The 72,089-nt window shown below is 41.8% G+C and overlaps 1 protein-coding gene across 3 annotated transcripts; it reads right to left on the reverse strand.

Moving 5' to 3' along the window:
* Positions 1-940: 940 nt before the first annotated feature.
* LOC133140031 (NACHT, LRR and PYD domains-containing protein 3-like) lies at positions 941-60,563 on the reverse strand. Of its 3 annotated transcripts, none has more exons than XM_061259551.1 (7): positions 60,349-60,563; positions 58,004-59,441; positions 57,347-57,679; positions 45,712-45,885; positions 2,102-2,263; positions 1,684-1,730; positions 941-1,537 (listed from the first exon to the last, which is right to left on the reverse strand). In XM_061259551.1, exons 1-7 carry the CDS (start codon positions 60,455-60,457, stop codon positions 960-962), a joined length of 2,841 nt encoding a protein of 946 aa, XP_061115535.1. In that variant the 5' UTR covers positions 60,458-60,563; the 3' UTR covers positions 941-959. The 3 variants fall into 3 exon arrangements, with proteins under 3 accessions (XP_061115535.1, XP_061115534.1, XP_061115533.1); XM_061259550.1 differs by having other exon boundaries at positions 58,004-59,443; positions 60,345-60,563; XM_061259549.1 differs by having other exon boundaries at positions 58,004-59,436; positions 60,326-60,563.
* Between the last annotated feature and the right edge of the window lie 11,526 nt (positions 60,564-72,089).

A 72,089-nucleotide genomic window follows, 5' to 3' on the forward strand; every position in this document is an offset into this window, starting at 1 on the left:
GCTAGTTTAAATGGTGCAGGGTGAGATAGGTCTGGTTGTCTGGCCTTCAATCGCTTGCTCCATTCTTTTTCCATCGTCAGTCCTGTGTTCAGAGAAGTATTTTACTTACGGTGACGCGCTGTAGTATTTTGGGTCATAACTGAACTTTGAATGTGTACAACTCGTAAAAAGGGTCTCGTACAATTACACGAGAATCCACAAATGAACAAATTCTTAATTAGGCCGTCGGGCCGTTGGGGAATTTCGTTAAAGACAAGTTGCTGCTGTTGGCCTGTTATTGGGGGTAAAGTGAGTGAGGTAGCAGATAAAAAGGTTGGCAAATTCAGAGCTTATTTAACTACATTAGCAGTAGAACGTGGCCTTTTAAAAACTGATAAAATGTCTCAATTAAGCGAGTTGGAGTTTAAATTGAAGCTTGCTGAGTTAGAAAGCAAGGAAAAAATTGAACTCGCTGAAATCAAATCAAATGAGGCTCTCAAAGAAAAAGAGCTCGTGTTAGCCGAAGAGAAATTTAAAAGTTAAGAATCGTACTGGGAACAATGTTTGAGCATGGTTGCGGACGGTAAGCTGGATTCTTCAGTGTTAGCAGATGCTGAAGTTTCCCGAGTGACGGGCCTTAACTCATTGGTGCATAACTTGCGGCTGGTCCCTAAATTCTCAGAAAAAGATCCTGACACGTTCTTTGTTGAGTGTTTGACTCTTGAACAAGCTCGTTCTTTTAGTACAATCAAGGAAGCAGTGTTGAAAGCCTATGAGCTTGTTCCCGAAGCGTATCGACAAGCGTATCTGTGTCTGATTCGGTCGCCACGTACGTAACGGAGTGGAAAGCCCAAACAGCTTCCGTAGCTGCTACGTTAGCTGACGAGTTCATGCTGATCCGTAAGGTCATTCTCAGCGTGTGTGTGTGTGTGTTTGGGGTGGAGGTGTGTGTGTGTGTGTGTGTGTGTGTGTGTGCGTATCTACTCCAGTTGGCAGAGGGACACTGAGCCGCCCCACCACACTCTAAACCCAGCACAGAGGGGTGTGTGTTGAGTGAAGTGTGTGTGGAATGTGTGCAGGAGGGTCAGTGTGTCAGAGTAAGAGATGCTGTAGAAGGACAGAGTGCCAGCCGGACGGTTCACATACACTCCAACCCTGAACACACACACTCCTGTAACAGCTCTGCGGTAGGGGGAGGGGGGGGCAGGTAAGATTGTGTGGTTATTATTGTGCCAGACAGAGTATCTAAGTTTATAGCACCTAAGACACCATGACGTTTCATTCAATCCAAACACACAGTCATCACCCACTCCTTTCCTGCTGATTCCTTTATATGTCACTGCTATAGAAACCTCTCCCATCTCACTCCACTCAGCCTCCCAGTAACAGCGCTCACACACACTCTCTCTGCACATAACCTGCTCCCAGGGCTCAAATCTCTCTGGATGATCAGGATATGGCTTCTCTCTCTCCGGTGTGTGTGTAACCTTCCTGTTCCCCTCAGACAGAGACAGTTCTCTGTGCGCTGTGTTTGGATCCAGTGTGAGCCGACAGCCATCTGCACACCAGAGACATTACTGAGACTAATTATCATTATTAATATTGAGAGATGTTTTGGTAAAGTCTCTCTCTCACACATACACACACACACACACACACATACACAGCACAATGTATCTATAGAAAGTGTTCTGCATGACTCACATTTCCTGGGTCCTGGTTTGATCCTGTTCTCTCCCCCATGTTCCACACTGTAAGAAACACAGAACAGTGTGAGTGTGTGTGTGTGTGTGTGTGTGTATGTACTTACAGCAGTTTGAGTGTGTGTGTTTACTTACAGCAGTGTGAGTGTGTGTGTGTGTATGTGTGTGTGTGTGTGTGTACTTACAGCAGTGTGAGTGTGTACTTACAGCAGTGTGAGTGTGTGTGTGTGTGTGTATGTACTTACAGCAGTTTGAGTGTGTGTGTTTACTTACAGCAGTGTGAGTGTGTGTGTGTGTATGTGTGTGTGTGTGTGTGTGTGTGTGTGTGTGTGTACTTACAGCAGTGTGAGTGTGAGTGTGTACTTACAGCAGTGTGAGTGTGTGTGTGTGTGTGTGTGTGTGTGCGTGTGTGTACTTACAGCAGTGTGAGTGTGTCCAGTTTAGCAGCAGACAGCGCTCTCACTCCTGAGTCTCCTGGGTGATTGTATCTCAGGTCCAGCTCTCTCAGGTATGAGGGGTTTGAACACAGAGCTGAAGCCAGAGAATCACAGCCTCTCGGTGTGACTCTACAGCCTGACAGCCTGCAGAGAGAAGGACACACACACCTTACATCACATTCACATAAACTAACAGAGCTGTGTGTGTCACACACCTTACAGCACATTCATATAAACTAACAGAGCTGTGTGTGTGTCACACACCTTACAGCACATTCATATAAACTAACAGAGCTGTGTGTGTCACACACCTTACAGCACATTCACAGCAAACTAACAGAGCTTCGGGTGCATTTTAATGTTTTTAATTAATCCGCAATAAAAGTCTTTATTCTCAAGCTTTTTGTTAAGTTTACATTCAAATATACCAAAATCAAATACAATTTGACATCACATTACATGTAATCTTGTAATGGCATTAAACAGAAATTTGTTCAGAAAGAAAGAAGAAAATTTTACAAAGCCTTACAGAAAAGTACATTTCACGTTAATGATATTTAACAATAACTCTATAAATCTATTAGGATTATATATAGTCAGTCATCCATGTCAGACTCTACTCAGTCCGGGTGAAGAGACACCAATGCTCTGCTAAGCTCCTCTCGGAAACTGGGAACTGATGTTGTGTGTTTTATGTTTAGTTTTATGTTTTATGTTTAGTCATTGTCTTAGTTACGTTATTGTCATGCCACATATTATGTCAGTCTAGCCTCGCCACGTTTTTATGTTTTTAGTTACCTTTCATTGTCATATCATGTTATGTCTCATGTTTAGTTCTTGTTACCATTTATGTCTTAGTCTTGCCATGTCATGTTATATAGTTTATTGTCATAATTTCGCAAACTTGTTATGTCATGATTTATGTTTGTTTCATGTTATGTTCTGTTCATTAGTTAACTTGTCAATCCTCCACACCTGATTTCCATTCTCTTGCTGCTCTCAAGCTAATTGTCTACACCTGTCTACACCTGCATATGAAGCTGTTTCATGTCTTGTCTTTGCGAAATTTCCTGTTTGTCAGTGCACGTTTTAGTGGTTTTGGCAAGCCATTGTCTACCTGTTATGATCCAAGCCTGCTTATTGACCAAAGATTATTGACTTCTGTTTTGTTGACCATCGCCTGCCTATACCACGTCTTTACCTGCTGTTTTTGTGCTTTTGCCCCGCGGAGCAGATTTTGGTCTTGACTCTTGCGCCGTCATCGACCCTGAGCCTGCCTACCGTCCACCTGTACTTCTGCCCCGCTGACAGCTTTCCTGGAGACTGCCTTCTCCCTCGGTACTGCACTTTGGTTTTTGGCTGAATTTTACATGTAGGAACATTGCTTGTTTTTGACTACGCTCTCTGGATATTCCCCGAATAAAGCCCTGACGGAACTTTATTACACCATTGTTTCTGAGTCGTGCCCCCCCCCCACCCATCTCAGAACACTTTCGCCAAGATGCACCCTGCTGACTCAACCGCCATGTTCTATGCCCTCCAGGAACAAAGTGCCATCGTCCAGCAACACTCTCAAGGAATCTCCGAACTTCGTCTGGAGATTCGAGAGTTGTGTGCGGAGATGAGGAGACTCGCCATCGTGGTTCAGCCACACCCACTGGAACAACCTGCCAACCCGCCTGCACCTCCACCTTCCAACCCCATGGGAACCTGGAAATTCTGGGAGCCACAACAACCCCCCCCGGAAAGGTTTTGGCGGAGAACCTGAGAGATGCAAGGCGTTCCTGCTCCAGTGTGACTTTGTGTTCCTGCAGCAACCACAGACCTACAACAGCGATGACCGCCGGATCGGCTACGTGATGGGGCTACTCAAGGGGAGAGCCTTGGACTGGGCTACAACTGTGTTGTCCGGGGGTTCATTCCCTCCCCGGTACCCGACCTTCGCCGAAGAGATGCGCAAGGTCTTCCAGCACGCATCCAGCGAGCCGTCCCAGCGCCTGATCGCCCTTCACCAAGGCAGGAAAACTGCGGCGGACCATTCCATCGACTTCCGCACTCTCGCGGAATGATGCGGCTCTGGTAAACCTGTTACTGGCCAGCCTGAGTGAGGCACTCCAGGACGAGTTGGCGCGTCTTGAACCCATCACTCAGTTCGACCCACTCGTCCGTACTGCCATCCATTTGGACATCTGTGCCAGACAACGCCGGACTGAGAGACAGGCCCCACCAGGCCAGCCGTACCCCAGGCTAGGGTCAAGTCCCCGACCAGAGGAGAAGCAAGCTGAAGGACACGTCGGAGAGCTACCGGTTCCTGCTTCTATTGTGGGAAGCTGGGACACACCCAAGTTCAGTGCACCCTCCGGTCCAAGAAATCTGGCTCATCTGTTGAGGTGAGAGTGCTCAACAGATATGAAGGGTCTGCCAGGAATGACCATCACCCCACGCTTACTGCCTTGTTGATGTTTCCTGACAGAGCGATCCAGGTCAATGCGTTGGTGGATTGCGGAGCTGACGCAAACCTCATTGTCGAAGTGATGGTCAGGGAACTGGACATTCCCACCCACTACCCCACCCCGAGAATGCTCGGTCATTGGACGGAAAGACGTTTTGCCGTATGACCCACATCACCAAACCCATCCAGCTGATAATTTCTGGAAACCATCATGAGATGATTCAGTTCCGCGTCATCCGGTCCCCTAATGACCAGCTCAGTTTGGGATTACCCTGGCTCCAGACACACAACCCCACCATTGACTGGAGTTTTAGCCTGATTCAAGCCTGGAGTCGTGAGTGTCACCAATCCTGCCTGCGATCCGCTCCTGCACCAGCTGAGGGTGCACCCAACCCATCACAAGTCCGCAAGCCCTCCCTGGAGAAGGTGCCCACCCCTTACCACGACCTAGGCACAGTCTTCTCCAAGACACAAGCACAGACGCTTCCTCCTCATCGACCTTACGACTGCGCCATCAAACTGCTACCCGGATCCACACTCCCCTCAAGCCGTCTCTACAACGTCTCCAGACCTGAAAGGGAGGCCACGGAGAAATACATCCAGGACTGCCTAGCCAATGGACTGATTTGCCCATCCTCCTCACCCGTGGGCGCCGGATTCTTTGTGCAGAAGAAGGATGGTTCATTGCGTCCCTGTATTGAGTTCAGGGAGCTTAACAAAATCACTGTCAAGAACAAATACCCTCTGCCATTGATGGACTCCGCCTTTCATCATCTACATGATGCCACTATCTTCACCAAGTTAGACCTACGCAACGCCTACCACCTGGTCCGTATTCGAGAGTGTGACGAGTGGAAGACCGCCTTCAATACTTCTCTCGGACACTTTGAGTACCTAGTCATGCCATTTGGCCTCACTAACGCACTCGCTGTGTTCCAGGCATTAGTTAACGATGTTCTTTGGGACTTACTGGGCAGACACGTATTTGTTTACCTCAACGACATCCTGATCTACTCCACCAATGCCAAGGAACATGAGAATCACGTCAAGCAAGTTCTCCAGAGACTGTTGGAGAACAAACTGTTCATCAAGGCAGAGAAATGTGTTTTCCATACTGACACTGTCGAGTTCCTGGGTTTCATTTTGGAAAAGGGACAGATCAGGGCAGATCCCAAGAAGGTTCAGGCGGTCACTAACTGAGAACATCTGAGAACATCCTCCCAGGTTCCTGCACCGTCGCGTCAGTAACTTGGAAGATTGAGGCGGTGATCCAGAGGGCTCTACGGGAGGAGTCCGATCCCAGGTCAAATCCCGGAACACGCCTCTATGTCAGCTGCTCGGACACAGGTGCTGCAATAGGCTCATTCATCTCCCCTGTCCTGCCATACCGGCTTTACCCGCACATTGGCGGTGCTTAAGCGGAAGTTCTGGTGGAGCACCATGATCCCCGACACCAGACACTTCATCAAGGTGTGCACCACCTGCGCCAGAAGCAAGGCCTCCCACCAAGCCCCTGCTGGTCTGCTCCAACCTCTGCCACATTGGGGTGGACTTTGTTACCGGACTTCCCCCTTCCGAAGGTAACACCACCATCCTCACCGTGGTGGATCAATTTAGTAAGACAGCCCACTTCATTCCTCTACCTGGATTACCCACCTCCCAAGAGACTGTGGACATACTAATAAAGTGTTCCGCATCCATGGAATTCCCTCAGACATTGTATCCGACCGTGGCCCACAATTCATTTCACAAGTTTGGAAAGCTTTCTGCCTGGCCATCAGTGCCACGGCTAGCCTTTCAGCCGGCTACCACCCCCAGTCCAATGGGCAAACCGAGAGGACCAACCAGGATTTAGGAGCTGCCTTACGTTGTGTTTCAGCCAAGAATCCGGCCTCATGGAGCAAGATGCTCACCTGGGTTGAGCACACGCACAACACCCTGCCCTGCGCCGCCACCGGAAAGTCTCCTTTCGAGATCTCCCTGGGCTACCAACCTCCACTGTTTCCTGACCAGGAAGCCAAGATCGCTGTTCCCTCCCTCGCCACCCATATGAAACGATGCGCCAAGATTTGGAGGGATGCCAAGGCCGCACTATTACGCACGGCAGACCGTAATCGGCGCTTCGCTGATCGCCACCGCACACCAGCCCCAGCCTGTATCCTCTCACCCCCCATGTCCCCCCCGATCCCCCACCCCCTCCCCCCTGCATCATTGATAACCACCCTGCTTTCACTGTTAAGAAACTGTTGAACATTCGCAAGAGGGGCCGTGGTGTGCAATATCTGGTTGACTGGGAAGGTTATAGCCCTGAAGAGCGTTCCTGGGTTGCCATTCTGGACATATCATTGATTACTGAATTCCATCGTGACCAAGCTCATAGGACCGCCAGGAGTCGGTCGTTAAGGGGGGGGGGGTCCTGTCACGTTTCATGTTTGTCATGTCTCGTTTTATGTTTAGTCATTGTCTTAGTTACGTTATTGTCATGTCACATATTATGTTAGTCCAGCCTCGCCACGTTTTTATGTTTTATTTCTTGTTACGTTTCATTGTCATGTCATGTTATGTTTCATGTTTAGTTCTTGTTACCATTTATGTCTTAGTCTTGCCATGTCATGTTATATAGTTTATTGTCATAATTTCGCAAACTTGTTATGTCATGATTTATGTTTGTTTCATGTTATGTTCTGTTCATTGATTAGCATACACTTTTGCGTCTTTCTGCAAACCTTGCATTCCTGCTTTCTCTCTCTCCCTTTCTGTCACTCACACTCTAATTGTTTCAATTTCCCTTGTCTTCTTACTAATCTACTAACTTTTGATCAGGATTGGGTAATACTAACATTCTAACCATGTGTTCATGTTACTTTGTAACAAAGGGCAACCAATCAGCAAGCCGGATCAACGAGCATTAGGGGAGTGTCTTTTCCTTATCCATGTTTCTTGTGCATGTCATTTTCTAATTTACTAACGCTAGGGCAGGATAGGTTTATTACTAACGATTACCAATTACCTCGTTAACTTGTCAATCCTCCACACCTGATTTCCATTCTCTTGCTGCTCTCAAGCTAATTGTCTACACCTGTCTACACCTGCATATAAAGCTCAGTTTCATGTCTTGTCTTTGCAAAATTGTTGCCGCCTGTTCATCAGTGCACCTCTTTAGCGTTATTTCATCTGTAGTCCACCGATTTGACGTCACAATAGCCTATGATGTAACAATAGCCTGTGATGTCACAATAGCCTCTGCCCTCTAGCACAGCTCAAATACACTCAGTGGTCACCTGTACACCAGCTTGGAAATATTTAAACACAATTGCATTTGCTGTACCGGCAATATTCCACCGATTTGCCACAATCACACTTCACATTTTCTTGAGGAAATGCACATCTCTAGTTTAATTTAACATCCACCACAGCCTACCATACATGCATCACGCCTACAAATACTCAATATTCTTTTCACTTCTCCCGATAAGCAAGCTGAGAAAGACGCTCCTCGGTCATTGTCGAGCGCAGGTATGCTGTCAATACAATAGCTTTAGCCTACTGAAAGAGCGTTCTGCTAGTGCACCGCTTACAGGAATTGCAAAATAAATGCGAAACAATGCTGCAAGGTTTGGGAATGCTCTATTCATGTCATTAGCAACAAGGAAGGCTAAAACCTGACCAGTCGCCAACTCATCATTTTGCTTCTCAAATAAACTTTTATATGTCCCGATATGAACAGTATTCATTTTACACATCTGATGCAGATTATTTAGCTATGTCAGTTGGCTACGCTTAATTACAGATTTACAAACAGTTCGCTACACTCACAATCCTAAATTCTGTAAATGTATCGGAAGGTGCTTTAACTTGAGGAAGAACCTATGCACTTGTAAATCGCTTTGGATTAAAAGCGTCTGCCAAATGACAAAAATGTGTAAATGTAAATGGAAGGTGTCAGCTCTTGTCAGATTCTAATACCCAACACGGCAATTCCCTTTATTTTAGTAGTAATCTTCGTCCAAACAGTCAGCCTAAAACTGAAATCGTCTTATTGTGGTAACTAACTATAGCTTGTGTACTTGTATCCAATAACGAGTGTTGGTATGAAATAAGTAGTAACGGTGGCCGACCTGGAAAAAATCTAGTACCGGCCCACTTTAAGCACAGGGAACTGTAGTTCTGTGGAATGATATGTCAGAGAGGAAATCTGTTGCTTTCAAACGGGTTTGCATTCAGTTCCTACATGTGCTAATGAAATAACTGCTGAGAAAACCATTGCTGAAATCGATTAAATGTAATAGGTTTAATATTATTTCTATCAAATGGAGTACTTTCAGTTCAAGATGGTTAGATATGATTTATATGGGTTTAGGGCTGGGTATCGTTCAAAAAAATGTGATACCGGTACCGATACCGGTACCTGAGTTTCGATACCGGTACCAAAATGATACTTTTTTCGATACCTATGTAAATTTCACATTTCGTAATGCAATAGCCTGAAAATGTTTTTACTATTATGCAAGTCTTTTTACATTACTTTTTCCAAATAGAAAGAGTCCAAATGTTATTCATTTTAAGTGTGAAATGTTTATTGTCTCTTTTTCACTTGAACAACTATTAAACTACTAAATTAACTATTAAATATTTAATTAGAACTGCAAAACATGCACAAGTGCAAGTGCAAAGGTACTTGTAAATAAACAAAGTATGTGCATTTATGCAGTTTAAAAATAAAAAAGGCAATAGAAAGTACTTTTAAATTAAATAAAACCAATGTGCAAAATGCAATGTTAAATAGAAAATAAAATTACTATAAAATGGATATTGTAAAACCAAAACAGTGAAGTAAAAACAGGAAGAAGCTTTAGCAAAGCTTTAGCTCAGGCAAGAGACACGCTCGCTCCTGGCTGATGGTGTCTCCTGCTGTGGAAAATATGCGTTCTGAGGGTGTAGAGGATGCCTGGACACACAGGTACTTCCGTGACAGTTCAGACAGCGCTGGCAGGCTATCCCTCTTCTCCCACCACCAGGTTACTGCAGCTCTGTTGTCTCAGGTTAATGCCGTGCACGATTAAATGCTTCATTAAATTGGAAGTGTTGCCTGTCTTGGCAGCTACTTTCTTATTGCAAATATTGCATTTTACGACGTCTTCCGTTTTTGTGAAATGTAGCCAGACCTTGGACCGTTGTTGTGACATTTTTTCACTCCGTTAAGTTTACCTCAGATGCGGTCCCGTGATGTGTACATTAGCTGAAGTGTCGCATGGACGCATTTGTTTTTCCACCCTCAGTCAGTCGCTACCTAGCGATCCAATCAGCGGCCACGTTCGATTTTAGAACAGATATGGTGATTGGATGAGAGACGAATTAAAACCTCATGGCAACAAAGGGCAACCAATCAGCAAGCCGGATCAACGAGCATTAGGGGAGTGTCTTTTCCTTGTTTTAAATGCCACAGACACACATGGTTTTCACCTCGCGTATCCGAGAATACACTCTCTCGTGCATTGCTCGATGTGAATGGTTGGCAAATGCTGAACGCTGGGGCAGACCGAGTGCTACGACGTGTATTGTGCTTATTTGTGTCACTTTATGGGGTCATAAATGGGGTTGACGGTTCACTTTCGCCCTCTACTGGTTCAAGATATATACTTTACATATAAAAAAAAAAAAAGTAAAGTACCGAAAGTTGGCACCGAATGTTTTGACATATTTCGGTGCTCGGTAGTACCGAAGTGATTCGGTCGGTGCCAAACAAGTACCGACCTTCGATACCCAGCCCTATTCATAATAGTGGTCCAAGCATCGTAGTTAATATCCCAGTTAAAGAGGAGATAAAATACCTTGGTTTAATAGTAACAAAAAATATCCATAACAGAGAAGAATTGAATGTTATGCCCAGATTGAAAGTTGTTCAGAAGATACTAAATCATTGTCTCACACGGGATTATCAAGGGGTTATCAAGACTGATCTACTCATGCCATTCTTTGATACTTCATCTAAAGTCATAAAGTCATCTAACTCTATCATATTTAAATTTATACGGAAAAACAAAGCTCATTACCTACGCAAATCACAATTGGTTGATTATGCAAATGTAGGTTCAAAAGCCACGGAATTTTTATCAGTAATTGCGGCTTTCAGAATCAAATGGTTGAAAGAGTGTCTTTGTCATCCTCATTCTATCTGGTACCACATCCCAAACAATATATTTAATAAAGATGTGACTTTGAGGTATCTAAAATTCCTGTAAAGCAATCTGATTTCCACAGGCATTACTCTATGGAAATAGACAATTTTTCACCACACAATTCTTTACTGTGGAAGAACAGGGCTATTACCATAAATAGGAAATCCATTTTTAAAGCTGATTGGTATAACAAGGATGTAGGATTTATATATGATTTATTGAATTTATTGAATGGTCACTATCCTTTGAAGATTTTATCAGAAAATATAAAATTACTATTTCAAGAAAGGGATATGACAAAATCTGTGAAGCAATTCCCATTCCTTTGCGTCATATGATACAAAACAGCATACAATTTTATTTTACAGTCCCTTCTCTACTTTCCCTTAAAGTAGGTGAAGTGAATCTGATGGATAAAAAAATGTGACAACAGAATAATTAGTCTGATATTCACAAATTATTTATGGAGACTTCAACTCTTGCGATGTAAAGGATAATATAGAGGTCCCTTTAAGGAGACAGGCCTTTTCAGTTTAATTATAATTTCCTATTGCTCCTAAAGTCAAAGAAACCCATTTTAAAATTGCATCAGCAATATACCCTGTAAGAGATTTTCTACACAAAAGGTTTAAATTTGAAGTGGATCCTTGTATCTTCTGTTCTTCAGAGGCTGAAACTATTGACCACCTATTTTTCAATTGTCCTTACACTAAATTATTTTGGTCTGAAATCCAAAATTGTCTGTCTCTGAAAATGGATCATATACATTCATTTACTTACTTCGATGTAATATATTTATAACTTGTATTTAAGTATTTCAGATATTGTTAACCTTGTAATTATTCTGGGAAAATATCACATACATTCTTGTAAGTGGAACGGTACCTCTCCCTCCTTTTTGGTTTTCATGAATAACTTTGTCAATTACTTTAAGTCACTGAAATCTATGGTAAAAAAGACAAGAAAATCTAAAAGGTTGTCCAAGTTTTTGCTATTTTAATGTCTCCTAATTTCATTAGTGCTATCCATCTGTTTATATGATTATTATTTCTTTTTATTTTATTTACTCTGCTGTTGTCATTATAAATGTATTCCAATTTTTGTAACCTTGGTTCCCTATCTTCTAATGTATATTCTCTTTTTGTTCAATAAAAAAAAAAAAAAAAATGGGTTTCTCCGTCCATCAGCCTGACAAATACGACATAAAAGAAAACTGCTATTATAAAATGATTAAACCACACATAACTCTTAAACCCCTCACCCAAAGCTCATGCAGACATAATGCAGTTGCCACCCCCAGAACTAATGTCCTGTTCTTACACCAAGGTCACTTCTACATCTACAGTGGTTTTGTGTTTCATTTGGCGGTTTGCTTCTGCGTCAACACAAACTGAAAAGAAAACCAGGTGCTTTTACATATTTCCTGTCGCAGTGGGTAATGTGGTAACCAGAAAACAATGATAGAGTTCGCTTCTGGTTTTGGATTTCCTCAGAGCAATAGAAAGAGAGTTGCGTCAATGGAGGGTCAAAACACTAGGCGGTCATGCCATTCATGTAGGCTTCAAATAGTTCCAAATATCATCGGTTAACATAAAGTTGATGAACAGACATAATTTAAGCTTGGGACATAAGTTTAATTGGGAATAAGTGTTTATTTTTTCATGCTCAGGTAGACATTACTGTGGAATTGCCCCCCTACATTACATTACATTATTGGCATTTTGGCAGACACTCTTATCCAGAGCGACATACAGTTGATTAGACTAAGCAGGAGACGATCCTCCCCTGGAGCAATGCAGGGTTAAGGGCCTTGCTCAAGGGCCCAACGGCTGTGCGGATCTTACTGTGGCTACCCCAGGTTTCGAACCAACAACCTTGCGTGTCCCAGTCATGCACCTTAACCCTAACCTTAACCACTATACTACAGGCCGCCCCCCATGCATCTCCCGGAACAGGGACTTTGAAACTTGCTCCGAAATAAAGAGCTCACTGTCCCAATCAGTCCATTGGTCAATTTCCCCCCGTTATCTCTGTTCTTGACATGCTAATGAGAATGTTTGTTTTCAATGAAGGGGAATGTTACTATGTGAAACTTTATACGGAGTTCATTTTGTCAGAAAGTCTTGTGTATGCAAATAGGCAATTGCTCAGTCTCATAATGAAAAACATCAATTGGATAGCTACTGACAGATAACTCCACTTGTATCCTTAATAATACAATATGTATGACTTGTATTATTGATTAATGTTCATGTGACATGTTACTGCCATTTTGCTTTAGAACTGAACACCTCCATTTCAGCAGCTCTGGGAAAACAAGAGGCCAGGCTACAGGATATGATGAAACAAACCAGGCAAACGACTCGGGAGCTTCGTTGATAATGCCCACAAAATCAGATTAACTTTCCTTTCTATTTGAATGAACAGTGAATCCTTACGCATAACTATGTGAATTTCACTCAGCAGGAGTCCACCCCATTTTATTTTATGGGGTGACTTTGGCTCAGGCGGTAAGAGCAGTCGTCTGGCAGTTGGAGGGTTGCTGGTTCAATGCCGCCCTGAGTGTGTTGAAGTGTCCCTGAGCAAGATTCCTAGCCCCTAAATGCTCCTGATGAGCTGGTTGGTGCCTTACATGGCGGCCAATCGCTGTTGGTGTACGAGTGCGTGTATGAATGGAAGCATCAATTGTACAGGGCTTGGGATAAAAGACGCAATATAAAATGCCAACCATTCACCATTCACATGGTAATGAAATGATAATTTCATTGGCAAATGGCAAATTCACCTGCGAGGTAAACTTTTCATTTCTTTGGAAAAACGGCATGAATAAACAGGACTTGAAGAACTTCAAGCCTTGCGGGAGAGCGGTAATGAAGACAAAAAACAACTAATCATATCCTGACAGTGATGACGACACGGAAGAGCTGTGTCATTTCCAGCTGAGGATCAGTTGGGGGGGGAAGGGTTAATGAATCATTCCTAATACATGAATAACTTTAATGAACCATTTATGAATTCTATTTTTAATTCAGTTTCACTACATGCAGTAGGCTCCCATGTAATTCCAATGGAGGCAAGAAGGATGAAACCGATGTAAGATTAGATGCTATGCATTTCTAAAAATGGCGGGTGCTCTATATTCTACAGTTCCTGGAACAAGATAGACGTCATCATGAACTCCAGTATGTACCGAGATATTTAACAAAACCCTCCCAATGAACTTACAAGATCTCCAATCGACTTATGATTATCTGCTTTCAAAATAACATATATCATATATATAATAAACTGGGAGGCGGCATGGATGGCGCAGTAGGTAGCACTGCCCCCTCACAGCAAGGAGGTTCTGGGTTCGAATCCCCGTCGGCCGAGGCCTGTCTGTGCGGAGTTTGCATGTTCTCCCCGTGTCTGCGTGGGTTTCCTCCGGGTACTCCGGTTTCCTCCCACAGTCCAAAGACATGCAGGTTAGGCTGACTGGAGAGTCTAAATTGCCCGTAGGTATGAGTGTGTGAGTGAATGGTGTGTGTGCCCTGCGATGGACTGGCGACCTATCCAGGGAGTATTCCTGCCTTTTGCCCAATGTATGCTGGGATAGGCTCCAGCCCCCCTGCGACCCTGATCAGGATAAGTGGGTTCAGATCATGGATGGATGGATGGATGGATGGATGGATAATAAACTGGTTTAAGAAGATGGTTTTAATGTTGTGGCTGAGTGGGAATCCGAATGCTTTTTATAAACCTGTACAACAAGTGACAGCTTTTACTCAATTTATTTGATGGCTCAAGTGTAGGCTCAAGTGTTTTACAAGCTGATACATCTGCATGGGGTTTAGGATTGGAATTTTTACAAAAGAGTAAAACCACACTCCAAAAAGCAGTCCATGGTCCCCTCATAACAGTTTCATAAAATCCTGGGGGAAACATTGAATCCCATTCACAAAAGCCAAGATAAATGTCAGTAAAATGGCCGATCCCCGATGGATCAATGTGGGGTTGAGGACTTTGCTCAAGGGCTCAACAGTAGCACTGATCTTACTGCAAGCACCTTAGATACAAGGCTATAGGCTGCCCCCTAAACTCAAGCTGAAGTTTTTGACTGGACTGTGACTAACTCATCTGTGACTAGCTGCTAAATCATCCCCAATTTGGAACATTACAGTGGATACTTCCAGGAATTCATGCAACATACGGGTCGGAGTGTAGGTTTAAAAGTACACATTAATGAAACAATGAGATACGCAGTTCAGAAGGATGCATATATAAGGCGACTGTAAGGTTGAAAGTTTCTGTACAAAACTGCAGAAAAATCACAGAAAGCACGAAAACAGGGAAACCACAGATATGCCAAAATACAGGGGGTGTCTGCAAGTAGGCAAGAGCGCTGATTTGGACACAGCCGGGGAATGTCCAAATGCCAGCCCGACTTGCTCATCCTGCCAGCTGAGTGAATGGCTCTCGCTTGTCCCGACTGCGGAGCTTCTCTACTCTAGCTCCCCAGTGGTGAAACGACCTCCCCATTGCTATAAAAACTGCTCACTCACTGCCCATTTTCTACCACAGTCTGAAGACTCACTCTTCACACTGTACCTTGACTCCTCTGCGGGAGTTCGCAAATCTATTGTCACTTATCTTCACCAGTCTCAAGACCTGTTCTATCTACCTTCCGTATTAGACTTATGTTCATGGCTTTATAACCGATCCTATGCAAATTGTACCTTATCGAACCTGTTCTGTTTTTGTTCTATGACCTTGATTTGCACTTTTTTTGTACGTCGCTTTGGATAAAAGTGTCTGCTGAATAAAATGTAATGTGATGTTTGCACATAAATCACGGAATACGTCAGTTCCGTGACAAACACACAGCCATAATTATTCTTATAGAATATAATGATTTTACTATATTACTTAATATTATAGCCTACTATATACTGTAATATAGAATTATTATTCTTGTGTTATTTACAGTTGGAAGAGAAAATCTAAAGGATGTGTGTGCACCGACATAATCCCCATCATAGAACAAATGTGATCATTGCATTGCCCATCTCATAGGTACTATGGATCGCTTCTTGATCAAAAATTCTGTGAGAACACAATCTCCTCCTCCTCTGCCTGTAGTTTTGACTTATATTGATGCCAATTGCACATGACAGTAGTTGGTCACTACAACTATTTTTTTAAAAGCTCAAATGCTACTATGTAAATTGCCCCCATTTATTTTGAAAAAGCCCATGGACTTCAATTTTATTGCCCCTTAAAAAAAATTACATTTACAACCCTGATTGAAGGGGTTGTGTTTGTACTCACCCCAGTCTCTGCAGTTTACATTGTGGGTCCTCCAGTCCAGCAGAGAGCGCTCTCACTCCTGAATCCTGCAGCTCGTTGTCTCTGAGCTCAAGATCACTCAGCTCTGAGTGAGGAGAACACAAGACTGAGGCCAGAACATGACAGCAGCCCTCTGTGAGATTACACCAACCCAGCCTGTGGAGAAACCAAACACACATGGACACACACATACACAAACATTTAAATTGACTGGTGATTGTAATAATGTTCACCTTGGCAGTTGATGTATATGTAATTTCCCATTTGCCTATGCATCCCTGGGCGGTACAAACAAAAACAGGGATGTTGTGTGGCAAGCCTATTGCAAGGATTCAATTACCAAACCTTTTCCATATGATGATCATATATGAGACAGAATCTGATTTCGAACATGAATTTCATCTCCAAACACAAGAAACAGTGTTTATGTGATCACAGTTTGCGTTCCAGCCGGGCCAATATCCACGATGTTCACATATATTTTAATATTACTCTGCGTTTAGAACATCGCTATCTACTTTGTAACCGAAATTAACTTAACGTTATCATCTCACAAGGTCGTTATGAGTCATTTCAATAACTGCAGCAAAGACAAATTACTTTTGTGTGTTTTCAGGTGTAACGTAAAGTAGCAAGCTAGCTAACGTTAGTGGAGTGCGGATACATTATTGCTAGTAGCTAGCGTTAGCAATACTGAACGACTGTTCAGGAAGAATAAATTCAACATAAAATAAAGTTGCATTAAAAATACATTCATATAAAGTTTGTCTTGTCTTTCTTTTGTGAAATGTTTAAAGATAAATGTGGTAATTGTACAGAAGTGTTATGGAACTCAAACCTGTGGTATATCGTGGATATTGACACAGCTTGGGGAGTAAATAGTCTAATCAAGTCATTGTAATATGATGACTTATTAGTATTCTGGCCATTAATTTTTACATTTTCACTTAGCTGAATGAAAAACCGCAATCAATTCAAAATTGCGTTCTTCCTCATTTATCTGTGGCCTAAGTGTGACAGTAACAATGACGACAATGTTTCAAATGTGGCTGTAGTGTCGGTTGGTTACCGCGGCTATGATAGCTAGCTCTCAGCAGATTACTATAAGCTTTGTTTATTCTATAAAAATACAATTTCACGTAGATTTTAGCCATCATTCGTCAAAAAACGTTCCCCTCCACTGTTGTTATTGTTGCTGGCTTTGACCCAATTGTGAAAGTTAGCCAACCTAACCAAACTAACTTAATGGTAAATTGCTTTATGACGTCTAGCACTGTCACAGACAATTAATATATTCACCGGTAAATAAAATAAAATACCAGTCAACAAAAGAATGCTCTAACTTCCTCACCATTAATAATATTATTGCTCAGACCTGCTGCTGTACTACACCTGCTAACAGTTGAAGCAGAGCCAGAGGCGTTTAGCCATGTTGAATTTCATTTGCCAGGTTTCCACCCACTTCTGGATTCTGTTTAAAGCCTCCTGAATTATTTTGGAATATTCCAAACCTCCCAGTTTGTTATCACCTGCAAATGTTACCCACTCTGAAAAGCCTCCTGTAATGCCTACATCTTCATTTAGACAATGAGTTTTATATGGTACCGTTTTAGACGTGAATTTTCTTTAAATAAAATGCATAGTACTAAATGTTTCATTTCCGCAGCACTACATACACAAACAATATTGATAGTTATTTACTCATTGTTATCCCATTTGACCCATTTCTGACTTTCCCATTTCTGACTTTAAAATATATAACACATTTTCTGAAAATCAAATTTTAGAAATGACTAAATGTCATTCTAATGAAGGTAACAATCGCTTTAATGTTTTACCTATTTATTTTATTCTAAACTGTAAGACCTTATTTGATACTGGCCCATAACCCTTTTCAACCTTCCCCAATTTAGTGCGGTAAGATTAGTTTTATATTCGAAATGTGATTTTCCGACTTCAATAGCTCTACAACAAAACAGAACAACATCAAAATGACTGTCTCGTAATTAGGGTAGCTCAGAGAATGCAGCACAACGCTGTTTGATTTCTCATCGCACCTTTAATAGCACGAAATATAACTTCGATATTACAGTTAGATAACACATCGCAGGATAAGTGGGACGAGGGACCTCCAACATAAAGGCACAACATGTCATTAATCAATTAAGCCCATTATTTATTTATTTTTAAACATTTATATGTTCGCAAACATTCTTCATTTTTGTGGCTCAGACTGCTCATATTTATGGACCGTCTGAAAAGTGGTTGTCAATCAAATAAAAATGTTAATAGTTTTCTAACCACAGCACTAGAGTGTTCAAATAATGTTTTGAGGACCAGTAGGACATGAACATACAACTCCTGGATCCCGGCAGGAGTTCATGTTAGATTTTTTAAATGAATGCAAAATCCCACACGGTGAGACTTAAGGGGCTGGGAAAAATTGGCACAACTCAGGTCCTCAGGTTGACAAACTTCCAAAGGCAATCAAACACATTGAATCAAGACCAGATACTGAAAGCTCTCATATATGCAACCATAATCTGCAATATGGCCCTGGGTTTATTGAATGTGGCAGATGTTGAAGTCCACTAGGGTTTTATTAGTTTATTACTAATGTGTGCATTAGTGTTCTGCAGTGGGTTGGTTGCATTTTCTCCTGGATTAGTTAAGTATTATTTGTTTGCTTGCTGATTCTAAATTCAGTTTAGTTGTCATTATAGTGTTCTGTTGTGTACTTGTTTGTTTGTTAGCTATTACAAGTGGTGTTTATTTAGATTCAGTGAAACTGGGTTAGGTGTTTGTTTCTCTCAGGTAAGCTAGGCTATTAAGTTAGGCTATTGTTTTACTGGCTGGCAGGCCACAGCTTTTGTTGTAGGAGGAGCCAATACTTTGCACCCTGCTCAGGGTATAATTACTGGCACACCTGAACTCACTTCAGTGTGCATTAGTGTTCTGCAGTGGGTTGGTTGCATTTTCTGTATTCAGCGTCAGTGTTATTTAAGCAGTTGTGTAGCGCACCAGCGGCAGCTGTGTGCGGCAGCCTCGGCTACTTGCCTCGGCGTACGAAGTCGCAGGTGTACAAAGTCGAGGGTGTCTATCTACGGGTGTCCATCAAGGCTGTCCGAGAGCCTGATGTTTGATTTTGTTTTTGCTGCCTGCCCTCATTCCACTGTGTAGTATTCCCCTTGTCCTCCCTAGTTCCCTCCATGTGTTTCCTTCCCATCCCTGTCCTCTCTCCTCTCCCCAGGTCCCAGTCAGGTAGGAGGTTTGCCTCCCACCAACATGGGCAGAATATCTCTAACCTCATCTTCCCTCCCAGATCCCCTGGTATTGATCTCTGTGTGACTGGTGGCCTCTGGAACTGCCAGTCCGCCGTCCAGAAAGCAGACTTCATATCTGCCTATGCCTCCCACCTCAACCTTGACTTTCTTGCTTTAACTGAAACGTGGCTCTCACCAGAGAACACGGCCACCCCGGCTGCCCTTTCCTCTGCCTTCTCTTTTTCCCACACACCCAGATCCTCTGGCAGAGGAGGTGGCACAGGTCTCCTAATCTCATCCTCATGGAGATCTAGTGTCTTCTCCTCATCCCTCTCCTTCTCCTCTTTTGAATTTCATGCGGTTTCTGTTACTCTGCCGTGCAAACTGTTTATCATTGTTGTTTATCGCCCCCCGGGTCCTCTGGGGAACTTTTTGGATGAGATGGACATCCTCCTCAGCTCCTCACCTGTCAATGACACCCCCCTGATCCTCCTGGGTGACTTCAACCTCAACTCAGAGTCCACCCAGTCTACCTTTCTCTCCCTCCTCTCTTCTTTTGACCTTACCCTCACTCTTTCCCCTCCCACCCACAAAGCAGGCAACCTTCTTGACCTCATCTTCACAAGGAGCTGCACAACAACCAACCTCTCTGTAACACCACTCCATATATCTGACCACTCCTTCATCTCTTTCTCTCTTCCACTCTCCTCTAACACCCATCCATCTCTCCCACCATCCACTGTCACCTGTCGACGGAACCTACGCCACCTGTCTTCCTCCACCCTCTCATCTACAATCCTCTCCTCCCTACCATCTGCGGAGTCTTTCTCTCGACTGTCTACCGATGATGTGGCTACAACTCTCATGTCCTCCCTCTCATCTTCCTTTGACTCTCTGTCCCCTCACCACCAAACTAGCTCGGGCCTCCCCCCCCAGTCCCTGGCTTTCTGATGCTCTACGAGCTGTCCGAACCGAACTGCGGGCGGCGGAGAGAAAATGGAAAAGGTCCTGTCTCCCCAGTGATATGGCTTCCTTCCATGCCCTCTTATCATCTTTCCATTCCTCTGTCTCTCTAGCTAAATCTTCCTTCTTTCACTCGAAAATTAACGCAGCCGCCTCTAATCCCCGCAAACTGTTTTCAACTTTCTCCTCTCTTCTGGCCCCCCCTCCCCCCCTCCCCCCCCACCCCCCTCATCACTCACACCTGATGACTTTGTCTCCTTCTTTGAAAAGAAGGTCAATGCTATTCGCAATTCCTTCTCCCAACCCTCCACCCCTGCTGACCCTCCTACCCTCCCCAACTCCCTAACCTCCTTTTCTCCCCTCTCTGACGCCGACACGCTGAAACTCCTTACTTCCCACCGCCCAACCACCTGTCCTCTTGACCCCATCCCCTCTCCCCTCCTACAATCTATATCTGAGGACATTCTCCCTTTTCTCTCCTCTCTAATCAACACCTCCCTCTCTTCCGGCACCATGCCCTCTTCCCTGAAGAGGGCCAGAGTCACTCCCCTCCTCAAAAAACCTACTCTCGATCCCTCTGCCCTGAACAACTACCGGCCTGTCTCTCTTCTTCCCTTTCTCGCTAAAACCCTGGAACGGGCGGTCTGCTCCCAACTGTCCACCTATCTTCTCCACAACAATCTCCATGACCCCAACCAGTCTGGCTTCAAGAGTGGCCACTCCACTGAAACCGCCCTGCTCGCGGTCACTGAGGCACTCCACTCTGCTAAAGCAAAATCCCTCTCCTCTGTCCTCATCTTCCTCGACCTGTCGGCCGCCTTCGATACAGTCAACCATGAGATTCTGCTCTCATCGCTGGCTGGGATGGGTGTCACAGGTTCTGCACTCGCTTGGTTTTCCTCCTACCTCTCTGGTCGCTCCTACCAGGTGACTTGGAGGGGCGCACTCTCCGACCCTCAACCCCTACGAACTGGAGTCCTGCAGGGCTCGGTTCTTGGGCCTCTCCTCTTCTCGCTATACACCATGTCTCTTGGTTCTGTTATCTCGTCCCACGGCTTCTCTTATCACTCCTACGCTGATGACACCCAACTCTTCATTTCCTTCCCCCCTGACACCCAAATCACCACACAGATCTCTGCCTGCTTGGCTGATATCTCTGCATGGATGACTTCCCATCACCTGAAGCTCAACCTTGCCAAAACTGAGCTTCTCTACATCCCTGCTAAGTCCTCTCCGTCAATCGACCTCTCACTGACTGTGGAGGACTTTGTAGTTTCCTCCTCCCGTACGGCAAAGAATCTTGGGGTGACTCTTGATAACTGCCTCTCCCTGGCTCCACAAGTATCCTCCACTGCCAGAACCTGCAGGTTCTTTCTGTATAATATACGCCGCATCCGTCATCTCCTGACGGAGAAAGCCACCCAGCTCCTAGTCCAGGCGCTCGTCATTTCCCGCCTGGATTACTGCAACTCCCTCCTAGCCGGTCTCCCAGCGTGCGCCATCAAGCCCCTCCAGCTGGTCCAGAATGCTGCAGCCCGCCTGATCACCAGTCAGCCCAGGTCGGCTCATGTCACCCCGCTTCTCATTGGCCTCCACTGGCTTCCTATTGCCGCACGCATCCGATTCAAGGCCCTAGTGTTGGCATTTCAGGCTGCTAAGGGGACTGCCCCACATTACATACAATCCCTGATCACTCCCTACTCCCCAGCTAGACCACTCCGGTCTGCCAGCTCTGGTCGCCTTACGATTCCCTCTCTACGGGCACCTGGCGGTCGAGCTGCACGTTCACGCCTGTTTTCCGTTCTGGTTCCTCAGTGGTGGAATGACTTGCCTACCACTGTCAGGACAGCCGAATCCCTCCCCCTATTTCGACGCAGACTCAAAACACACCTGTTCAAACTCTACCTTAGTCCCCCCTCCTGATTTACCCCGCCCCCCCCTTCTGATACCCCTATCCCTGTCTAACCCCCCCCCCCCCCCCCCAAAAAAAAAAAAAAAAAAAATGTTTATATGTTTAGAACAGCAGTCCAGGTGTATTTTTCTAGTTCTGGATGTGATGCTTTGACTTGTGGTAGAACCTATGCACTTGTAAGTCGCTTTGGATTAAAAGCGTCTGCCAAATGACTAAAATGTAAATGTAAAATGTTTAATTTAATGAGTTACATCAAAACCATAACCAAGTTCAGCAATGCCTCTACTTGGGCTATTTAAGTACCACTTTGATACGAATGTCACCCAGGAAATGTAAAACTCCAGTTTGCCAGGACAACCACACAGCATGCATACACTCTGACTCAGCTTAAAAGAAGACACGCCAATTGATTTAATGCCATGCAAAACCTTTGAAAGACCAATTTCGAGTTTAGTTTTAAACAAAAAGAAAAATATTCTTGCATGCATGTCGTTGGCGCACTTGATCGATTGTGGGGGCGACCCAAGAAAATTTGCATGCTATGATCACCGCAGAAAAACGGAACACTTGTGATCATGACTCTCACTGACTAGCGATGGACGCCGGCTCCATTTCTCTCACCCTTCCTTCTCATGTAACCATAATCTGTATATGGCCCTGGGTTGTTGTAATTAATCCGTACATTACCACCGTCGGTTGGAGCGGGAGCGATCTTCATTCATAGGAAGGACAGCCTGAATTCCTTTGTTGGGCAGCTATAATGCCAATTGAGATCCGTTAAAAGTTCACGTGTGCGTCACTCGCAAATAAGTCAGTGTCATCTCCTCGCAGCGGCATCTTTATTAACGTAGTAAACACCCAGCCGCCTCACTAAACTTGTCGTACAAACAAGTTGCTGAATTCACAGATAGGAAATCAATTATTGGAAAGTGTCTTCAGCACTCTCATAATAACGCCGGCTCCTTTTCTCTCACCCTTTTCTCCCCTAGAATTATGGGAACTGTAGTTTTATTCTATGATTTAAGCAAATTAATAACAACACAATGAATGATTACACACATCACTATTGTAGGCTGTGCTATATGGAAGCATATGCGCGCCAAAATTAAAATGCAAATGCAAATCGGGAATTACATTCCATGTACTTGAAAAGCCATTTTCATTTTGGCACGGTTATTCTTCCATAGTGCGACATACTGTGTTCACTAAGGAAGCGATTGAACACGCTGACTAATCAGAAACACATTTTCAATAATCAGAAGCCATTTGTTCCAAATGCATAAAACGGGTTGTAATTCATATACGGATCACCTTATATGGATGCAAATACGGTCAATCTAAAGATAACAGTTTGGATTTGAAATCTTTAATTTCACATGCGCTTGAGTACCGAGCCAAAACTTGTATCACTGTCCAAATACTTACGGACTGCACTGTATATAGATGAGGGCGGCACGGTAGTGTGTTCTATTCGCCTGTGGTACCTCTCCTTAAGCACTGTACCACAGGCGAAAAGGGAAAAATAATTTATTTTTGTATGTTGACACTTTTTGAACATATACAAACTAGAATGAAATGAAGAATTAAAAAGCCACAAATTCACACTTATTTGTCTCAGTTGATAAAGTGAATTCAGTGAATTTTTCGATTTAACTGTGATGAATGACTCAATAGCTTAGGAATTACAGAGGGTTTTTCAAATATTAGCTTTATTGGATGTTTATTGAAAATAAAAAACCTGATGTACAGTACTGTGCAAAAGTTTTAGGCAGGTGTGAAAAAATGTTGTAAAGAAAGAATGCTTTCAAAAATAGAAATGTTAATTGTGGTAACTTCATACTTTAAATAAGACCACTTGACAACTTACGGTACTTTTTACGGGACGTAAGTGGCTTCCTCCAATGGCAAAAGTCTTCGTTTACCGGGATTTAAGGTAATCTGTAGCTAACCTTAAATTTTACTGAGCGAAATTGTCGTTAAAGTGTTTTATGCAACACTTAACGGATTTAAACGGATTCTTTAAGGGAACGTGCAATACTCAAGGGTGTTTTTGAGGGTTTCTGACATTTCACTTAAGGGTTTGTTGTTCAACTCTCAAATTTAACTTGGTCACTTGGTGACCAAGTGTGTAGTTGTGATGGTATCATCTGTACCTTGCGCCTGTAGAAGCAAATTGAAAGGGATCTAGTAAAGATTTGACCTCAGGGGGGACACCATAATCCTCTCCAAACACTTCATAACAATGGAGGTTAGTGCCACAGGCCTAAAGTCATTATTCACTGAGGAACATGGTTTTTAGGGACAGGAATAATATGTATTTCTTCCACAGGGTGGGGATGGTGTGTGAATCAGGTGACTTTTGAAAGACAGGGCACCATGCTGTTGTTATCTCCTCTGAGCATGTCCTTAAAAGAAGTGCAGAATTGTTATCTGGCCCATTGGCTTTCTTTATACTTGTGCGTCTAAAAAAATGACTGAACCTTATCAGGCTCAATCGCCAACTGCTAACTGCAGCACCTCTTTACAGTCAGCAGAAAAGTCATGTTCTGTAGGTGGGAATGAGCTCTTTACAGTCAGCAGAAAAGTCCTGTTCTGTAGGTGGGAATGAGCTCTTTACAGTCAGCAGAAAAGTCCTGCTCTGTAGGTGGGAATGAGCTCTTTACAGTCAGCAGAAAAGTCCTGTTCTGTAGGTGGAAATGTACTGTATTGTGTACAGCTCCCCTTCATCAGAGAGTGGGGTAAAACTAAGGATTTGATGAGAATTCATAGAATAGAGTGAATAGTGGAGATGGATGATGATTGCAATGTGTGACAGACCTGAAACATTTTACTATGCAGGTGGTCAGTTTTTTCCACATCAATCAAACATCCAGCATCAGTCATCACCTGTGCCCTGATACAACAGACTCCACTGAAACCTTACATTCTTGTCAGGAACCACAAACCTGGCAACCCTAAGACTCATGAGGTTTTAGATAGAGGAGTAAGAAGAGAGGGATGAGACTAATGTGGACAAAGAATGCTGATGGACAGAGTAGTAAACTGAGAGAGAAAGAGCTTTTTATCATTTCACTGCATAGAGCCATAATCACACTGCACTACTCACCCCAGTCTCTGTAGTTTACAGTTTGGACCCATCAGTCCAGCACAGAGCAGCTTCACTCCTGAATCTCCCAGGTTATTGTAGCTGAGGTCCAGATCTCTCAGGGGTGAGTTTGATGACTGGAGAACTGAGGCCACAATATCACATGACTCCTCTATTAGGTCAGAGCTGTTCAGTCTGTAAAAAGAATGAGTATATTATAGTATTAAAAGGTTAGGTAAGATGTAAAAGATAACATCTTTCAGAATGGGCTGTGAGTTAGTTTGCAATGTTGTGGAACGATTGGCACAGCCAAAGGTAAGATGTCAAATATAACACATCTTTCAGTAGAGAGGGAGTTTGCTTTTTTCCTTTTAGTTTTCTGTGACAAACTTCCCACAGCATTGCAAGCTAACACAGCTAAAGGCAGACTGACACATTTCTCTGCCTTCATTGAGGTTATTTTGAATGGCTTCCTTGACTTTAATTGGCGCAATTCTGGTCCTCGTGCTGACAAACAGCAATAACAGACTCCAAAGCAGGAATGCACAACTCCGGTCCTGGAGGGCTGGTCTGCGAGCTGGTTTTTGTTCCAACCATTTACCTCAATTTATTTTTCTGGCATCTCTAGAATTGGTTCACTCTTGAACTTGAGCACAGTACAATCTTTAGGATACACTTGCAGTCTGCAGTTGTAGCCAGTTCAAATACAAGACATCATTTAGCTAATTAAATAATTAAGAGCAGAAGTTGCAAAATATCCTGATTAGTCCTTGCTGTGCACCGCTTTTTGTAGATTTCCTTTTCGATGGATGCAATTGCTATTTCTACACTCAAAACACCATAATGACAAAGAGAAATCACGTCTAGAAATCTTAATGATTAAACAGAAAAGAACTTTCGACAATAAGCTAAACTATTGAAGTTGTCTTCTTCCCTACAGTGCGACAACTCAGAACGCAGTTGTAATAACATCAGGATCTATGTTGTACCAAACTGTAATATCACTTTAAGGAATCTTCTGCTGCTACGTTGGCTACCTGTGACGTGCTCCAGTCCACTCTCTCCTCCTCTGACCATTCGCTCATTTGTGCCTCCTCTTCACCTATTCCTCCATCTATTTACACATCCTCATCACTTCTCACTTCTTCCTTTCTGTTTCTTACCGCTCTTCCTTGGCAGTTGTGCTTTCTCTTCTATTTCTGTCTGCCTCCTTCTCTCTCCACTTACTTTTAGGTGTCATTTTAGACTCTGATCTAAGTTTGAAACTTTCTCATAAACCTGTGGAGCAACTTAGGATTCCAAAAAATGAAATGGTTAATTTTGAAAGAGCAGTTCAGCAGACTGATTGGAAAAATATACTTACTGGGAGCAACGTAGAAGCAGATTGTAAAACGCTTACAACCAAGTTACATAGTTTAGTTGAGGAGTTCACTAGAAAAGTGAAAGGAAAGAAAAAAAACAATGCACTTCCTTGGCTCAATGCTGAAATATTTAACCTGATGAAGGAAAGAGACTCTGCATTGAAAAGAGCTCTGAAGACTAAATTAAATAGTGATAGGCAGAGGTTCACCTCATTACGTAACAAAGTAACCAAAGCAATCAGAAAGGCCAAAGCCAACTTTTTTATAACAATTATCAATGAGGCAAAGGGTAACACAAAGCTGATCTGGGAACAGATTAAGAATGTAATGGGGATCAACCACAGGCCTAGGAACCAGTTAGAGCTGAAACTGAATGGTAAGCTAATGCAAGACCCAGCACAAATAGCTGTAGCCTTTAATGAATATTTTATCAATTCTGTAGCCGAAATCGCACAGAATTTCCCCTTAACAACAGAAAATATTATTAAGGTTGACGAGAGCAAGCCTTCCTTCAGCATTCAACCCATCTCTGAACTTAAGACTCAAGCAATCATTAATTCTCTTAGAACCTCAACGGCGAAGGATATATATGGTATGGATTCTATAATGCTTAAATCTCTGAAAGAATACATAGTCCCCCCTATCACACAAACTATTAACCTGTCAGTATTGCAGGGGACATTCCCAAGTACCTGGAAGACTGCAATTGTATCTCCCATATTCAAGTCAGATGATCCCCAGAACATATGCAACTATCGCCCAATCAGCATTTTACCTGTGATTTCCAAGGTTGCTGAGAAGTGGGTATCAGAGCAGCTTGTTTCTTTCTTAAATAATGGTCCATTTAATCTCCATCCCATGCAGTTTGGCTTCAGGGCCCATCACTCCACTGAAACAGCTAACTGTTTCTTCTTAGAGAAGGTCCGCGCAATGGTCGACAAAGGAGGTGTTGTCGGTGCTGTGTTCTTAGACCTTCGCAAAGCTTTCGACACAGTCAACCATAAGGTCCTTATTGCCAAACTGTCTGCTTTTAACTTCTCCTCGTTAGCACTCAAATGGATTGAGTCATACCTAACTGGTAGAAGCCAACATGTTTCTGTGAACAACCACTGTTCATCAGCTCTTAACCTATGCACCGGTGTACCTCAAGGATCAATACTTGGCCCGCTTCTGTTTAGCCTATATATTAATGATCTGCCATCTGTCTGCCCTGATGTTGAAACACAATTATATGCAGATGACACTGTAATATATGTGCATGCCAAGACCAAACATCTGGCTGCTGCCAAACTCATCACAGCTATGGATCAGATCACAAATTGGCTGAACCGTTCATGCCTTCAACTTAACGTAAATAAAACTGTAGGAATGTTTTTCACTAAAAGACAATGTAACACCGTGTCCAATATATCAATCTCAGGTAAAAATATTAGCATTGTGCCACAATTTAAATATCTGGGTATCATTATTGACTCCAATCTGTCATTCAAAGCACACATTAAGAGAGTATGCCAAAGAGTCAAGTTTAGCCTAACTAATTTTAAATACATCAGAAATGTAATGCCTTTTAATGCTGCCAAATTATACATGAACGCCATGATTATGTCACATCTGACATACTGTTTGACAAGTTGGGGACAAACTAACAGCTCTTCACTCAGACCACTAGCAATTCTCTACAAGCAAACCCTTAAAGTCCTGGACCAGAAGCCTAACAGCTCTCATCATTGTATCATCCTAAATAACCGTAAACTTCTGAGCTGGGAAGATGTGATCAAATACAAAAACATCTGCCTGGTCTACAAAGTCTTGCATAACACTGCTCCTCCTCCTCTTACCTCATTCATAATCCAATGTAACAATACCAGTCAGATCACCAGAAGCACCACACGAGGCGACTTCTTAGTCCCATTTAGGAAAAGTACATTTGGTCAATTATCATTCTCTGTTATAGCAATACAAAACTGGAACTCAATACCTACCTACATAAAAAATATACATACATAATCCACCTTTACAACACACCTTAAAACATGGCTTTGCGATAACTACAACTGCATACATGAATCTCTGTCAGATGTGACGTGTGTTATGTACACCTCCATCTTTGCTACCCACCTGCATATGTCTGTGTGTGTTTCAATGTCTGGATGCTACTGTGCCTGTATGCTGCTGTGTCTGTATGCTACTATGTCTGTACGCTGTTATGTCTGTATGTTGCTGTGTCTGTATGTCTGCTATGACTATTTGCTCTTCCCTTGTCCCCTTGTACTGTTTTATCTCATGTACTGCATTGATGTTGCTGCCATTTGTGCTTGCATGTCTTGTCTCCCCGCATGTTTGTGCTTGCTCCAATTCTGCTTGATATGTTTGTATGTCTTGCTCCATTGTATGCTTGCTGCAACTGTAATTTTTTTAAAAATTTTAACTAATGTATTTTTGGGAGCCTATTGTCAACTGGCCGGGGACTACAGCTGGAAATTAGTCATGTAGGCTAAAGCTGCTCCATTTACTGTTTACAGTTAATTAATGGGGACTGTCCACGACATTATAAACAAATAAATTCAAATACACATTAACAAGGTGACTAAGACTGCTTTCCTCAACCTGAGAAACATTGCCAAGACACAGCCATTTTTATCAAGTCAGGATTCATTAGTCCATGCTTTTATTTCAAGTAGGCTGGCCTATTGCAATGGTCTTTTTATTGGTCTTCCAAAAAAAATCAATTGAAAGACTGCAATTTATTCAGAACTCTGCTGTTAGACTTTGAGCAAAAACAAGGAAGCAAGAGCATATTACTCCTGTTCTAGCTGCACTGAATTGGCTCCCTGTATCTTTTACAACTTTTCAGATTTTAAGATTCTTTTTTCTTTGAATGGTTTAGCTCCTTCTTACATTTCAGACTCATTGTTGTTTTATGTCCCTTCACAAGCCCTCAGGTCATCTGCAGCTGGTTTATTAATTGTTACCCGTGGTTCACAAAAGAAAATTGGGGATGCTGCTTTTAATCATTACACCGCTAAATTATGGAACACCCTGCCAATTAATATCAGAACAGCTAGCTCAGTGGACATTTTTAAACGGCAACTGAAAACCTACCTTTTTAATCTAGTTTTTATCTAGCAGCAATGCTTTTATTATTCTGTCCTTATTTTTTATTATGTTTTTATTTATATCTAGCAGCTTATTTTTTTATTTCTTGCTCTTAACTTTGTGCTATGTCCAGCAGCACTGTTTTTAGCACTGTTTCTTTTGCATACAGTGTTCTGTTATTTGTTAGCAGGTTGTTGTGAACAGAATATTTTCACAATCAGTGAGTCAGTCTGTTCGTTTATCTGTTGGTTTATTATTGTTATTCTTGTAATTTATTATTTTTCCTATCTTATTTGGTCTGTTCATTCATACATTACTATTCGTTGCATTCGTGATTCCCCTGTTATGTCTGTCTCAATGTTTCTGAGCTCGAGTCACTCCCCTGTCTGCGTCGGGTGGTTTCGGAAGTTTCCGGGTTTAAACATTCCTTCCCAGTCTCATATTCCTTACTTCCTGCTTTCCTCGATGGTTAATGTTGTACAGCACTATTCTTACTAACTACTCCTCATTTAGATATTGTACAGTACTAATTATATTAATACACTAACTGTCTAACTAATAAACAGTCACTTATTTTGGGTAGTTTAGATTTAATCACGTAACTAACCTACTAACAATATCTCCTATTGTTCTTGCTGTTCTATAGCTCCGCCTTCCTATCCTATCCCTGATTACTTGCTTTGTTTCAGCAAAGTGTTCGCACCTGTCTCTCGCTATCACAACGTCTTCTACTCTATGCAAATGTCCACTCCCTAATCCGGTGCCATATGTTTTACATGTTGGTCTGTGTACCCAATTCACGTTTTAGTCTCCTTTTTGTTTATTGGAATACCTGGCTTGATTATTGGACTGTAAAACGACGATTCTGATAATCCCATGGTCTGCACTTGGGTCTCTGACCGTACGTAACACCCACTCGAGGGAGGCACAGGTGAAAGGCCCTACAGTGTGTCTTGTTTGTCATGTGGATATATTTCCACAATGTTTATTATTTTTACACTGTGTTGTCTCTGTAATTTATTGTAATTGGCGTAAGCTAAAGCCCTTTGTGCTACATTTTATGTATGAAAGGTGCTATATAAAGTTCATTATCATTATGAAACTCATCTGGAGACATTCAATTTTTAACATTTTCTTGAGCAAGTTAGTTAACTAGGCGGCACGGATGGTGCAGTGGGTAGCACTGCCGCCTCACAGCTAGGAGGTCCTGGGTTCGAATCCCCATCGGCCGGGGCCTCTCTGTGCGGAGTTTGCATGTTCTCCCCGTGTCTGCGTGGGTTTCCTCCGGGTACTCCGGTTTCCTCCCACAGTCCAAAGACATGCAGGTTAGGCTGATTGGAGAGTCTTAATTGCCAATAGGTATGAGTGTGTGAGTGAATGGTGTGTGTGCCCTGCGATGGACTGGCGACCTGTCCAGGGTGTATTCCTGCCTTTCGCCCAATGTATGCTGGGATAGGCTCCAGCCCCCCTGCGACCCTGTTCAGGATAAGCGGGTTCAGATAATGGATGGATGGATGGAGTTAGTTAACTAGCTGGCTAACTTGCTACATCTCGTTTTAGATCTATACTGTACCATTTCAATAAACTACTTCACTTTATGAACATGATCAGCAAACCTAAAATATATTTGCTAGCAAGGTCTAACGTCTAAACTTAGTTTTATAATTTCACTGAAATTACCACATACAGCCGTCTCGGTCCTACACATAAGCTGTGTCTGTAATGGCTCACTATTCATTAATCCCTAACTCGTGAATGTCCATAGTGCTTTATATAGTTTACTAAATAAACAGCGAATTCGGACAGCAGACGTTGTCTTTTGTAATCGAACAGCGTCATCACTTGCTGCGTGCATATAGCCAGAAAACTATTAACAAACATATCATATAGCCGGTTTTTAAAACATTACTCCAGAGATATTAAGCCTATATTTTCTCCTGCCCAGTCAAGAAGCAGCTCACATAACCCTGCGGCGTTCACAAAAAAAGATATATATTTAAAACAGGAAACTACATGGCCGTGGCTTATTTCACGTGTGCGACATGTAAAAGAACACATTTTCAGAGTAAACATCTACGGCACACGCCCCTACACATTTATATCCTATCCGAAAATTGAACAGAATGCGGGTTTCGACAAATATAGTGCGCAGTGCGAAAGCAGAGTGCTCTTTCAGTAGGCTAAAGCTATTGACAACATATCTGCGCTCGACAATGATCGAGGAGCGTCTTTCTCATCTTGCACTTTTGAAAAGAATATTGAATATTTGTAGGCGTGATGCATGTATGGTAGGCTATATGGTGGATGTTAAATTAAACTAGAGATGTGCATTTCCTCAACAAAATGCAGAGTGTGATTGCAGCACATCGGTGGAATATTGCTGCTACTGCTAATACTATGGTGTTTAAATATTTCCATTTACAAACTGGTGTACAGGTGGCCACTGAGTGTATTTGAGCTGTGCGAGATGGCAGAGGCTATTGTGACATCAAATCGGTGGACTATTGCCAGCACAGTTTAAATGTTTACATTTACAAGCTGGTGTCACAGAGTGTATATGAACATTTTGACGTATAATAGCCTTTATGTATGTCGTGTAAAAATTGAGAGAGAATCATACATATTTGATCCGGACATTTTCCATTTAGTTTGACGTCGATAGTTCGAAGACTGGGAGTTTCTGTCTGAGCTTCCACATAGCCAAGTGTTTATTAATTATAAGAAACAAAAACAAATCTTAAATAATAATAGTAATATATCACTACTACCATCGGCTACATATCACACCAACTAGTACACGTTATCTTAATCTGAAGTTACAGGTCACCAATAGCCTGTGTTTACGTTCTCCAAAACAACATGTTGCATAGACATTGAATGGAAACCACTGTAGCTATGGAGGACGCTTTGTGACATATTAATAAATAAATCCTTCATTAAATCCATCAATATATACTTCAATATATCCTTCAATAAATAAATCCATCAATAAATACTTCAATATATCCATCAATAAATCCATCAATAAATAAATCCATAAATAAATCCATCAATATATACGGAAATAAATATATTTATTTATTTATTTAATCATTTATTTACAATTTTATTTATTTATTTATTTATTTATTTATTTATTTATTTATTTATTTATTTATCTATTTATTTATTTACCATTTTATTTATTTATTTATTTATTTATTTATTTAATGATTTATTGATACTTTTATTTAAGGAATATATTTATGGATTTATTTAAGTATTTATTTATGGATTTATTTAAGGATATATTTATTTCAGGATTTCATGCTCCAACATGCAAATAAGAGCTGTTCTGATTGGACTGCACAGGCTGTCAGTCACTGCTGCAATGATGTCAGAAAAAGATGGAGGAAAGGAGTATCGCGGACCTGCTGCGTGAAGCAGCAGATCGAATTGAACGGCAAACAGGAGACGGTTAGTAGGCTAATGTAGCTAGCTACATTAATCCTAAAATCGAGCTTGATACTTAATGAACACCACAATCACACTGAATGACACCCCCATTCCAACTTTCGAATGGTTCGTGTAGACACACCAAAGAGGCAAGCAACAACTGCTGGTTTAATGCCACTCAGGATGTACGTTTCCAACACCTCAAGAGGAATCTCATAAGAGGGTCATCCTACACTTCTCCCTTGTTGATTTTCTAATGCAGCACGGTGCAGAATCGTCTGCAGTTTGCTCCACACAACCTCGTCCACATCAGAATCAGTCAGTGCTGCAATTTCTACAACGCTGTCTACAAAGTCTTCCACTGTTTCTATAATATTATTGAGTGGTACATTACCACTATCAATGGTATCTGCCAGTCTTAACATTTCATTTCTTAGCTCCGACAAAAACTAAATTTTGTTACCTAGCTAACCGGTAGTTTAGTCACACTTGTAAAGAACAAAAAAATAAATAAATAAATAAATAAATAAATAAATAAATAAATAAAATTGTAAATAAATGATTAAATAAATAAATAAATGTATTTATTTCCGTATATATTGATGGATTTATTTATGGATTTATTTATTGATGGATTTAATGAAGGATTTATTTATTAATATGTCACAAAGCGTCCTCCATATGTAGCCACTGTTTCGGATTCGGCGTTGAAAAGGGAATGTTATTGCATCCATATTGTATTATATTTTTGGTAATTAGGCGAATGCCAGCCTCCATGCAGTGCAGAGATAGAGGACATTTTTACATTTACATTTTAGTCATTTGGCAGACGCTTTTAATCCAAAGCGATTTACAAGTGCATAGGTTCTTCCACAAGTCAAAGCATCACATCCATAACTAGGAAAATACATAGGAAGTGCTGTTTTAAACATAAAAATGTTTAACATGTTAAACATTAAACATGTATTTTTTGGGGGGTGTTAGACAAGAGGGATAGGGATATCAGAAAAGGGGGGCGGGGGAAATCAGGAGGTAGGACTAAGGTAGAGTTTGAACAGGTGTGTTTTTAGTCTGCGTCGAAATAGGGGGAGGGATTCTGCTGTCCTGACAGTGGTAGGCAAGTCATTCCACCACTGAGGAACCAGAACAGAAAAAAAGGTGTGAACATGCAGCTCGACCGCCAGGAGCTCATAGAGAGGGAACCATAAGGCGACCAGAGCTGGCAGACCACAGTGGTCTAGCTGGGGAGTAGGGAGTGATTAAGGATTGTATGTAAGGTGGGGCAGTCACCTCAGCAGCCTGAAATGCCAACACTAGGGCCTTGAATTGGATGCGTGCGGCAATAGGAAGCCAGTGGAGGCCAATGAGAAGCGGGGTGACATGAGCCGACCTGGGCTGACTGGTGATCAGGCGGGCTGCAGCATTCTGGACCAGCTGGAGGGGCTTGATGGCACACGCTAGGAGACCGGCTAAGAGGGAGTTGCAGTAATCCAGGCGGGAAATGACGAGCGCCTGGTCTAGGAGCTGGGTGGCTTTCTCCGTCAGGAGATGACTGATACGGCGTATATTGTAGAGGAAGAACCTGCAGGTTATGGCAGTGGAGGATACTTGTGGAGCCAGGGTGAGGCAGTTATCAAGAGTTACCCCAAGATTCTTTGCCGTACAGGAGGAGGAAACTACAAAGTCCTCAACAGTCAGTGAGAGGTCGATTGACGGAGAGGACTTAGCCGGGATGTAGAGAAGCTCAGTTTTGGCAAAGGTTAAGCTTCAGGTGGTGGGAAGTCATCCACGCAGAGATATCAGCCAAGCAAGCAGAGATCTGTGTGGTGACCTGGGTATCGGGGGGGAAGGAAATAAAGAGTTGGGTATCATCGGCGTAAGAGTGATAAGAGAAACCCATGGAGGAAGCCCATGGAGGAAGAAGCCCATGCCCTAATAAACAAATCACTTTAAATTGACACATCAGTTCCCACCTTTCGAGATGGACTTAGCAGAGCAGTGGTGTCTCTTCACACGGACAGGATGACTGACTATATAAACCTAATAGTTTAATTTGTACATAGTTATTGTTAGAGTTATTGTTCAATATCATTAAAGTGAAAAATATATTTTTTATATAATGCTTTGTAAAATACATTGTTCAGAAAGAAAGAAGAAAATATGTTTAACTCTTTACTTGAATAAACAAATTTCTGGTTATTGGCACTAGAAGATTACATTTAATGTGATGTTGGTATATTGGAGTGTAAAGGATAAAGGCATGTATTTGGGATTAATTTCACATAAAAATGCACCAGAAGCCTCAAAAAAAAAAAGAGAAAAAATAGGCCATCAGATAGACATCATCTGAACCCCCCTGGCTGGCTACTTAAATCTTTGGGGAACACTTTGATAATCTGCAAAGAAAGCTGTGTAAGATATGTTGCATCAATTGTACTGTACTGTACAGCACTTTGAGGTTGGGAAAAGCGCTTCACAAAAGAAAAAAGGGCGGCCTGTAGCGTAGTGGCTAAGGTGCATGACTGGGACCCACAAAGTCGGTGGCTCGAGCCCCGGTGTAGCCACAATAAGATCCTGAAAGGGTAATTTTCTTAATTGATTCTTAATTGACAATGTGTGTTAACATGAAGACAATCACAGGATTACAAATAACCTTTTAGTGATAATCTTTATTACTATTAGACCACTGTCTGAATTAAGTGCTTACTATGAGTCTTTCTCTGTCTCTCTCCAGCAGACAGACAGCCTTTGACCTTAATGTCTCTGCTTCTCAGCTAGCACATTCTGGTCTTACAGCAAGGTCAACAAGGGGTATTCAGAAGACAAAATACTGTGGCCAGCTTCATGTATTTTTGCTTTGGTAAAGCCCCCCCTTCTGGAAAAGTGTGTATAAGAGTCTTACTGTGTCTGATGCAAATCAGAAAGCCGGGAAGCTTTCTCACTTTTTGTAATTTCTTTGCAAATAAATAAGAAAGTTGAACTCAAGTATAGCTATCGTTGTTTTTACTGGGATCTGTTTCATCAGACGAAGTTCACCTGTGAAATGTTAAAAAGGGCATTTTTCCCTAGCAATCTGCACAGCAGTTGGACCCTTGAGCTTGGCCCTAAACCCTGCATTGCTCCAGGGGAGGACTGTCTCCTGCTTAGTCTAATCGACTGTACGTCGCTCTGGATAAGAGTGTCTGCCAAATGCCGTTAATGTAAATTAGACATCCGAATCTGTGCTAAATCTATGGATGCTGATCTTATTGTGTTATCAGAAACATGGCTTAGCAAAAATATTTTAAATCAGCATATTTCTATTGATGGCTACAATGTTTTCCGTACCGACCAACCCAAGAGAGGGGGTGATATAGTGATCTTTGTAAAGTCCAAATTTCATGTTACTAATTTCATGTTACCAACTCTGCAAACAATTTGCAATATATCCTGAAATAACTAAAGAACATTGTATTACTGTTGTTGGTTGCAATAGACCCCCTTCTGCCACCAATGATAGTCTATCCTCAATAATAAGATCCGCACAGCCATTGTGCCCTTGAGCAAGGCCCTTAACCCTGCATTGCTCCAGGGGAGGATTGTCTCCTGCTTAGTCCAATCAACTGTACGTCGCTCTGGATAAGAGCATCTGCCAAATAATGTAATGTAATTACAAATTGTAGGGCTCTCACTCAGCATTGTACCTTATAGGATCGGGTTGGCTGGCCAGCACTGGCCACCAACCCGATTTAGTCATTGGTATATCCTTATAAATTTTTTTCCAGCTTAATTACCTAGTTGACTATATTATTTATATTTCTTAATTAACTTTGTGTAATTTGCTGTTTGTTTGTATGAAACTTTTGGTTCGTAAATTATTTGTGCTGCTGCCTTTCTTGGCCAGGTCTCTCTTGAAAATGAGATTTTTCATCTCAATGGGACATTCCTGGTTAAATAAAGGTTAATAAATAAATAAACATCAGCTACTTCTACTTGTTACTCCTCTGTCATGGAGACTGGCTGTTTTTTACATTACATTACATTACATTAATGGCATTTGGCAGACACTCAACACCAACCTTGCATGTCCCCTTGATGTAACTTAACCACTAGGCTACAGGCCACCCCCTTTTATGTCAGTTTAGGCAAACTTTCCTGAAACTGGGCATCATCCTTCTTCTACTTTCTCTTCTCAAATCCACTTTGAAAATGCTTCATCGCTTCACAATGATAGTGACTGTCTGTCTCTGATGGTAACTTGAATTCATAGTATTCCATGACGTCACTCAAAACAAACCACGGCCATATTTGAGGTCAAAGGATGTACATGAGATGGCAATGTGAATACTCCGTCAAGACATGCAGACAAAATGCACAAATGACAACCAACACCAACATGAAATATAAAGACACTTTAGATAAACTATCACAGAGACGATATGATATAGTCTTAGCAATGGATTAGATCCATAGGACATGGACAAGATAAAACTTGCCAATTGCCACTCCAGTTTGCCAGGAAACGAAGGGAAGATATCATAAATGTAGCTGAGGTGGCTGATTAATCTTACAACACATTTATTATAGCCACAGAGCTGTTTAGCCAAATGACAGACAAGTCAACTTTACTAGCAGAGTGGCCAGTGTGCTCATTTAAGATAAGGATCTCTCTCTGCTAACATTAACGTAAATTAGCGAATGCTAGCCAGTCAACTAACGTTAAGTAACTAGCCGGCTAATGTTACCCTGCTTTAGTAACGTGATACATACATTAATGTTAGTTGGCATTAATCAATTTGATGTGGCTATATTCTACCTTGAATGAAGTGATCAGAACATAGTCTGCTGCTTTGCGAAGGCAGGAAATCTTTGCAGTTTATTCTGGCTGGCCATAAGTTCCTCCTGTCTTGGCTTAAACTCCACGCATCCTTAGGGAGGACAACCAAAAAATGTATTTCCGCAAATCAACAGGAATTTTATGATTAAAATATCAGTTTAACCTTAAATTAACGTGTTGTGGACAATAATTCTGCTTATGTGGAATTTTAATGTGAAAAATGACTGTTTTTGTGGCTTAAGCGCTCATTTTACCAGCACTCCATCAATGTTAAATGCTGGACCCCGAACGGCACCGAAAAACAGGCAGATTTCACTGAACATTCCATTGTTAACATTTATGGAGCTTGAAAATGGTGACGTAACAATAGCTTTTACTGGTTGACTTCACACGCTCATACGTGGCCGTTGGTGGCAGTTCGAACTCTCAGAATTCTGACTGGAGCCAGGTAAATTTTTCACTGGACACTCCTCATATCCCGCCCTAAAACTTGAAAGTCCCACCTGATTGGTGAATAGTTTAAACTGTTGCATAGTAGACATGTAGCCTACAATCAAGTGATACTGCTAAGTTAAATCACCGCAAAAGATTTCAAGTGATACCGCTAAGTTTAGGTAGCAAATAACCATACTGTATCCTTCTGACGTAATTTACAGAGCAACTGTACATCCAGATCCCGCCGCTTCACTCAGTGCCCAAGAGAAAACAATGATTCAGAAAATACACTGCTCAAAAAAATAAAGGGAACACATAATCATTACAATGTAACTCCAAGTCAATCACATCAACCTGTCCAGTTAGGAAGCAACACTGATTGTGAATCAATTTCACCTGCTGTTGTGCAAATGGAACAGACAACAGGTGGAAATGAGAAGCAATTAGCAAGACAAACCCTCTAAAGGAATGGTTCTGCCGGTGGTGGCCACAGACCATTTCCCTGTCCTCATCCTTTCTGGCAGATTTTTGGTCACTTTTGGATTTTGCCAGTGCCCTCACCACTAGGTAGCATGAGGTGCAACCCACAGAAGTTGCTCAGGTAGTGCAGCTCATCCAGGATGGCACATCAGTGCGTGCTGTGGCAAGAGGCATGGAGGAGATACCAGGAGACAGGCCAGTACACCAGGAGACGTGGAGGGGGCCGTAGGAGGACAACAACCCAGCAACAGGACCGCTATCTGCTCCTTTATGCAAGGAGGAACAGGAGCCCTACAAAATGACCTCCAGCAGGCCACTAATGTGCATGTTTCTGCTCAAACTGTGAGAAACAGACTCCATGAGGGTGGTATGAGGGCCCGACGTCCACAAGCAGGGCCTGTGCTCACAGCCCAACACCATGTAGCCCGATTGGCATTTGCCAGAGAACACCAGGATTGGCAGATTCGCCATTGGCACCCTGTGCTCTTCACGGATGAGAACAGGTTCACACTGAGCACATGTGACAGACGTGACAGAGTCTGGAGACGCCATGGAGAACGTTCTGCTGCCTGCAACATCCTCCAGCATGTGATGGTCAGTGTTGGTCTGGGGAGGCATATCCTTGGAGGGCCGCACAGACCTCCATGTGCTAGCCAGAGGTACCCTGATTGAGATCCCCCCCCCCCCACTGTCAGACCATATGCTGGTGCAGTGGGCCCTGGGTTCCTTCTGATGCATGACAATGCTCGGCCTCATGTGGCTGAAGTGTGTCAGCAGTTCCTGCATGACGAAGGCATTGATGCTATGGACTGACCTGCCCGTTCCCCAGACCTGAATCAAATCGAGCACCTCTGGGACATCATGTCTCGTTCCATCCACCGACACCACGTCGCACCACAGACTGTCCAGGAGTTGACTGATGCCCTGATCCAGGTCTGGGAGGAGATCCCTCAGGAGAACATCCGTTGTCTCATCAGGAGCATGCCCGGACGTTGGAGGGAGTGCATACAGGCACGTGGAGGCCACACACTACTGAGCCTCATTTTGAATTGTCTTGAGGAATTTCCACAGAAGTTGGATCAGCCTGTGATCTGATTTTTCCACTTTTATTTTGAGTATGATTCTGAATCCAGACCTCCATCGGTTAATGATTTTGATTTCCATTGATCATTCTTATGTTATTTTGTTCTCAACGCATTCCACTATGTAATGAATAAAGATTAACTGGAATATTTCATTCATCTAGGATGTGTTGTTTAAGCGTTCCCTTTATTTTTTTGAGCAGTGTATATAACTTATAAAATAATAAGTGTATATAACTTAAATATTTTAATTGATCCTATAGCGGGACTTTTGTCATTTATGGACGGTGCGACGGATATTTTCAGTGTCGTTGACCGTAATTGAATGCTTTAATTTATAGCATTTATACCAAGTGCCGTTAAAGCAAATTGTATGGGTTTGTGCTATTTGTTTACGTTAGCTACACCATACTAACCCCATACAGGGACCAGTAAATGCATAGAACACACTAGCACTTAGTTCTTGTAAGTTTGATCGCCACTACTATGAAGTTGGACAAATTACGTTTACATTCTACATTCTGAAGCTCCACTTTGCCCTCGCAAATATCCTCTCCCTCACTCTCTCTCCGCCACTGGGATTCTATAAAAACGCAACTGCCTACTCTTGTCACCACCGGATTTGTTATGATAAATTATACACGTTGTGACCATATTCGAAGAAAAGGGAACAGCAAAATCCATCATGTTAGGCTAGATGTTTCTAATTCTACGCCACATAGTGGCAGGCGGTTTCGTGTTAGTGAGCGATTAGTCTATCCGCCCAGCTATTCAAGTGACGTCACCGTAATACGATTAATTGCTCTGCCATTTGATATGGCCAAAATGCAGCATGCAAAGGTGGAATAGTAAATGTGAAATATGGGTGATAATAAATATTGTCAAATATAGATATTTAATTGGATAGGCCCAGACTTACATGTTGACTTTATTTATTTTATTACAGATTATCATTTGTTTGGAGTGACAAGAAAGGAAAAATGTTTTATAAATAAATTAAAAATAAGAAAAAAGGAAACACAGTTGCCTACCTACCGCCTACCTAATCTGCTTGAAAACGATTCAAGCAGAAAAAATTAATATTGCACAGCACGTCACTTGATTATTGTTGATCCAATGCAATTATTAGAGCCAGAATATACCAGCGCACAACATTACAGCGCAGGTTGGGAAGGAACAGGTTACAGCAAAGATAAAGTGAGATGGATAAAATCCGACCTGCTGGCTGCCAGTAACATGGCTTTTTCTAACGATGACTGGTGCTGCCTTACAACAGCGACACTGGCATAGGCTGTGTGACTGTAACATGTTGATGGATGGGAAATAAAAACAGTTGTGCTGCAAGCTCACAGCATAGATGAGGCACATGGCTGAAAACACAGCAGCTCATCTTAGATCTGATTAGAAAAATGTGAAATCGACAAGTGGTATTGCCAGCTTTCTCGACACTAATAAGGGGCTTCGCCGTCAAAACAAGCCCAAACAATAGGGGAGATCGGGATGGATGTCACACTTTTTACTCACTTGTGACTCACTCAATTTCAGCGTGTCATTAAGAGCCATTTCAACATTAGTGCAACCCTTTAAGTCTTAGGTATTCGTATGTATACCTTCTATCTGTCTTTGATGGACATGACCGGTGAACGTTTCAAATGTGAAGGGACAGACATTTGTTTCAGGCTGTAGATTTGACATGAAAAATGACATTTTAAATGTGACAACCAACCCCCAACAGTGATTTTTTTTTTCCGCTAGAATTGTAGCCAGTGACCACATTGTAGCCTAACAAAAGAAAAACCTTATATAAATGATAGCCCTCCCATCACAGTTTTGAATGTTGATAATTGCTTAAAGATGAATTAATAGCATAGATGTGAAAATGCCCATCCCTACTATATTTTGATCAGCCGGCACTACACATTGGCCAATATTCATGCTAAAGCGTGGAATCTGTGATCTCTAATGTGGCCGATCCAAACCGCTCATACCATGACGCAAACAAGCGACAAACTTCTCATCGCGTGAGTAGTGCAAAGTAGATGCAGGAAGTGACCCAAACAGTTATATAGTAGACAGTCTTGAGGCCGTTTTTAAACATTCATATTTGAAGAAATTATGTCATTGTGTGTAAATACATCCCATGTTATATATAATTACAAAAACTGGCAGTAACTGGCAGTTGCGGTAACGCAGTGAAGCGGCTTTTTGGCAAAAAAGGCAGAAACAGCGAACAGGTGTTCTGTAGGATACCGCAGCGCATACTGTGGATGACAAGAGGATGAGAGAGACTCAAAAATGCTGAGATGCTTAGGCTACTTTGTTTATTTGTTGCTATGTATGCACCTTAAGTGGAGCATTTATAGGGCATGTTTTAGCTAGTTTATTCTTGTTCATTATCCATTAATAGCAGTGGCAGCTGATGAGCTGGTCATTCGTCTCAACCTGTTTTCATTAAGTTTCTCTGCTTAACAGGTGTTCCAACACTTTTTGTTCATCTTGATACTGTATGATTTTTTTACCTTTTCTATTTTGGTGGGATTACATGGTAAACATGCAATAAAAATAATGTTACGTTTTCAGAAGTCCTGTATCAACTTTGCATGTGTTATAAGGGCAGATTTAGACTTTGTAGCCGTATAAAATGTCAGAACATATACAACCATTTTTTTTTAAATCTCAGATGTGGATGATTCAGGTGCCAACCTTTCACTTCCTCTACCCTAGGCACTAAAATGAAATGTTTCTCACCGATTTGTCATATTTATGGATAAAAGGCAAGTCATTTGGGAGACAATAAGATTGTTGTATGTGTTGAATATAAAAACAAACAACATAGTTCCTCATAAAGACTACCACTGAGCTGAGATATGGCTGTTCGATTCGATAAGAAAGAAACCATCAAATATTTTTTTATTTCTTCACTCGTTAAACCATTCCATATGCTTTGAAGTTCATTCCAAAGAGATTATTTCGATGTTACAGATTTATTTATCTTGGTATCCAGCAAATCCCAGATTTGCTCAATCGTAATCAGGTCTTTAGCGGGCCAAGTCATAACTTTTATGTCACCCGATGATTCTTTTCATTAAGTGACCAACCGGCATCATGTAAGGCTACGATGCTACGAACAATCTCGCAGAGCTCCTACCGTCGTGCCATCGTGTATAACACTGTGACACTGCTCAAAGTTTGTGTTACCTTAAATACTGGAACAACTGACCATCAGAAGTAATTCTGCAAAATAATGTTGCTTCAAATCAGTTTAAACAAATAGTTTAGCATCGACAATGATGGAATGAGCCTTTAAACATGCATTCATGCGATGCAAAAGTTAAAAAAAAAATGTTTTCAGTGTTTCTGTTTAATAGCCATACTTTTACCCCAATGTGATTGTGGGAATGATTTTGTTGTTCTCATTGCCTACAACAGTATTTTCACCACATTTTTTAAAAGAAGTAATATTAGGACCCCGTTTAGACAGACGTGGTGGTGTATAATCATCACTGCACACTACTGTACATCAATTTCAGGTGACCCATGTCGGAATTTCATCCCCTTTTATACAAAACCCCCCATTTTAAGGGACCAACAATAACGGGACAGTTGGCTTCTCTGCTTTTCTGATTGGCTGGATCTATTCAAGCACTTCTTTAGTTCAGTTATAAGAAAGATTTCAGTTTCGGCTCTTGATTCTAGGCTTTTGGTTGCCTTGGTAGTCTGTTATTGGTGTTTGTCAGTATGATAGCCAAAATTGTTCCATGGCGCCCCCACGTGAACAGACAAGCCTCCATTGGGAAACACCATGACAAGATCTGGTTGCTGTCTGCCTCTGTCGCATTGGCCAACATGGGGTCCCTTTCTGGACCCCTTTCTGGTCCACTCCTGCTTGAGTGTACCACAGTAACTGTCACCTGGCATCCTCAGTGAAAGCTACCTGCAGTTGGGCTTCTTACAATGCAAAATCCGTTGGTCATTGAAATAATTTTCATTAAAAAGCAATGAGCTTGCTGTATAGAAGCATGGCTGCTTGTGTTTTCACTGGCAATGAGTGAGGATTCATTTACACTGAAATAGGAGAAGTACATTTCCCTCTAACTGGTTTAAGACTCGGCACTTGGGGCAAATATACTAACAAGCTCATTGGTGCACATAGTCTAATAAATACTGATTCACTAGTTTGAATGGCCTTGAGCTTACGAGGTAGTTAAGCCAAAGCCGTACACATCGGCATAGACATCACCATTACAAGCAGTAATTTCCCCTGGTTTCATTTTTGTAAGTCTAAATAGCTGTTGGTACTCACAGCCCACATAATGTTCAAATGGCCTCGAGCTGACTGGATGAAGGCCTTCTTCCGGTAGCCGAATGTCGTTCACATAGTTACCATGTCAGCCAGAGTCCATCTTACAAACAGTGTGTTGGTGTATGATAGTTCTGGGGGTTTGCTGTTGCCCCGTCCTGGTCTTATCCATGCTTGTATGGATGGCTGGGAGGGCTTCCAGAACAGAGACATACCACCAAACATAGCGGAATTGCGTCTAAGATTGATAATAAGTTTATTACCTCAACTATAACCTGCTCAACCGATTTGAATGGATGTGATAGATTTCATATTTCACATTTATATTAAATCCATTCTACCTTTACTTTACACCTTACCAGCCAGTGGAGGATGAGCTCCCCCCCAACAGCAAAGTTCCTCCAGAGATTACCTATTGGGGAGTTTTTTCTCACCACTTTTTGATGGTCTAAAATATCTGAGTGACAGTCTTCTATTAAAAATACAAATGAAATTAAAACCTGTGCGATGGCTTGGCCATGGATAACAACTGGCCTGTGATCGCCCACTGATGTAGGGTCAAACACCATCTACTTCACATTTAAAATCAGATGGTTTGAGTCACACCACTGCACAAACCTGTCTATCGCAGAATGCTACACTACCAGGCTACTGCCCCTGTGCATTAGGTACAGTTCCCAGGTTGGCTGCTGGTGCTCATCTGTATTTAGTGTGAATAAAACCGGGGAGTGAACACAACCCTGAGGGGGCCCTGTGCTGACTTATCTTCTGAGAGCAGCATTCTCCTTCACATACTGGACATTAGGAATTATTTGTCTGTACCTTGCGCCTGGAGAAGCAAATAGAAAGGGATCTAGTAAAGATTTGACCTCCTCTTTAAGCAGAGACACCACAATCCTCTCCAAACACTTCATAACAATGGAGGTTAGTGCCACAGCAAAAAAGTCCTGTTCTATAGGTGGAAATGTACTGTATTGTGAGGAGTACAGCTCACCTTCATCAGAGAGTGGGGTAAAATTAAGGATTTGATAAGAGTGCATAGCATATAGTGAATAGTGGAGATGGATGACGATTGCAATGTGTGACAGACCTGAAATATTTTACTATGCTGGTGGTCAGTCGTTTACCACATCAATCAGACATCCAAAATCCAGTCATCAACCGTACCCTGATACTACAGACTCCACTGAAACCTTACATTCTGGTCAGGAACCACAAACCTGGCAACCCTAAGACTCATGAGGTTTTAGATAGAGGAGTAAGAAGAGAGGGATGAGACTAATGTGGACCAAGAAAGAATGCTGATGGACAGAGTAGTAAACTGAGAGAGAAAGAGCTTTTTATCATTTCACTGCATAGAGCCATAATCACTCATTCTATTTAGTTAAGGTTTCAGTGCACTACTCACCCCAGTCTCTGTAGTTTACAGTTTGGACTCATCAATCCAGCACAGAGCAGCTTCACTCCTGCATCTCCCAGGTTATTGTTGCTGAGGTCCAGATCGCTCAGGGGTGAGTTTGATGACTGGAGAACTGAGGCCACAATTTCACAGGACTCCTCTGTTAAGGCACAGCTGTTCAGTCTGTAAAGAAAAATGAGTATATTATAGTATTAAAAGGTTAGGAAAGATAACATCTTTTAGAGTGGGCAGTGAGTTAGTTTGCAATGTTGTGGGACGTTTGGCACAGCTAAAGGTAAGATGTAAAATATAACACACATCTTTCAGTGGACAGGGAGTTTGCTTTTTTCCTTTTGGTTTTCTGTGACAAACTTCCCACAGCATTGCAAGCTAACACAGCTAAAGGCAGACTGACATATACACAACATGCTCATATCCTGTGGGCTCCAGAATTATTGGCACCCTACATAAATATGCACAACAATACTGTAGACTGTGCCCTTAAAAGGTATCTGCATCATAACAATAACATATATCAGATACATTCATCTACCTCCCAAAACTATAACTGTTTGATGTAGGCCTATTGCTTCACCCATGGCTTTGGCTGTTTTTTTTCTTATTACTCTGCCTTCGTTGAGGTTGTTTTTAATGGCTTCCTTGACTTTAATTGCTGCAATCCTGTAGTGGATTAGTCCTTCCTGTGCACCCCTGCCTCAAAGGCAATCAAAAGCCAAGAATCAAGACTAGAAAGCACTCACCCCTTCACTTCAGGATTCTGAGAAGTTAGCCCATGCTTTTATTTCAAGTAGGCTGGACTATTGCAATGCTCTTTTTACTGGTCTTCCAAAAAAATCAATTGAAATTCTACAATTAATGCAGAACTCTGCAGTGAGACTTTGAACAAAAATAAGGAAGCAAGAGCATATTTCTCCTGTTTTAGCTCCACTGCATTGGCTCCCTGTATCTTTTACAATTGATTTAAAGATTATTTTACTTGTCTACAAAGCTCTGAATGGTTTAGCTCCTTCTTACATTTCAGACTCATTGTTGTTTTATGGCCCTTCACAAGCCCTCAGGTCATCTGCAGCTGGTTTATTAATTGTTCCCCGTGGTTCACAAAAGAAAATTACGCCCATAAACTATGGAACACCCTGCCAATTCATTTCAGAACAGCAAGCTCAGTGGACATTTTTAAATGGCAACTAAAAACCTAGCTTTTTAATCTAGCTTTAATCAAGCAGCACTGCTTATTATTATTATTCTGTCCTTATTTTTATTAAGTTTTTATTTTTATTTTATGTATTTTTTATTTTATATCACTTTGAGCTATATCTAGCAGCTCATTTCTTACTAATAACTGCAATGTCCAGCAGCACTGTTTTTAGCACTGTTTATTTTGCATACAGTGTTCTGTTATTTGTTACCTGGTTGTTGGGAACGGCATATTTCCACAATCAGTGTTGTCCGTTATGTTTCTAAGTCTCTAAGTTTATCATTGTTTATTCTTGTTATTCTTGTCATGTATTATTTTTCCTATCTTATTTGGTCTGTTCATTCATACATTACTATTCGATGCATTCGTGATTCCCCTGTTATGTCTGTGTCTGAATGTTTCCGAGTCAGAGACCCTCCCCTGTCTGTGTGCTACATTATTCGGGTGGTTTCGGTAGTTTCTGGGTTTTCAACATTCATTCCCAGTCTCATATTCCTTACTTCCTGCTTTCCGCGATGGTTAATGTTGTATAGCGCTATTCTTACTAACAACTACTAATTTACATATTGTACAGCACTAATTATATTACCAATAGTCACCAATAGCCTATGTGTTTACGTTCTCCAAAACAACACGTTACATAGACATTGCATGGAAACCACGGATTTGGCGTTGAAAAGGGAATGATATTGCCTCCATAACGATTACGTTTTTGGTCATTTGGCGAATGCCAGCCTACATGCAGTACAGAGCTAGAGGAGGAAGAAGCCCATGTTCTGATAAACAAATCACTTCAAATTGACGCAACATCAGTTCCCAGCTTCCGAGAGGAGCTTCGCAGAGCATTGGTGTCTTTTCACACGGACTGGGTAGAGTCTGACATGGATGACTGACTATATAAACCTATTAGAGTTATTGTTCAACATCATTAAAGTTTAACATGTATCTTTCATATAATGCTTTGTAAAATACTTTGTTTATTCCAGTAAAAAGTTATCATTAACTTATTTTCTTCTTTCTTTCTGAACAAATGTCTGGTTAATGGCACTACAAGATTAAATGTAATGTGATGTTGGTATTTCGGAATGTAAACTTAACAAAATGCTTCAGAATAAAGGCATGTATTTTGGATTAATTTAACATATAAAAATGCACCAGAAGCCTCAAAATTGCATCAGAAAAAAAGAGGCCAGGGACATCATCTGAACCCCTCCTGGCTAGCTATCTTTTCTCTTTGGCCTACTACTTACATTTTTGGGGAACACTTTGATAACCTACAAAGAAAGCTGTGTGAGATATGTTGCATCAATGGTGGGGAAGGAACCGGAGCTAGTGCAGGAGGCGGAGCGGTACCAACTAGATATAGTTGGGCTCACCTCCACACACAGCACTGGTTCCGGAACCAAACTCCTGGAGAGGGGCTGGGAGGAATGGCCTGCCTGATCTTAACCCGAGCGGCGTCTTGTTATTGGGGTTACGGGGGTCCCCTGAAGCAGCAGACAGGTACCGGGTGGCCAGAAGGGCTGCGGCTTCGGCAGTCACTGAAGCCAAAACCCGGGTATGGGAGGAGTTCGGGGAGACTATGGAAGGACTTTCGGTTGCAAAAGAAAGAGTTTTATTTGTCTGTTACTACAACAAATCTAAATGATCCTAGAAAATTTTGTAAATCTGTTAAGTCAATGTCTGTGAACAATAACTCATGTTTTACCTCCTTGTGTAATGAATGATTCAGTTGCTGTTTATGACCAATCTGAAATGTTCAACTGTTTTAATGAGCACTTCATATCTTCAACCTCTCCGTTTGTCTCATCTGCTTCCATACAACCCTGTGCTGATGAACCTGTGTATCATAGTCAAACCTTCAGATTTACCCCCTTTTCAGTACAGGAAGTGCACAAAGCCCTTAAAGCCTTAGATCCAAGAATATCTGCTGGTCATGACCTTTTAGATCCTAGCTTTTTGAAATTTGCAGCTGACCTTATAACTGAACCTGTAACATATAGTTTTAGTCTTGATTGAGATTCATTACAAATTGTAGGGCTCTCACTCCTCATTGTACCGTATAGTATCGGGTCAGCTGGCCAGCACTGGCCGCCAGTAGACTTAGTCATTGGTATATCCTTTTTTTTTTTTTTTCTTGATTGTGACATTCTAAATTGCCCAGCTTAGTTACCTAGTTGACTATAGTATTTATATTTGTTAATGAACTTTGTGTAATTTGCTGTTTGTTTGTATGAAACTTTTGGTTAGAAAATTATTTGTGCTGCTGCCTTCAAGGTCTCTCTTGAAAATGAGATTTTTAATCTCATTGGGACATTCCTGGTTAAATAAAGGTAAATAAATAAACATCAGCAACTTCTACTTGTTACTCCTCTGTCATGGAGACTGGCTGTTTTTTTACATTACATTACATTACATTAATGCATTTGGCAGACCCTCTTATCCAGAGCGACGTACAGTTGATTAGACTAAGCAGGAGACAATCCTCCCCTGGAGCAATGCAGGGTTAAGGGCCTTGCTCAAGGGCCCAACGGCTGTCATATTGTGGCTACACCGGGATTAGAACCACCGACCTTGCGTGTCCCAGTCATTTACCTTAACTGCCCCGGCCTGTAGCATAGTGGCAGCTGTCGAGCTTTAAATTCCACATTAATAGCAGTGGCCAGTGGCAGCTGGCGAGCTGCAAATAGACAGGGTGGAAAACTTTAAACTGGTCATTCGTCTCAACCTGCTTTCATTCATTTTCCCTGCTTTACAGGTGTTCCAACAATTTGAATAATCAATTGGCATGTAAACAAGCTGTCTTTTATGCATCACGTCAGGGAGATTAAATACATTTTCAAATGAAAAACGGCACTACCACATCAGCGCTCAGCGCAACATGTAATAAAGGTAATTGTTGTTAATTAATTGTTGTATTGTTCTCAAGGAAAATGACTGAAAACAGTTTCTGACCAAGACGCACTTTGGGGGGGTTTTCTGCCCCGTTTTCAGCTCAGCACCCACTGATGGTTTAATAATAGATTCCAGTAAAAATACAGGAGACTGAAGCCTCTGGTGATATGTGCAGGGTTTTTTTCATTTCTCTTTTTTGCCTTCAAAGTGCTTGTTATTTTATTCATGCGCTAACCCCTCCTATTATGTTTGGGATCAGTTTGACCCCATTCAGTGTTTGACATCTTTTAAAAACCTTTTTTTTCATCTTGATACTGTATGATTTTTAGAATTTTCTTTTTTGTGGGGATTAAATGGTAAACATGCAATAAAAATAATGCTGTGTTATATGGGCTGATTCTGACCATTTGTAGTTGTATAAAATGTCAGAAAATATACAACCATTTTTATTATTATCTCAGATGTGGATGATTCAGGAGGCATTTTCCCATACAGGTGCCAAACCTTCACTTCCTGTACCTCAGGCTCTAAAATTAGATTTTTAATATTCATGGATAAAAGGCCAGTCATATACGATTGTTTTTAATAATACAAATTGTTTTTATTTTTCATGTTTATCATATTCAACACACCACTGAGTTAAGAAATTTCCGCTCTATTTGACAAGAAAGAAAGGAGGAAAAAACTATCCATCAAATAAGACAAAGGTATTTAAGCCTTATCCATTAATCCACTCCAAATTCATTCTGAATTTAAAATCGGTAATGCAGTTTCCTCGTTTAATATCTTTCTTCCTTCCTATTGCAATATTTTTTTCCAAATGTAAATGACATTTAATTTTGTGCTGCCATTCTATCATTTTCGGTGCCATACTATCTTTCAGTTTGATCAAATTTATGAATTTGGTCTCTGATGTAATGTATTCTATTCATGAGTTAAAATTGTATGAGCCTCAAGTTTTTATTGATTATATGATGAGAGATTATGTATTTTAAATACTATTTGACCACACTGCTTTTACATCCTCTCGTCCTAAATCATAATTCCAATTATTTATTATTTTATCTAATATTGATCTATTTCTGTTGAGATTTCCTTACAAATTTCTTTTTCCCCCCGATCGATTCCAATGCACCAATTTATTTATTGAAGTAGTTTCTAATTCTGTATGCTACCTGAGCTTAATATACAATTATGATTGATTACATTTATTTGTCAATATTAGCATTTACAAGCTATGTGTAAATGTATACGAACATTTTGATGTATAATAGCCTATATGTATGTTGTGTAAAAATTGAGAGAATTGTAGAAAATAAAATTGTAGTGTAGAAACTGAACATTCCTCCATTCATTCCTATTTTTCCCTGGAAAACCTTACATAACCGACAGACATTTTCCAGTTTGATGTCGATAGCTTGAAGACTGTGGGATAACTAGGCGGATCATACTAACTTTTTGCACCGCAGATGTAACAGAGTTATAAATAACACTACAAGTTAATGACTTTCTATAAAATATTGTACCAGTCAAGTGTATTGTAAAACATACATTCCTATAAGATGATTCTATCAAGGGTATCTTCAGTTGTATGTAAATGGTTATACAGCGCCCCCTGCTGGCTTTATGTGACAGATAATCTCTGCATAGACTACCAGAGTAGCTTTGCTCCATGTGCCAGCCAGAATCCATTATGCATTGCAATAGAAGGTATGGATCTGGCATACTCTCGTTAAAATATAATGTTTGCCTAATTATGAAAATGTCAATGCATTATAACCAAAATGAAGCTAGAACGTAGTATGATGATGTATTGTTCAAAATAAGTAATATTTTGAAGATTCAAATAGATAGATATGCCATGCTTTGCCTAACTAGCTAACGTTAGCTGCTAGAAACGGTGAATATAATGCTATAGGCTAATCTATGCCAGTTCACGTTATGTATGATAAAATTTTGTACTTTAAAAGACAACACGTTGCATAGACGTTGCATGGAAACCACTGTTTTTCTGTCAGATTCGGTGTTGAACAACGTAACATTATTGCATCCATATCGATTGCATTTTTGGCAATTTAGCGAACACATGCGTCATTTGGTGTTGCAGCAGAAAATGTCTTAAATACAATTCATGTAACCTATGGAATATGTTTTACATTATGTAATGTGTAGTGAGCATATTATTTAGGCTACTTAACAGAAACATTAATAACGAGTTAAATTAATTCATCAGTGACTATGAATTGGGAAACATGCTCTAAATTTGATTGCTGCTTAATTGTGGTTTTACGAATAGGGTATTTTATTATTTACAAATAACGGAGTGATTCCAATTGTGTGCTAAATTAATATAAAGAACAATTTTAAACACTAAAAGATTAAATTGTATGTGATGTCGGCATATTTGAATGTAAACTAAATGTAAATGTAAACAAAATTCTTAAGAATAAAGGCATGTGTTGGGGATTAATTTAACATATTAAAATACACCAGAAGCCTCCAAATTGCATCAGAAAAAAGAGGCCAGGGGACATCATCTGAACCCCTGGCTGGGTACTTTTTCTCTTTGGCCTACTACTTACATTTTTGGGGAACACTCTACATTGGCCAACATGCGGTCCCTTTCTGGAGCTACACACCACCACTCCTGCTTCAGCGCAACAACAACTGCAGTAACTGTCACCTGCCGTCCTCAGTGAAAGCTACGGGCCGTTGGGCATGTGCTCCTCACAATGTGAAATCCGTTGGCTGTTGAAATAATTTTCATTACAAAGCAATGATCTTGCTGTATAGAAGCATGGGTGCCTCGGTTTTCACTGGCAGGCTTCCAGAACAGAGACATGCTACCAAATAAAACGGTATTGCTTCTATGATTGTTCATAAAGATTCTAACTGTGACAACAGTGTTCCGACCATTTTAAATGTGAAAGTACCTATGTGGACCATGGCACAGAATTGTCCATCTATCCTCAGAAACAATTAATAAATTGGTCGCAAACTGGTAGGAAATTGTGAAAGGTGTTTTGCATTCTGTCTTTTGTTACCTCTGTGCACACCGTAGCCACCCTGTCAGTTCATTTCACTTCAATCATTTGTTTCACCTGTTTCACTTCCTGATTGTTTCCCCACCTGATTCCCATTCCCTCTCGTTACCTGTGTTATTTAAAGCCATTTGTTTATTCCATTCTTTCCAGCGTTTTCTGATTGATACCCGTTAAGACCTGTTTCATCCCCGACCTCCGAGTTTAGCTTATTCCTTCTGTCTGATTTCGACCCATAGTTTTCGACCTGTTTCTGTTTCTCGACTTTGGTTTCTGATTTGTGTTTCTGTTTGATTAGCCCGTTTCTTTTCGACCCATTGCCTGTGACCGCTACAATTCTTTGGATTACCATTGATACATCTGTTTGCTGGAAATCTGACCTATTGCCTGGACTATCTATCATGAACTGCCTGATCCCTGCTGTATCCGTTTGCTGGCTTTTGAACCTCGCCTGTCTGACCTGCTATTTGGTAATAAAGCCTTTTATTACAAAAAAAAACCTCCGTCTGAGTCTCGCATCTGGTTCGCCTGTTGTGAGTGGCTGATAAAAGGAGAATGAACAGAGTCAAATTCTGGCAGGGAGTCAGACATGCCCTTGACTATGTTTGTTTCCAGCTGTGTCATTTCTGGATTTTCATTTTATTACTTATTAGTTATACATTTTCAGGAAAAATAACTGAAATATCACATGTCCGGTCAGCCAAACTATAAGCACAAACCCCACAACATTATCTAATTTGTTCACTATATCATTTTTGATTGCTTTCACACAAAATGCTACTGTAAAGCACATTTCTGCGAACTAGTAAACCCAAATGTCAGTAATTGACACAAAAATCATTTGATTAAGTCCCTAATCAAAATGGATTTTACCATTTCTCATTTGAATGCCATCACTCCCACATCTATTTATACACATGTTCACATTCTTACATGCAAAATAGTACATAGTACAAGTACAACAACCAATACACTGGCACTCAGGATCTCCTTATGAAAATAGGTCTACATGGGTGTCTCGGTGGCGCAGCCTGTAGAGCACTGACCGCATGCTCATTGCAAGCCGTGACATCGGCGGTTCGAATCCGACCATCTGACATTTGTCCCATGTCTTCCCCTCTCTCTCGCTCCCATTCTTCCTGTCTCTCTATACTATACTGTCCAAAAAAAGGCCTAAAAATATCTTTAAAAAAAAGAAAATAGGTCTACATGTATGGCTCCCTTTATCTAAAATTCAGGCAAATCTTGTACCCACAAATTAGTTCACAGGTCGAAGCAACCAATCACACGTGCTGTCCACTTTACATAGAGTTTAGCAACTGGTCCAACAGTTAGATCAGAACACATATATACTGCTAAGCTTCTAGCACACTTGTGGCTGGATGAAAAATGGAGGGAGAAGAGCAACAACAACCTGCTAGACCCCCATCAGTCTGGCTTCAGATCGGGCCACTCGACAGAGACTGCGCTCCTCTCCGTCAGTGAGTCACTCCATGCCGCACGAGCAGCATCCCTCTCCTCTGTCCTCATTCTCCTAGATCTCTCTGCTGCCTTCGTCACTGTGGATCACTCCATCCTCCTGTCTGCCCTGTCAGCAACGGGCATCTGTGGCACAGCCCTGGACTGGATTGAGTCCTACCTCTCTGGTCGCTCCTTCCAGGTTGCCTGGGCTGGTTCGGTATCAACACCTCGGCCCCTCGCCACAGGAGTTCCCCAGGGCTCAGTCCTAGGCCCGCTTCTTTTTTCTCTTTACACTCGCTCCCTTGACCCTGTGATCACTGCACATGGGCTATCCTACCACTGCTACGCGGACGATACCCAACTCTTCGTCTCGTTCCCGCCGTCTCCCCATCTGGATCTCTCCATTTCCCTCGGGGATACCACACTCACGCCGTCACCCAGTGCAAGGAACCTCGGTGTGGTGATGGACAGCAGACTGTCCCTCTCCGAGAACATTGTGGCGGTGACCCGGTCATGCAGGTTCTTCCTATACAACATACGGAGAATCCGCCCCTTTCTCACCCCCTACTCGACCCAGCTCCTGGTCCAAGCGATGGTTCTGTCCCGCCTGGACTACTGCAATTCCCTCTTGGCTGGCCTCCCAGCGTCTGCCATCAGACCCCTCCAACTCATCCAGAATGCAGCAGCTCGTCTGGTCTTCAACCTTCCCAAATACTCACACGTCACCCCCTTGCTTACTTCCCTCCACTGGCTGCCTGTCATGGCTCGCATCAAATTCAAAACATTGGTGCTAGCCTTCCAAGCAGTTAAAGGGTCTTCCCCAGCTTATCTACAAAAAATCATCAGACCCTACACCCCTGCCAGACCTCTTCGTTCAGCCTCCACAGGCCGCTTGGCACCTCCCCCTCTCCGAACCTCCACATCACGCTCACGACTACTGTCTGTTCTGGCTCCACGGTAGTGGAACGAACTCCCCGTTGAGGTCAGAACTGTAGAATCTCTCCCCACCTTCAAGCGCAAGCTGAAGACACACCTCTTCAAGCAGCACCTCTCCCCATCCCTCCCTACCTCCCCGTGAGCCTTAATTGTTGTCTCTGTGACTTGCTTTGTGTATCGGTATTCTTAGTTGGCTAGGTAAGCAGTGTTTGAATAGTTAACTTTGGTCACTTTTGCTCTGTTTGTTTGTTTCTTTGTTCTCAAAAAAAAAAAATAATAATAAAAAAAAGGCCCTCGTCCTTACCTTTGTTGTACAGGTAGCAATTGAAATTGTACTTCCCTCTAGGGTCTTTCAGCGAACTTATCCCTGGTTATGGGTATGCACTTTGTTGTACGTCGCTCTGGATAAGAGCGTCTGCCAAATGCCAATAATGTAATGTAATGTAACGTCTTGCAAGAGGGCAAGATATCTGAATCCGTTGTGGTCGTGCGAGAGCAGGGCACAGGGGACAGGGAAGAGGTGGGGGAAGGCAAAGAATTTTGAATGACATACAGGCTACAATTGTGGACCATGTACTTAACCATGGCCTAACCATGGCCGAGGCTGGTCAGAGGGTCCAGCCCAATCTCTGGCGACACTCAGTGGCCTCAATAATCCGGACATTTAGGATTGAAAACAGGTACGTGATCATGCTACATATTTCTTTACATATACACCTGTAAAATTTTAGAATTTAGATTACATTTAATTTGTTTATCAATTCTTACTGTATTGCTTGCATTTATAGAACTGAAGCACTACCTCATGCTGGGGGAAGAAGAAATGTTTTCACACCTGAACAGGAAAATGAAATGGTCAACATGGTGAGGGTAAATAATGCCATTAAATCCACAATGTTTTTGTATCTTTTGCAGAGAGTAATGGAGTTGGAGGTTAATGAAACTCCACACATATTCGTATATGTTGATGAGGCAGGCTTCAATTGAACAAAAGTGAGACGACGTGGCAGAAATCTTATAGGTCACTGGGCCAAAATTGATGTGCCAGGTCAACGTGGGGGCAACGTAAGGATGTGAGCCGGCATATCAGAAAATGGTGTGACTGCCCACATCCCCCTCATTGGGCTCTACAACACCCAGTGTCTCCTGGCTTTCTTGGAGGTCCTTTATGCCAATCTCATTCCTGAGGATGAGAGGGGGTTGGTGAGGGCTGACTTGCCAGTGTACGTAGTCATTTGGGACAATGTCAGCTTTCACCGATCTGCTCTCATCAGGGAGTGGTTTGATGCCCATCCAAGGATGGCAATGCTGTTCCTCCCACCCTATTCAACATTCCTCAATCCAATTGAGGAATTATTTTCAACAGGGAGATGGAAAGTGTATGACCGCCAGCCTCATACCCAGATGTCCTTGCTAGAAGCCATGGAGCTGGGTGTGAGGACATTACACCGGAAGCTTGCAGGGGATGTCAGTGGCATACAAGGAGATATTTCCAACGTTGCATGGCAAGAGAAAATATCAGGTGCTGTGATGTTGATGAACAGTTGTGGCCCAACAGAGAGGAGCGAGTGGATGGGCAGTAAGAAGCTAGAGGAAATGTCTTTAGTTTGTTATTTTATTTTTGTTTTACAGACTACAGGTTGACCACCTCCAATTTACAGTGCTGTATCATTGTTTTGCTTTACTGTAAACACTTGTCTTGCTAAAGATATTTGTCAAACTTGTGAATACATATTTTTGTTGAGAATTATTTGGTGTGGCATAATCTCTCGACTGCAACACTATTTATCGAGTGAAGGTAAAGGAACATGCATTCAGGGTTGTGTCATTTTGACGCAGATACTTAGTATATTGTGTGCCTTTGTGTATGGAAATAATAATAAAAAATTAAATGAAATTAAATATATAAGTAAGGAGTTTTTGCACTTCATACTGCTTATGTTCTGGATTCAGAAATGAGGGCACAAGCTAGATTCAGAAATTATAATCAAATGTTCAGTTGCCTGACAATTATATTGCACTTTATTCTGACTAGAATGATAAAGTATGGAAATATGCTGTCAATCATCTACATGAATAAAGACATGATACTCACATGGCCTTCCTGCAGTTCCCAACTACTGGTACCAATCTCTGATGACCTGCTGCAGATGTGTTGTAGGTCTTCAAGTCAAACTCATCCAGGATCTCCTCTGACATCAGTAACACAAAGGCCAGAGCTGAACATTGGTGTGGTTCCAGCTTTTTATCAGAAAGCTTTCCTGATCTCAGGGAATTCTGGATTTCCTCCACTAGAGAGTTGTCATTCAGTTCATTGAGACAGTGGAACAGATTAATGGTCCTCTCTGCTGAAGATACAGATTTGATGTTTGTCTTAATGCAATGGACTGTTTTCTCAATGCTCTCTGATCTGCTTTCTGTCTGTGTGTGGTGGTCTGGTACAGGGGATCTGCATCCTGTCTGTGTCCATAGTCTCGGAAAAAGTTCTGTTATCATCCTCCATATTCCTCCATCAGATCTTCTTTCTGTCTGTGTATGGTGGTCTGCTAGAGGGGATCTGCATCCTGTCTGTGTCCATAGTCTCGTAAAAAGCTTTGTTATCATCCTCCATATTCCTCCATCAGATCTTCTTTCTGTCTGTGTATGGTGGTCTGCTACAGGGGATCTGCTTCCTGTCTGTGTCCATAGTCTCGTAAAAGGTTTTGTTATCATCCTCCATCTTCCTCCATCAGATCTGTTTCCTGTCTGTGTCAGTAGTCCTCCAAAGAGGGTCTGAATGGAGTCCAGAGAGAGGCCGAGAAGGAATCGGAGGAAAAGGTCCAGGTGTCCGTTCTTACTCCGTAAGGCCTGATCCACTGCAGTCCTGTGTAAATCAGACAGCTGCACCCGGTCACTGTAAGGTTCGGATTCTCCTGCTCTGAGCACATTTCTGTTCTCATGTACACATGAATGAAACACAAACAAGGCAGCCAGATACTCCTGAATGCTCAGATGCACAAAGCAGTAGACCTTCTCCTGATCCAACCCACGCTCCTCGTTAAAGATCTCTGTGCACACCCCAGAGTACACTGAAGCTTCACAGGCATCCATGCCACTGTTTCTCAGGTCCTCTTCATAGAATACCAGATTGCCCTTTTCCAGCTGTAGAAAAGCCAGTTGCCCCAGTTTCAGGATGATTTCTGTATCTGATGCTGACGTCTTCAGGTTTGTTTCATCGGAGCCACAATACTTCAGATTCTTCAAATTAGTCTGAATGAGCAGGAAGTGTGTGTACATTTCAGTCAGAGTTTTGGGCAGATCTCCACTCTCTACTTTACTCAAAAGTGTCTCCAGAACAGTAGCAGAAATCCAGCAGAAGACTGGTATGTGACACATAATGTAGAGACTCCTGGATGACTGGATGTGTGAGATAATTCTGCTGGCCTGGCTCTGATCTCTGATTCTCTTTCTGAAGTACTCCTCCTTCTGTGGTTCATTGAACCCTCGTACCTCTGTCACCTGGTGGATGCACTCAGGAGGGATCTGATTGGCTGCTGCAGGTCGGGAGGTGATCCAGAGGAGAGCAGAGGGAAGCAGATTCCCCTTAATGAGGTTGGTCAGCAGCACATCCACTGATGATGACACTGTTATATCACAGCAGATGTCATTGCTTTGGAAATGTAGAGGAAGTCGACACTCATCCAGACCATCAAAGATGAACACAACTTTGACTTCATCACTTTCAACACTTTGGATCTCTTTCAGTTGTGGAAAGTAGTGCTGCAGAAGTTGCATTAGACTGAATGCTCTTTCCTTCTTCAGATTCAGATCTCGGAAAGGAAGAGTGAAGATGAAATCAACGTCCTGATTGGCTTTTCCTTCTGCCCAGTCCAGTATGAACTTCTGCACAGAGACGGTTTTCCCAATGCCAGCGATGCCCTTTGTAAGCACAGTTCTGATGTGTTTCTCTTGTCCAGGTAAAGGCTTAAAGATGTCATTGCAGAGGATTGGAGTCTCCTGGGTGGTTTGCCTCTTGGATGCCATCTCAATCTGTCTGACCTCATGCTCATTAATGACCTCCCCACTTCCCCCCTCTGTGATGTAGAGCTCTGTATAGATCTCATTGAGGAGGGTTGAGTGGCCATGCGTTGCTAAACCTTCAAATATGCATTCAAACTTCTTCTTCAGATGAGTTTTCAGTTCCTGCTGGACTCTTTTAATGGATTCATCTGAAGAGAGGAAATATACATGTAGCTATATATATATATAGAAAATATAATTTTGTTTAAAATAAGATTAACATTTCCCATTCAATAACATTAAGATTAAAAAGAAAAGGCTTATGCAGTCAGTTTTCACAGTATTTTACTCGCATCACAGTGTAACACACGCCTCTATTACAGACCTCTCAATCATAATCAATCACAAATAATATAATAAATAATAGCAAAAAGTACATACTGTTGCACTTGTACAATAAGAAAAACATGAAAACTGATAATGGTTTCAATGGTCATTTTCCATGTAATTTCTCAGGTTTCCCAGAGATCCTTGTGGTAAATACCACCTTCAAAGGTCACATGGTCATTTAAAAATCTATTCTGCCCTGAATATGAACTCAGGGCAGTCTGTCTGATGGGACAGTGCTTTAGTTACTGCACAAACTCAGGACAGTCTGTCTGATGGGACAGTGCTTTAGTTACTGCACAAACTCAGGATAGTCTGTCTGATGGGAGAGTGCTTTAGTTCCTGCACAAACTCAGGGCAGTCTGTCTGATGGGACAGTGCTTTAGTTACTGCACAAACTCAGGGCAGTCTGATGGGACAGTGCTTTAGTTACTGACTTTTGTGCAGAAAGTCCCTGCATTGAATCCCCTTCAGATACATTTAATATTCTGTGCATTTGCTGGCCCCTGTAATCACTACTCGAGGCTATAATTTCACTTAAATGCCTTTGTGAACATGTTGTGCATGGTGTTTTCTAGATGTAAGATTATCAAGGTAAAGCATTATCATGAAAGTGTGAATTCTATAAATCAGAATATTCCACTGTGAGGTCTGTTTGCTAAACTCATGTCAGTACTCTAATGGACACACAGTAGCAATGAGAGAACTTACTGTGCTGCTCATCTCTCTCCAGTGAGTCAGCGAGATCCTTCTGCTTCATGTTCCTCAGGATGTGGAGTGTGATCTTCAGAGACCTCTCACTGCCACAGGTCTCCAGCATCTTCTCAACAATGTACAGGACCTCAGGATCCTCCTGCTCTCTCTCACTGCATTCTGGGTAATCATGGCTTTGATGACACTTGAAGGATTCCTTCACCTTTATGAACTTCTCCAGCACAGAAGGTTCTTCAGACAGAGTCTTAAAGCATTCTGGGCAGTCCTGATTCAGATGACTCTGAAACAGTTTAAACTTTCCATTCTTCTTCAGCTCCACCAGAGTGCGCAGGAGAGACTGAAATAAACACATGAAGCGGTGTGCTGTATCAGTGTGAAATAAACACATGAAGAGGTGTGCTGTATCAGTATGTAATGAACACTCAATGCACTACAACCATTGCCTTGTGTGTCACATGCTTTTGATGGCCAGAAAAGGGACAGATAATTTAAGACAACAAACGCGCAGAAGTGCCAAACGCTCATATTTGAAGTGCAGCTTTTGTTCCTGTTTGAAGGCTTTGTAGAGATATGAAGTATGATAAATCATTCCTTTGCTAAGAATAGAATTGCTCTGTGCAATGCATTCAGTAAATGCTCACGGTGTTCCGATTTAAAAGGCTCTGTTTGGAGGCTTACTCTGTGTTTGAGACCAGCAAAAGGAGTCTGGGCTTTCCGTGAGCCACGCAAGGCCAGGACCACTGCAGAACTGGATTAGATATTAAGGTGTGTAGTATTGCTGTTGTCTTTTGAGGGCTTAAAAAGGAGCACAATAGCACTAGGACAAGCGTTTTATGTGCACAGCAGAAAACTTCAACTGAGTTTCCACTCAGGATTCCTTTCCCAAACATTTAAGATTTTTAATTTCAAGTCGACTTTTACCTAGACTACTGGTGCATTTAAATGTCAGATTAAACGTTTTAATGAAACCAGTTTATTGCATGCGTGTCGTGCCTCTGTTAGATAGTGTCCGAAACACACTTGCATGCAAAACAGGAAAATCACCAGCCTTGTCGTTTCGCCGTTCTGGGACCTATATATACATAAAAAATCTTTTGGTAAGTTAAATGCCCTATTCCAACGAATCCTGAAAATGTCATAAAAATCTGTTTAATAGTTTTTATTAAAAAGATGAGTGAAAATATAAGCATTTGTTTTTTGTTTTTTTTCTCAACAATCTTTTTCAAGCGTTTTACAGTTTCAGACAAATCAGCCTTTTCCTAAAATCGGGTTTTAATGTGCTACAGTTGTTATTAAAATTTCCCCAAATGAGGCCGTGTTGAAAATGAATGGTGAAAAGTTAGCTTGTCTGTCAGCCAGTGAATCTACAATGTAAGACAAGGCTCAACTGCGAGCCACACGCCTCACGGAACATATGGATTATACATCGCCAGAGCGATACGGAGTCAACAAAATGGCGGAACGAAAGTGAACGAAACGAGACCTGGTCCGTATCATTGTTTTCTTATCGCTTGTATAACATTACATTACCCTGCTGAAAAAGACACCTTGAGCTAGGTTTGGAAATAGCTGGTTGACCAGTTAGACCAGCTCCATGGGCTAATCCAGAATCCCAATGTGTCCGATCTCAACACCGTGTACTGTAACAGTTTTATGTTCCTGGCTATTGTCGGTTGCATCTCACATACTTACACTAATGCAGAAAAATTTCTGTACATTAGTGAAGCCTATGCCATATGGTGCTTCATATGTCAGTTATTGCGAGTGTTCGCATTGTAAACAATTATTTCCTACTGTAACATCTGTAACTCATGTATTGGTAATAAATATGTGGCTCTCAACAGAAAACACAGCCACCCCGGCTGCTATTTCCTCTGCCTTCTCTTTTTCCCACACACCCAGATCCTCTGGCAGAGGAGGTGGCACAGGTCTCCTAATCTCATCCTCATGGAGATGTAGTGTCTTCTCCTCATCCTTCTCCTCTTTTGAATTTCATGTGGTTTCTGTTACTTTCCCGTGCACACTTTTTATTATTGTTGTTTATCACCCCGCCGGGTCCTCTGGGGAGCTTCTTGGATGAGATGGACACTCCCCTGATCCTCCTGGGTGACTTCAACCTCAACTCAGGGTCCAACCCAGTCTACCTTTCTCTCTCTCCTTTCTTCTTTTGACCTTACCCTCACACTTTCCCCTCCCACCCACAAAGCAGGCAACCTTCTTGACCTCATCTTCACAAGGAGCTGCACAACAACCAACCTCTCTGTAACACCACTCCATATATCTGACCACTCCTTCATCTCTTTTTCTCTTCCACTCTCCTCTAACACCTATCCATCTCTCCCACCATCCACTGTCACCTGTCGGTGGAACCTACGCCACCTGTCTACCTCCTCCCTCTCATCTACAATCCTCTCCTCCCTCCCATCCGCGGAGTCTTTCTCTCGACTGTCTCCCGATGCTGCTACAACCCTCATGTCCTCCCTCTCATCTTCCTTTGACTCTCTGTCCCTTCACCACCAAACTATGAATATCCAAGCAAGCAATTGACGTGAAACTGGTCTGGTGAAAGTGGGTATGTACGGGGGTGTGCAATGTGACTTACAGCAGGCTGATCAGAAAAGATCGGGTGAAAACAGTACGTAACAATCGACCCCATGTCACGACAGACCCCGATCTCCCCAACATATTTTGTAACAGGTGATGGAGGAGCCCCAACCAAATACATGAACCCACTTCCCTGCTGTAAATTGTCTAATTTGTTTGTCGCATATGAGCAACAAAAACAAACTGACATTTCAAAATTTGGGTAGGATGATATGCGTGATAATAACGACACAAAAATTTGCCTAAATATAATTGGGGGAATTCAAATTCCATGCCATCTCCCCTTTCTAGATTTTGTGGGTTGGGTTAGCCTATGTGGGTGAGAGCATGATGATGTCACCCAGAAATATTTTTCCGCTGAAAGTCCACAAAGATTGGTTTCCGGGGCACAGAGTGGAGGAGGGTGGCAGTGGAGTTAAGGAGTATACACTTTCTGGCTAATGGGACACACTCCTTGTCATGACAGGCTATTTCTGACCACTTTCAAGATGGCAGTTAGTTCAGCTAACATTAGTTATTGATAGCTAACTATCTTAGTTACTAGTCGCTAGCGATAAAACTGTACAAAGCTATAATTAAGTTAGTCAACAAAAAATATATATTTTTTACCCCAACTAATTTGTTACTTACCTAGCTACCTATCTATCTTCAGGCTTATGTGGCCCTGCTGCTCTAGGATCAAATTTTGCTAAATAACTAAGGAACATTGTGTCTCACCCTGGATCAATGGGTAACACACTTTACACCACAAAAAACAGCATCTCTGGTTACTCTGTATCTATTCTAGCCATCAAGTGTCTATCGTTGTGTCTTGTTCGGATAGCTAGCTAGCTATATGCTTCTATGCTTAGGTAGCTGGTCTATATTGGCTTGGTGGTAAAGTAAAGTTAACATTAGCTACTAGCTAATTGCATTAGCTACCTAGCTATGTAACAATAAATATGACAATTTAGCTACGATGGTAACTTATAGCTAGCTAATGTTATTAAGTCCTGTAAAGCATATACATTAAACCAACAACAGCAGACTGTCACTGCCAAGTTTCCAAAAGACATTGCCTTAATGTAACATTACCTCCAGATTTGCAGCTATCAACAGCTAGCACATCCTGGCATGAGGCATGACATCTCTGTTCATTCTTTTCCACTGCCCGCCACTACATTAATTACATGGATAGCTATCATAGCTAGCAAGATAGGCAGAGCTTGCTAGTAACTGTCTTCGATCATGCTGTAATGTTAGCTAGTCTGAACAGTAAAGTTAGCCAAACTTCGTCACCTATGGTTGGTTGGTCACGTGGCAAGCGAGCAAACATATATTTAGCTAACCTGTGTGGTCAGCAGCGATTGAAATGATCTTGTGATCAAACTCCCCAAATCCTAACCTTCACCATTAGTAAATGAAAAAAACAACAGGCCCTCGATCACAATGAAAAGAAGTCTGACTTTCTTGTTTTTATCCTTGTTTTTTTACTTCGGGCAATGGTGCTATGGCAAGCTGGAACGAAAAAACGTAATATGCTCACGCAACCCTACAGACGTTTCGCCACATGCAGTGCAATTCCAATGGAGGAAGAAGGGTGAAACTGATAGGATAGATAGTGAGCTATTGCCTACTGGACTCCTTACTCTTCAGTTAGTCTCTCCCCTGTGGTTCTGCGGGGAACTGTAGTGTTGCACTTAACTGAACTGTGATTGTCACCTGTTGATGAGGTCATCAGAATGCTTCCAAAAAACACATTAAGAAGGACAAGCTTTCAGTTGTAGTTGCATATAGGTTCATCTGCTTCTTTCACGCTTTATACTAGCATAGTCGGTATGTTTTAAGTTGACAAAATGTTCTTTTATCACTGTGTATAGAATATTTATAGTTTAATGGAATGACTATTTACTTATTTGATGCAGATATTTCCCAGGAGTCTGTAGCTAGTTCAGTAGCATTGTTGATGAGCTTACTGTAGCATTTGGTGCATTTACTGTACATTTTAGAACTATGACAAATACTTATTGTATATTTTGTCTCAGTTTTACCCTATCTCTACTATCATCATTAAAGAAGTTGAACAGTCATCTTCATCCAGTGTGGTGATTTAGGGAAGGAGTTAAGCTGCCTGTCAGATCGCACAAACAGGTAAGATAAGGTGGATGCATTTTTAAATATGGCGGGTGGTCTTTATTTCTTTAAGATTCTACATGTCCTGGAGCACCTGTTAAGACGTGATAATGAACACCACTACGTACCAAGATATTTAAATAACAAAACAATGCACCCCCTGGCCATATCATACAATGAAATATTAAGTGTTTATAGACAAGTTTGGACCCCCTCGAAAACGAGATGGCTCATCTCTAGGGGTTATCCATTAATAAATTTGAATTTGAAGTTTATACAGGGGACGATTGTCTCCTTCGTCCAATCAACTGTATGTCGCTCTGGATAAGAGTGTCTGCCAAATGCCATTAATGTACTGTAAATGCAGTTTAAAGCATTTCTAATCATGAAAAAGCAGGTGGGTTTAATGTTGTGGCTGATTGGTGTATGTAACACACTATATTTACTGATTACAGACATCTTTATATCAGTGGTCACACTAATGCAGTATTCTGCATTATATATGCAGGGAAAAAATAAAAAATGCAGATTCAAATTTATTTTGCGTTCCAAACAAGCAAATATTTTGAGGATAACTTTGTCGTTTAAAAGTTGCTGATTAGAGAAGCTACAGCAACTGTGACTGACCCTATGGAAATAATAGCTTCCACACACCCACAGACTGATCCTGTGGAAATAACTGAATGTGTTTCTAAGCTGATCAGTTTTTGGCATCTAGCATGTGTTGTAGTTAGTATCATAATATTTACATGGTCCTGGGTAGTTATTGAAAGTAAAGTAAAGACACATGCATGTCTTTCATCTCTTCTCTTTTTGCACTTGCTTAGTGACCTAGCTAACTACTTGGTTTAAAACAAACTTTAAAAATTCCACTTGCAATGGCACAAGCCAAACGGTAGCTGAATGTTTTGCAAAATCAGCCATTGCAATGCTTCAGCTATTTCATTTTTGACTCGGCCCGGAAAAGGGGGAAAGGATGTGGTTCAAGGGGTGCAAGGCTTGTTGGTTACTTCATTGAAGCTCTTGCTGCTGTGAAATTTACGTGTAAGGGCCATTATGTATTTTATAGGCAACAGTCTTTAATGGTCAAATACAAATCATATTAGTCATTAATAGTTAAATTATTCTGGCAAAATTATTCAGAACGCAAGTGGAATATTGTAAAATGCAGATTTTTGGTTTATTTTCTGATAACACAAGATATCATTGGTCAGGGCAACGACCGTTTATATAGATATGATCACATTACATTCCAGTAAAAGAAAGTCTGGAAACTCAACACAAAACCATGTTTAAAGTGAGAGATAATGTCATAATGGTGGCAAAAGACAGGAAATTCAACCCAAAAAGTTTTAAAGAAAAGATAATGGATGTATATGTGATCATATGATCAGAGGGGGAAGTTCAAATGCATGTCCCCACAGTTACCCTGTTTCCCCCACTCTATTTAAATTTCCTTTCCTGGCCTTGATTTGAGGTCTAGGTGCCGACAACCATTTGTCTTTGGCCTAATCAGGAAACGTGTCAATAGAAATGATCATATCTAAAGGAGTGCTTTGTCAGAAAGGATGAAGCACTTCCTTTCAGATAGTTTCCATTTGTTGAGTTACTGAATATAAACTGTGTCATTCCCAATAAGGATTGTGTAAGATTGGAGAAAGATCAGGAGAACGTACACATTACCAGGAACCACAAATAAAGAGCTGAACTTTTCTTACACCCTCAAATTTCGAGTAACGATTCTTTCTTTCCTGAACGCGATTTGAAGTACCAGCAGCAAACAGTTATAATTAAGAATTTCACCAGGGTACTGTAACTATGGTGGTCTACTTCAAACAACATGTACCACTGGGCAGGCTGCTGAGGATTCAAACAAATAGGGCTGGTGCACTTAGTTTGTTGGTGCATTTTTATTGAAAATGTCTGCTAATAAGAGAAAATAGTGAATTACACCAGTAATGTGATGGTGCTTCTGGCAAATCAACCCTGATTGCAAAGCCATTTAAGGCGACACTACTTCAAACAACATGTACCACTAGGCAGGATTCAATCAAATATTCAGTTTGAATCAACAACCAAACTAATTATTTTCAGTGGAACGCAAGAGTTGATTAATTTCAGATTTTCTTAAAATCAATTAGGTAAGTATTTTGTTGCTATATGTACGTGAAATGTAACAATCTTGTTACTAGTTACAAGTAATTAATGCTCTGTAAAATCAATGCAAAATTACATAAGTACATAGTGTATATCTGAACTAATGGTAGCAGCAATGAAAATTGATGTTCAGACAACTGTATAATAAGAGACAAAATCAAAGCAGAGAAGATTTGTACATTCATTCATTCATTATCTTAACCCGCTTATCCTGTACAGGGTCGCAGTGGGGCTGGAGCCTATCCCAGCATACATTGGGCGAAAGGCAGGAATACACCCTGGACAGGTCGCCAGTCCATCGCAGGGCACACACACCATTCACTCACACACTCATACCTATGGGCAATTAAGACTCTCCAATCAGCCTAACCTGCATGTCTTTGGACTGTGGGAGGAAACCAGAGTACCCAGAGGAAACCCACGCAGACAAGGGGAGAACATGCAAACTCCACACAGAGAGGCCCCGGCTGACGGGGATTCGAACCCAGGACCTCCTTGCTGTGAGGTGGCAGTGCTACCCACTGCACCATCCATGCCACCAGATTTGTACATGTTTTGTAGAATTTGTGATTTGATTGATTTTACTTTTAAATTGTTTTAGTTTCCATTTTTAAATGTATAAATCTATTTTAAATGTATTACCTGCCGTATTGTAGTGCTTCTACTGTTTTTTGTTAATAGAGAACTCTCTCAATGAGTCTTCCCTGTGAATAAACAGTAATAAATAATAAATAAAAATAATGAGAATTGTATTGGTAAGTCACCATAGTAATTGTCCTTTTCCCCCCAGCTTATGTAAAGTATATGGCTTCTTGAAAAGTGCTACATACAATTGTAAATACAATTTTCTTGAATATTATTATAATTATCTTTATTATTAAGTCTATCATCATTATAACACTTATACAAGGATGGTATGATTTAGCAGTGCAACCCACATTAATATTTTGTCGGAGTTAACATATACATTACATCCATCCATCCATCCATTTTCACCCGCTTATCTGGAGTCGGGTCGCGGTGGCAGAAGGCTAAGCTGGGTATTCCAGGCGTCCCTCTCCGCAGCAACGCATTCCAGCTCCTCCTGGGGGATCCTGAGGCGATATATAATCACCAAACCGGACACTCTCCAGGACCAGTGACAAGGGGCAACCTTGGCGGTGTCTCACACCCACTGGAAACGTGCTTGACTTTGTGCCGAGGATGCGGACACAGCTCTCACTGTGTTAGGTTATACAGGAACCGGATGGCTCGTAACAATGGCCCCGGTACCCAATACTCCCGCACAGGGTTCCCTGGGGGACATGGTCGAAAGCTTTCTCCAAGTCCACAAAGCACATGTGGACTGGATGGGCAAACTCCCATGACCCCGCCAGCAACCCCGCCAGGGTAAAGAGCTGGTCCACTGTTCCATGACCAGGACGGAAGCCACATTGCTCCTCCTGAATCCGAGGTTCGACCGTCGGTCAGAGCCTCCTTTCCAGCAGAGTAAACTTTCCTGGGGGGGGGGGGGGGCTGAGGAGTGTGATACCCCGATAATTGGAGCACACCCTCCGGTCCCCCTTCTTGAAAATGGGGACCACCACCCCGGTCTGCCACTCTGCAGGTACTGTCCCCGACCTCCATGCGACACTGAAGAGGCATGTCAGCCAAGACAGCCCAACAATGTCCAGAGCCTTCAGCATCTCAGGGCAAATCTCATTCACACCCGGCGACTTGCCGCTGAGGTGCTTTTTGACTCCCTCAGCAACTTCCGCCAGGGATATAGGTGCAGATTCCTCCGAGTCTTCGGGCTCTGCCTCTTCCACAGAGGACATTCGTTTGGGTTCAGGAGCTCCTCAAAGTGCTCTTTCCACCGCCCGACAACATCCCCAGTCGCCCCGACAGGCACCGATGCCCTTCTGGCCACAGCTCCTGCTTGCCGCCTCTGCAATGGAGGCTTTGAACATGGCCCACTCGGACTCCATGTCCCCAGCCTCCCCCGGGATGCGCGAGAAGTTCCTTCGGAGGTGGGACTTGAAGACCTTGCGGACGGGGGCCTCCGCTATATGTTCCCAGTTCACCCTCACAACACGTTTGGGTTTACCGAGTCTGTCCGGCATCCTCCCCGGCCACTTGATCCAACTCACCATCAGGTGGTGATCAGTTGACAGCTCTGCTCCACTCTTCACCCGAGTGTCCAAGACATACGGCCACAGGTCTGATGATAAGACCAGAAAGTCAATCATCGATTTTTGGCCTAAGGTGCTCTGGTACCAAGTACACTTACAAGCTACCCTATGATCGAACATAGTGTTCGTTAGGGTTCCGGAGCAGTGCTGTGCGTGGAGGTGAGCCCAACTATATCTAGTTGGTACCCATGGGATAAGGCTCGGCCACCAGACGCTCGCCGACGAGCTCCCCTCCCGGTCTGGCTCCAGAAGGGGGCCCCGGTTTCCCTTTTCCAGGTGAGGTAGCTTGGTATTTGTGAGGCCGTGTCATGGAGTCTTTGAGCATTACACATATACTCTAAATCAGTTATGAAATACATTCACCCAGATCTGCACTAGCATTTATATTTTGAAGATGGAGCCTGGAAGCAATAGTTCACCAAACAAGTATCAGCTGATTACGAATGGAAAAATGAATTCACATTCAAAGGGATCTTTTCCAAACATACATTATCTTGCTCAATCACACATGAATGGTAAAGATAGGAAAGTGTTTGGGCTGAAATTGGGGTTCATATTTTTTCCATTGATTTTGATATTAAGCCAAGTACAGAATCAACTACGAAATATAGATTCATTTAGCCATTTGGAATAAAGAGAACAGCAAAGACATTTTCATTTTGAGGTGAAATATGAATTTACTTTATTTAATGAGTACCCGTAATGATAGAGGAAAGACTTAACTTTATTCATAAAGCCTACATATGTTTTATTCAAGACTAGATTCAATTTAACAGTTTAACATTTAGAAATACATGTTTCAAATTAAGATATGGAGATATATACTGAATAAAACAATATTCCTCTATGACTATTATTTTCATTGTCATACCTTGAATGACAGTGATTTTTTTTTAAATTCGAATTATATATACGGTTTGATATAAAATTGTGGTATCACACCTCATCCCGCAATGCAGCTCATCCCCTTCTTTGGTATGTCATGTTTTATTTACATTATTTAATATCTTTGTCATGGTGCCTTAAATTACTTTGCAATCAGGGTTGATTTGCCAGAAGCACCATCACATTACTGATGTAATTCAGTATTTTCTCTTATTAGCTGATGTTTTCAATAAAAGTGCACCAACAAGCAAAATGCACCAACACGAAAACAAGATAAGCTATGGCAGAAAAAATACTAAGAAAGAAGAGGCCCCACAGATTCACAGCAAACAAAATGGAGATATGGTAAATGGTTGGCATTTATAGAGCGCCTCTATCCAAAGCACTGTACAATTGATGCTTCTCATTCATCCATTCATACACACACTCACACACCAACAGCGATTGGCTGTTGGTGCACCGACCAGCTCGTCAGGAGCATTTGGGGGTTAGGTGTCTTGCTCAGGGACACTTCGACACAGCCCGGACGGGGGATCGAACCGGCAACCCTCCGACTGCCAGATGACTGCTCTTACTGCCTGAGCCATGTCGCCCCAGATATTGTTTGAGGACGTCGTGTTGAAATTATTTTCCAGTTTTAAGACTACAGTGTCCAACAAAACAAAGAAATAACTACGGTTAAACATCGCTCCAGCCCACAGAGAGTGGGACATCTTCAGTTTATGAGTATCATTTAAAAGGCAATTCGGCAACATGTTCAATAAAGTGCAACATGCATTCTTCGTAATGGACAATTTTGCATTAACTACTTAACAGATTGAGATGTAACTAAGAGCAACAGCTGATTTCAGAGGCTTGCAGTTGTAACAGTGGTGGCCACTAGCGGAGTGAGTTGAGAACATCGATAAGGTATAGCTAAGAGTGGTCCAGACCAACCTTACAAAAGTACCACTTACAAAAGGTATACTTTGCTAAGAATGTTTTGGGAAACACACTGAAACGTGGTAGAGCTTAAGGTAGAGCTTAAGGTATAACGTACGAACAATGTAGTGTTAAGAAGGCTTCGAGAAACCAGCCCTATTTGGTTGCTGATTCAAAGAGAATATTTAATTGAATCCTCAGCAGCCTGCCCAGTGGTACATGTTGTTTGAAGTGGACCACCATGGTTACAGTACCGATAGCAGGTATTAATGCATTGTGTGTTGGAAGCCTTGCCAGTGCATAGGTCAAGATAATGTTCTTGGTGCGTCCTGTCTTTTTCGGCAATCATTATCTCTCCTTTAAACATTGTTTTTTGTTGAATATGTTATTAATGTTAAGTGCAAAAAAGGCATTTAAGAAAATATTCATGATATACATTCACTGAGCACTTTATTGGGACCACCTGTACACCTACTTATTCATGTGACTATCTAATCAGCCAAATGTGTGGCAGCAGAACTGCAATGCAGTGTAGGTGACAGACAGGGTGGTTTGAGTATCTCAGAAACTGCTGACCTCCTGGGATTTTCATGCACAATAGTCTAGAGTCTGCAGAAAATGGTATGAAAAAAAAAACACTCAGTGAGCAGCAGTTCTGTGGGCAGAAATGGCATGTTAACGAGAGAGGTCCAAGGAGAATGGCCAAAGTCTAATAAATAAATGTTACCTAATAAAGTGCACAATGAGTGTATGTTTGAATTAAATAACGGATTCAAAATAATGAAATTATGAGGAAGAAGATCTCAAACCTGTTTTAGGGCAGATAATTTCTCTGAACTCTTCTCTTCTAAAGAGCTGGACTCCAGAGACTGCTGGAACCTGTGAACA

The sequence above is a fragment of the Conger conger genome, chromosome 11, assembly GCF_963514075.1.
Source record: "Conger conger chromosome 11, fConCon1.1, whole genome shotgun sequence".
NCBI classification, from domain to species: Eukaryota; Metazoa; Chordata; class Actinopteri; order Anguilliformes; family Congridae; genus Conger; species Conger conger.

Excerpts from the sequence above, each read along its gene's own strand:
- LOC133140031 (XM_061259549.1), bottom strand. The coding sequence starts at position 60,457 with ATGCTGGAGACCTGTGGCAGTGAGAGGTCTCTGAAGATCACACTCCAC. Across the intron at positions 57,680-58,003 it reads ACCCTCTTTGGAGGACTACT|CACACAGACAGAAAGCAGAT; the intron begins GACACAGACAGG and ends ACCAGACCACCA. Across the intron at positions 45,886-57,346 it reads GGGAACTGCAGGAAGGCCAT|ACTGAACAGCTGTGCCTTAA; the intron begins GTGAGTATCATG and ends TTTTCTTTACAG.